We start from the raw sequence: 72089 nt of genomic DNA, 5'->3' as shown, positions 1-72089 counted from the left end.
GCTGGCATTGTGGGGGTAACCATCGGGCCCATCTGTGTCGATTCAGACACTATGTGTGCAAAGTCTGTGGCCAAAAGGGCCTGTCATGTATGTAACCTTTATGTAGCGACACTGCAATTCTGTATATACGTAAGAAATGCACACCTTGACCACAGGGGGTGAACTTGTGGGAAACACTCCTCACCTGGTCATCCAGGTATTTAAAGGGAGGTCCCACGCAGGGTCTTCACTTCTTGGTCCTGTGAATAAAGGTTCAGGTCATGGAGTGACCTTGTCTATAGAATGTGCCTTGTGTGGATTTGTGGTATTGTGTAAGGACATTACATTGGCGACGAGAAACGGGAATCAACGACCCACGAGAATGGCCACTGGCAGCACAGATGAATGGTATGTGTTGGTCAGGACTGGGACGATTTCATTGAGAGGCTCCAGCAGAGTTTTGTCATGAAGGACTGGCTGGGAGACGCAGTGGCCGACAAGCGAAGGGCTCATCTGCTGACCAGCTGTGGACCGAAGACTTACGCGCTCATGAAAGACCTGCTAGCACCCGAGATGCCGGCGGACAAAACCTTTGAAGAGCTTAGCAAACTAATTGGTGAGCACCTCAAACCGGCAAGCAGCGTACACATGACCCGACACAGATTCTACACCCACCGACGTCGGGAAGGACAGAGCATACCGAATTTTGTTGCAGACCTCCGGCGCTTGGCCAGCCTCTGTAAGTTCACAGACGCCTTCAGGCGGGAGATGCTAAGGGATTTCTTTATTGAGGGCATCGATCATGCTGGGATTTTCAGAAAGCTAATTGAGACCAAAGACTTGACCTTGGAGGCAGTGGCGTTCATGGCTCAGACTTTTATGGCAGGGGAGGAGAAACCAAGATAATATACGTGCGCAATTTTGCCTCCAACGTGGCAATGGATCAGGGAGTCAATATTATAAACGCGACACACAGCCCCGCAGGCAGGCAAAGGTAGTTCGACACACCCCAGGCAGCAATAGACCCAAGAGTAAGTCTCCAACAGAGACAATGGCAGGCTGAACGGACATTTACACCTCCCCAGTAGACAATGCGGCCCGGGATGGGGCCATTGACACCCACTAACAGGGTGCTCAAGAGCAGTCAAAGGGACAATCAGCGAGGAATGCCTTGTAACCGCTTTTTTGTCCACAACAATGGGAATCTCAGTTCATGCTGGAGGTGTGGGGGCAGACATGCTGCCAGGACTTGCAAGTTTCAACAGTTCGTCTGCAGAAGTTGTAACCTCAGTGGCCATTTAGCCAGTATGGGCAGAAACCCTGTAAGCAGGCTAATATACGAGGCGGATGAACCAGATGAGGGGTCTGCAAGGCAGGATGATGCTTGGGGCAAATCAATGGACGCTGAAGTTCAGCGGGTTCATGTGGCAAACATTCACAGCTCATATATCAAAATGCCGCCCATGATGATGAAAGTCCTATTAAACGGCATGCCTGTATGCATGGAACTGGACACGGGGGTCAGCCAATCACTCATGAGTGTTCAACAATTCGAAAAGCTGTGGCCACTCAAAGCCAGCAGACCCAAACTAGAATGCATTGAGACGCAATTATGGACGTACACCAAAGAAATCATTCTAGTGCTAGGCAGTGCAATGTTGGCAGTCACACACAATGGATCGGTGAACCGGCTACCAATCTGGATTGTCCTGGGCAATGGTCCCGCACTGTTGGGGAGGAGCTGGTTAGCTGAGATGAACTGGAAATGGGGGCATGTGCACGCCATGTCATCTGTGGAGCGCAGTTCATGCTCACAGGTCCTACAGCAATTTGAATCACTATTTCAACCTAGCATCGGGACGTTCAAAGGTACAAAAGTAGTGATATGCATCACCCCGGACGCCAGACCAGTGCACCACAAAGCCAGAGCTGTGCCGTATGTGATGCGGGAGAAAATTGAAAGCGAGTTGGACCGGTTGCTGAGAGAGGGCATCATCTCACCCGTTGAATTCAGCGACTGGGCGAGCCCCATCATTTCCATCCTAAAAGCGGATGGCTCGGTCAGGATCTGTGGCGACTACAAAGCCACTATAGAAACATAGAAACATAGAAAATAGGTGCAGGAGCAGGCCATTCAGCCCTTCTAGCCTGCACCGCCATTCAATGAGTTCATGGCTGAACATGCAACTTCAGTACCCCCTTCCTGCTTTCACGCCATTCCCCTTGATCCCCCGAGTAGTAAGGACTTCATCTAACTCCCTTTTGAATATATTTAGTGAACCGGGTGTCCCTACAAGACCAATACCCGCTCCCGACAGCGGAGGACCTTTTTGCCACGCTGGCAGGCGGCAAACTGTTCACCAAGTTGGACCTCACTTCAGCCTACATGACCCAAGAACTGGCCGACGAATCTAAACTACTGACCACCATCACCACGCACAAGGGACTATTTGTTTACAACAGGCGTCCGTTTGGCATTGATCAGCGGCTGCGAATTTTCAAAGAAACATGGAAAGCCTGCTCAAATCCATTCCCAGAACAATCGTATTTCAGGACGACATCCTCATCATCGGTCGTGACACCGAGGAACACCTCCACAACCTGGAGGGTGCTACGCCGACTGGACCGGGTAGGCCTGCGACTCAAGAAGTCTAAGTGTGTGTTTTTGGCTCCTGAGGTTGACTTCCTGGGCAGGAGGGTTGCTGCAGATGGGATTCGGCCCACCGAATTCAAAACGGAGGCGATTTGACGAGCGCCCTGCAACAAATCGGAGTTGCGTTCATTTCTGGAACTCTTGAACTATTTTGGGAACTTTCTGCCGAACTTAAGCACATTATTGGAGCCGCTACACGTGCTCCTGCATAAGGGTTGTGATTGGTTTTGGGGGGACTGTCAGGAACGGGCTTTCAATCGGGCGCGGAACCTATTTTGTTCAACTAAGTTGTTGACTCTGTACGACCCCTGTAAGAAATTGGTTCTGACGTGTGATGCATCGTCCTATGGGGTTGGGTGCATGTTGCAGCAGGGTAACGCTGAGGGCCAACTACAACCTGTGGCTTATGCCTCCAGATCGCTCTCTCAAGCTGAACGGGGATATGGGATGGTTGAGAAGGAAGCACTCGCATGTGTCTATGGGGTGAAAAAGATGCATCAGTACCTTTTTGGCAGGAGGTTCGAATTAGAAATGGACCACAAGCCGTTAACATCACTGCTGTCAGACAGCAAGGCTGTCAGTGCCAATGCGTCAGCTCGCATACAGCGATGGGCTCTCACGCTCGCTGCGTATGACTACTCCATCCGGCACCGGCCCGGCACCGAAAACTGCGCTGACGCGCTCAGCAGGCTTCCACTGGCCACCACTGAGGGGGCAGCGGAGCAAAGCACTGAGATGGTCATGACTGTCGATGCCTTTGACAGCGCAGGCTCCCCCATCACAGCCCGCCAGATCAAAATCTGGACCAACAGAGATCCCCTCCTATCCTTGATTAAGAAATGTGTCCTGACTGGGGATTGGGCGCCTGCACACGGAGCATGCCCTGAGGAAGTCAGACCGTTCCACAGACGGATGGATGAGCTCTCCATCCAAGCCAACTGCCTACTATGGGGCAGCCGGGTAGTCATGCCCCAGGGGGGCAGGGAAGCATTCATCAGGGAACTCCACAGCGAGCACCCAGGCATCGTGCTGATGAAGGCCATTGCCCGGTCACATGTGTGGTGGCTGGGAATTGATTCAGACCTGGAACACTGTGTTCGCAGGTGCACGACGTGTGCCCAGCTAGGTAATGCCCCCAGGGAGGCCCTGCTCAGCCTGTGGCCCTGGCCCACCAGACCATGGTCACGTATTCACGTAGACTATGCGGGCCTGTTCATGGGAAAAATGTTTCTCATTGTGGTTGATGCGTACTCGAAATGGATCGAGTGCATCATTTTGAATTTGTGCATGACATCCACCACTGTGGAGAGTCTGCGTGCGATCTTTGCGACCCATGGCTTGCCGGACATCCTTGTTAGCGATAATGGCCCATGTTTCACAAGCTACAAATTCCGGGAGTTCATGTCGGGTAATGGCATTAACCATGTCAGGACAGCACCGTTCAAGCCGGCCTCCAATGGCCAGGCGGAACATGCGGTCCAAATCAGAAAACAAGACATGCTCCGGATTCAAGGACCCTCCCTTCAATGCCGCCTATTGCACCTCCTTCTGGCCGATAGGTCCCGACCGCACTCGCTCACAGGGGTCCCACCCATGGAGCTACTCATGAAACGAACACTCAAAACTCGGCTGTCCCTCATTCATCCAGTCCTGTCCGACATTGTTGAGGGCAAGCGCCAGTCCCAAAACAAGTACCATGACCGAAATTCAAGGGGGAGATGTATAGAAATTGATGACCCCGTATTTGTTCTCAATCACGCTTTGGGGCCCAAATGGCTTGAGAGTACTGCAATAGACAAAGAGGGGAATAGGATCATAGTGGTTAAACTTAACAATGGACAGATATGCCGCAAGCATCTGGACCAAGTAAAAAAAAGGTTCAGCGTGGACACTGAGGAAGATCATGAGATGGTGCCCACACCACCGCCAGTGAACGAGCAACAAGAACATTCAGCAGCATGCACAGTCCCTGCGGTCAGCCTGGACAGGCCGGAATCAACACAGGTGACAGACACGCATACCAAGGCTCAACAACCAGAGCCCCAACTGCGGCGCTCCACGAGAGAGCGTAGACCACCCGAGAGACTTAACCTATGATCCCAATAAGATGTTGAGGGGTAGGTGATGTCATGTATGTAACCTTTATGTAACAATATTGCAATACTGTATATACGTAAGAAATGCACACCTTGACCACAGGGGGTGAACTTGTGGGAGACATTCTCACCTGGTCATCCAAGTGTATAAAGGGAGGTCCCACGCAGGGTCTTCACTTCTTGGTCCTTTGAATAAAGGTTCAGGTCATGGAGTGATCTTGTCCATAGAATGTGCCTTGTGTGGATTTGTGGTATTGTGTAAGGACATTACAGGGCCACCCACAGCGAATGTGCGGAAGAACTGTGACTCAAAACATGGCAGAGGAGTCGGTAGGAGGTTTCCGATCCAGCAAGGATCATAAAGTACAAGCTAGAGAGGCAACTCAGCCCGAGGAATCAGTGCACGGGGTGCACACCTTCACTACCAAAAGTCCCCCCATGATGATGAAAGTCAAGATAAATGGCATTCCTGTTTCCATGGAGTTGGACATGGGGGCGAGTCAGTCACTTATGAACCAGAGAGGCTGTGGAACAACAAAGAACAAAGACCCAAGCTGAGTTCGATTCACACAAAGCTGCGCACTTACACCAAGGAACTGATCCCAGTTATCGGCAGTGCAAACGTAAAAGTATCCTATGATGGAGAGATACACGAATTGCCACTGTGGGTTGTACCAGGCGACGGGCCAACGCTGCTTGGCAGAAGCTGGATGGGGAAGATTCGGTGGAACTGGGAAGATGTCAAAACACTATCATCAGTGGACGATGCTTCCTGTGCTTAAGTGTTAAGCAAGTTCCCTATTTGAACCAGGCATCTGCAATTTCACAGGCGCCAAAGTGCAGATCCACTTGGTCCCCGAGGCACGGCCTGTTCATCACAAGGCTCGAGCGGTCCCTTACATGATGAGGGAGAAAGTGGAGATCGAATTGGACAGACTTCACGTGAAGGAATCATATCACCAGTCGAATTCAACGAGTGGGCCAGCCCGATTGTTCCGGTACTAAAGAGCGATGGCACGATCAGAATCTGCGGCGACTACAAGGTAACGATCAACTGAGTTTCATTACAGGACCAGTACCCGCTACCCAAAGCTGATGATCTCTTTGCGACATTAGCAGGGGGAAAGGCATTCACCAAGCTGGATCTAACCTCCGCTTGCATGACCCAGGAGTTGGCTGAGTCGTCGAAAAAATTAACATGCATTAACACACGCAAGGGACTGTTTTTGTATCACAGGTGCCCGTTCGGGATCTGCTCGGTTGCAGCCATCTTCCAAAGGAACATGGAGAGTCTGCTAAATTGGTTCCACACACCGTTGTATATCAGGATGATATCCTAATCACTGGTCGCGATACCACCGACACCTGCACAACCTGCAAGAGGTCTTAAGTCGACTAAACAGAGTCGGACTCTGGCTGAAACGATCCAAGTGTGTCTCCCTGGTGCCAGAGATAGAATTCCTGGGGAGGAGGATTGCGGTAGATGGCATCAGGCCCACGGACTCAAAGACAGAGGCCATCAAGAATGCACCCAGACCACGAAATGTAACGGAGCTGCGCTCATTCCTGGGATTCCTCAATTATTTCGGTAACTTTTTTCCAGGGTTGAGCACCTTGCTTGAACTGTTGCACAAGTTGCTACGCAAGGAGGCGGCTGGGTTTGGAATCAAAATCAAGAGGCTGCCTTCAAAAAGGCCAGAAACTTGCTGTGTTCGAACAAGTTGCTTGTATTGTATGACCCAGGCAAATATCTAGTTTTAGCATGTGACGCATCTTCGTACGGTGTCGGGTGTGTTTTACAGCAAGCAAATGTAGTGGGCAAACTCCAACCGGTTGCATATGTATCTAGACGTCTATCCAAGGCCGAAAGAACCTACAGTATGGTCAAGAAGGAGGCTTTGGCCTGTGTCTATGGGGTAAAAAAAATGCACCAGTGTTTGTTCGGACTCAGTTTCGAGTTAGAAACCGACCACAAGCCCCTAATCTCACTGTTTTTGGAAAGCAAAGGCATAAACACTAATGCTTCGTCGTGAATCCAAAGATGGGCACTAACACTGTCGGCCTACGATTATATGATCCGCCACAGGCCAGGCACTGAAAACTGCGGCAATGCCCTCAGCCGGCTACCGTTGCCCACCACAGGGGTGGGCAACGGTAGCCGGCAGACCTGTGCCAGGTCATGGACGTCTTCGAAAGCGAAGGGTCACCCACCAGATCAGGACCTGGACCAACCAGGACCCCATGTTATCTCTTGTAAAAAGTTGCGTCCTCAATGGGGGCTGGTCAGCGGTCCCAAGAGAAATGCAAGACGAGATAACGTCGTTCCACCGTCGTAAAGACGAAATGTCCATCCAATCGGATTGCCTCTTATGGGGCAACTGCGTCATCCTGCCAAAAAAAGGCAGGGCAACCTTCATACGCGACCTACACAGTGCCCACCCAAGCATAGTCATGATGAAGGCTATCACCAGGTCCCACGCCTGGTGGCCTGGCATTGACTCGGACTTGGAGTCGTGCGTGCGCCAGTGTAACATTTGCTCACAATTGAGCAATGCCGCCAGGGAGGCTCCACTTAGTCTGTGGCCCTGGCCCTCAAAAAACTATGATCCAGGATCCACGTAAATTATGTGGGCCCCTTTCTAGGAAAATTGTTCTTCGTTATAGTGGACGCCTACTCTAAGTGGATCGAATGTGTAATAATGGCATCCAGCACGTCCACCGCCACCATTGAAAGCCTCAGGGCCATGTTCGCCACCTATGGCTTGCCCGACATCCTGGTCAGTGACAATGGTCCGTGTTTCACCAGCTCAGAATTCAATGAATTCATGACCCGCAATGGCATCAAGCATGTCAGGTCTGCCCCGTTCAAGCCTGCATCCATTGGCCAAGCGGAGCGGGCAGTCCAAATCATAAAGCAGAGCTTGAAATGCATCACGGAAGGCTCCTTACAAACCCAACTATCCCGGGTACTGATCAATTGCAGGACACGACCACATTCACTTACCGGGGGCCCGCCTGCGGAGTTACTAATGAAACATGCACTCAAAATCAGGCTCTCCTTAGTCCACCCTGACCTCAATGATCAGGTGGAAACCAGGCGTTATCGGCAAAACATGTACCATGATCACGTGGCTGTATCACACGACGTCACTGTAAACGATTCGGTGTTTGTGCTGAATCACAGTCATGGCCCCAAATGGGTCGCTGGCACTGTTTTAGCCAAGAAGAGGAATAGAGTGTTTGTTGTCAAACTGCTTAACGGACAAACATGCAGAAAGCATTTGGTTCCTGGTTACCGGGAGAGGACCTTATCTTCAGCGATCCACCTACACACACTCAATCAGCAACAGACCTAGCTGCCAACCACGAAGATGATCCTACCATCTCCAACAGTCCAGTCAGACCAACAGCGCTGCAAGACAGCAATGGCCCGACCAACTCACCCATGCCAGAAGTGACACTCAGACGATCAACCAGGGAGCACAAAGTTCTGGATCGCCTCAACCTGTAACTAACTCGCATCAAAGACTTTGGGGGGGAATGTTGTCATATATGTATATTCTGTACATACTATGCTGGTACCACTTGAGGGTGCAATTGTGGGAGGCCCAAGCAGGAACTGTATAAAAGGCTGGTCACCACATTGCTGGATCACTCTGAGTTACAATAAAGAGACTAAGGTCACAGCAGTTGAAGCACAGCACTAGGCCTCGTGGAGTTATTCTAGAGGTAAGTGGAGACATATTAGGTATAATTGTTTTGATGGCTATCTGTGTGTGCCACAAGAGCAGAAGGGCCCTCTGATAACCATTCCAATTGTCATCTTTGCAGGGAAAGTTATCACGTAACTGCCGGGAGCAGCAGTATATAGGCGGTGGTCCACCCCAGACACGACCGTTAACGAACCTGGAGGAATGCATGGCAGCTCTGATCGGTGCCTCAGGGAGGTCAACTACCCTGTTCGAAACTGAGGGTAAGTCCTGCAAAATCCCCGGGCAGGGTTGGGGTAATGTGATGTAATGTCTGTGGACTAGGGTTGGGGCAATGTCATGCAGTGTCTGTGGGCTACATATAATGCAGTCATGCCGGTCCTTCAAATAAGCCTGTGTTATGTGACCTTCCTCATAAGAACAAAAGAACATAAGAAATAGGAGCAAGAGTAGGCCATATGACCCCTTGAGCCTGCTCCACCATTTAACACGATCATGACTGATCTGATCATGGACTCAGATCCACTTCCTTGCCTGCTCCCCATAACCCCTTATTCACTTATCATTTAAGAAACTGTCTATTTCAATATCCTAGCTTCCACAGCTCTCTGAGGCAACAAATTCCACAGATTCACAACCCTCTGAGAGAAGAAATTTCTCCTCATCTCAGTTTTAAATGGAAGGCCCCTTATTCTAAGATCATGCCCTCTAGTTCTAGTCTCCCCTATCAGTGAAAACATCCTCTCTGCATCCACCTTGTCAAGCCCCCTCATAATTTTATACATTTCGATAAGATCACCTCTCATTCTTCTGAATTCCAATGAGTAGAGGCCCAACCTACTCAACCTTTCCTCATAAGTCAACACCCTCATCCCCAGGATCAACCTAGTGAACCTTCTCTGAACGGCCTCCAAAGCAAGTATATCCTTTTGTAAATATGGAAACCAAAACTGCACGCAGTATTCCAGATGTGGCCTCACTAATACCCTGTATAACTGTAGCAAGACTTCTCTGCTTTTATACTCCATCATGTCACCCTGTCCCCTCTTCTGCTGCTAACCACTCGTCTGTTGTTTTTTACCAAATGAGGAGGTGCCTGATCCGCCAATGGAAGCCTTAACCTCAGCCCATCCTGTGGAGGTGCAGGAGGGGGACCACGAAGACAGCGAAGATGAGGAACTTCCACGGGAGGAGGAAACTGATGAAGCTATTCCAGGGTGGTGGGCGGGGGCCGATGCAATCGACACCTCTACTGCGGCCAGTAGCTCTGACCAGGAAGACACATTCTCAGGTTTTGGCCACTCCGAAGCCCTGAATCCAAGTAGCGTGCAGCCACGCACTCCCAGGGTTGAATCCCATATGCCATCTCTCCAGAGGGTGAGTTGGCAAAGCTGGTCTGCTGACAGACAGCGAAAGACGCACACCTGGACATGGTGGGACTGTCCAGGGAGAGCATCCAACTCAGCCGACAGCTCCTGGAGGTCTTGGATGCTTTTCCCGCAAGCATTGTGGCACTATCAGCGGACATAAGGGAGGGCATGTCTCAGATTGTCGTGGCTGTCAATGACCACGCTCAATTGATGGTCTCGACATTTGGCACTGCAGTCCCCATTGTCACAGCACCCAGACCCACATCACCTGTGCGTAGCGAGAGCCTTGCCACTCAGAAGCCAGGCCTTCCATACCCCAAGTTTCTCCAGGGGATCCACGCATGCCATTGTCTCTCCCTCTTTTAGAGCAGGACTCTGGCCGCGGTGATGCACGACGTCTTGGTACCACCTTGGGTACGGTCATGGCGCGAGGGAGGGGTTTAGGATGGGGGGGGAGGGGGGGAGGGGGGGAGGAGGGGCCGCAGGTAATAGACGTTCGGGTAGGGGTTGTTCTTTCACTGTTTTGTTGTTGCTATTTTATAAAAGTTTTCAAAGTTTCCCAATTCTGTTAAGTTATTAAAAGTTCACAATAATGTTTAATAAATGTTATTCCAGTTTCCACATTACGTTTACAATATTTAATAAATCTTATTCAAGTTACTGTATGTTAAATAAATTATTTTCTTCACCTGAACCATTCCTATGTAGTGTCTCATTTGCAGAATAAGAGGGTGAATAGTCAACATGGTGGGATAGTCAACATGGCAGGCAACGGTGAAAAGTGCCGTTCACTGTTCAAGCAAAACGACGAAGTATGAGCTGCTGACGTAAGGCTTTTGCAGTGGCGAAAACTCCATGAGGCCTCCCCTGAGGTGGTGGTGGGGTGGTGGGATGAGTTAACCACCAGACTCCTCATCCTCCTTCTCTTCGTGGTCCTCCTCGTCCTCCCCCCCACACACACCCCCCCCCCTTCTGAGGTAGTCCTGCAATCCCCAGTGTCAAATCCTGTCCCCTCATGCTGGCTAAGTTGTGTAGCAAAGAACTTAGATATGCTGAGGTGAGTATTACAGGGAGCCTCCAGAGTGGTCCAGGCATAGGAAGCACTGCTTGAGCACTCCAATTGGCATTTCAACGATGTTGCGTGTGGCTACATGGCTGTCATTATAGCGTTGCTCAACTTCTGTCTGAGTGTTCCGGAGGGGGGTCATGAGTCAGGTGGCGAGGCCGTAAACTTTGTCCCCGGCATCCAGCTCTGGCCTTGTAGCTGACGCTCGAACAGGGATGACACATTGCTCTCACGCAAGATGAAAGCATCATGGATGCTCCCTGGAAATTGGGCATTTATTGCCATGATGCGCTGACTATGGTCACAGACGATCTGTACGTTCAGGGAGTGGAATCCTTTTCGGTTTCGGCAAACCACTGGATCCTCCAATGGTGCTTGCAGGATGATGTGCGTACAATCACTGGCAGCCTGAACCTTGGGGAGGCCAGCAATTTGTGCAAAACCTACAGCCCTCTCATTCTATATCTTCTTGGTCATTGGGAACTTTATAAAGTCCACCCTGCATGCGTACAGTGCAGTAGCCACCTGACGAATGCAGTGATGTGTAGCAAACTGCAAGATGGAGCAGATGTCCCCTGCTGATGCCTGAAAGGAGCCGGAGGCATAGAAGGAAAGTGCCGCAGTCACCTTCACCTTGACGGGCGGTGCAGTGCTGTTCCCGCTGGTACGCTGTAGGTCTGCCTTTATGAGTTGGCATAGTCCTGTGACCACCTCTTTACAGAAGCGCAGCCTTCGAACGCACTGTGCCTCAGGCAGCTGCAGATATGAGCGCTGTTCCCTGTAAACTCATGGGAAGTAAGGCCTTCTCCCCATACATCTGCGAGCTCTTCAATTATGTTCAAAATGCTCTTGAATAAGCCTTCTTCCAGCTTGATGCTGCATAAAAAAAGCAACTAGGAATAATGGCAGAGATTTTATAGCCCCCATGCTTTTAAATGTCCTTGAATATAAAGCTCACTGTCTAAAACATAGCCTTCCCTCCAATGAACTTCTGCTCTGTTTTTCAAGATGGTGCCGTTAGCGCTGAGTGCCCCCTGGATCTGACCTGGTAAAACTTGTTTTTTCGGGTGTGTTTTTGGGACGGCGATAAAAATGGCGATATCGGCGAATTTTCCACCCTCGGCAATAGCACAGCATTGCATGCCGATTGACATCATAAAAATAGCAAAAAAAGCAGGCTGGCGTTAATTTTTAGTGCCGGCGCAAAACCGTTGCCGAATTTTCCGCCCGGGCGCTAAATTTTGTGCGACTCATTTAGCATCAGCTTCGCCATGGTGCTAAATGGGCGCAAACCTGCCGAATTTCTAGCAATAATTTAACAGATGGAGCATAACATGGGAAAATGTGAGGTTATCCACTTTGGTAGGAAGAATAGAAAAGCAAAATATTATTTAAATGGAGAGAGACTACAGAATGATGTAGTACAGAGGGATCTGGGGGTCATTGTACATGAAACACAAAAGGTAAGCATGCAGGTACAGCAAGTAATTAGGAAGGCAAGTGGAATGTTGGCCTTTATTGCAAGGGGGATGTAATATAAAAGTAGGGAAGTCAGGCAACAACTGTGCATTTCGTTAGTGAGACCATACCTGGAGTACTGTGTACAGTTTTGTCTCCTTATTTAAGGAGGGTTATACTTGCAATGGAGGCAGTTCACTAGGTTGATTCCTGGGATGAAGGGGTTGTATTATGAGGAAAGGTTGAGCAGGTTGGGCCTATACTGGAGTTTAGAAGAATGCGGTGATCTTATTGAAAGATTAAGATTCTGAGGGGGCTTGTCAGGGTAGATGCTAAGAGAATGTTTCCCTTCATGGGGGAATCTAGAACTAGGGGGCATAGTTTCAGAATAAGGGGTCGCCCATTTAAGACGGAAATGAGGAGGAATTTCTTCTCTCAGAGGGTGGTGAATTTTTGTAATTCTCTAACCCAGAGATCTGTGGAAGCTGAGTCATTGAAAATATTCAAGGCTAATAGACAGATTCTTGAACTATAGGGGAGTCAAGGGTTATGGGGAACAAGCAGGAAAGTGGAGTTGAGGTCAAGATAAGATCAGCCATGATCTTATTGAATGGCGGAGCAGGCTCGAGCGACCGTATGGCCTACTCCTGCTCCTATTTCTTATATACCTATGTTCTTAGGGCCCGAACTTGATCAAAGCCAAAGCCCACCCAAAGGACCACCGAGAGACCTGGCAGTACTTTGCCAGGAGGATTCCTCTAAAAGATATGCCAATACTGCCTGATGGCAAAAAACAGACTTACGCCATGAATCTAGGCAGCAGCGGGCGGGAGCTCCCAATCTCGGCCGATGAGGATTGAGGATTGAGTCGGGCCCAGGGAGGGGGGAGCACATAATAATAAAACATTTTCACAAAAAAAAATATTCAGACAAAACAGTAGTCCAGATAGAGTAAAGGAGGGGTAAAACGTTGCAGGCTATGGTGAGGTGGGGTGCATGGCCTTCCTTATGTGTTTCTATCTGGTGTTCACTCAGCTGTTGCAAATGTTAATAGCCTGAATTTTGCATTGAATATTACATAGGATTACTAGAATATACAGCACAGAAATAGGCCATTCAACCCAACCAGTTCATGCTCCCCTAGAGCCATGAATATTGAATGGGCAACCCCTTATTCTGAAACTATGCCCCCTAGTTCTATATTCCCCCATGGAGTGTTAGCTAGTGCTGTTGGGGAGGAGTTAAACTAATATGGCAAGGGGATGGGAACCAATGCAGGGAGGCAGAGGGAAACAAAATGGAGACAGAAGCAAAAGACAGAAAGGAGATGAGTAAAAGTGGAGGGCAGAGAAACCCAAGGCAAAAAACAAAAAGGGCCAATGTACAGCAAAATTCTAAAGGGTTAAAGTGTAATAAAAAGGCAAGCCTGAAAGCTCGGTGCCTCAATGCAAGGAGTATTCGGAACCCAGGAGAGGGCTCTGAGCTAATTAGAGTGGGTGAGAGCGCAGATGAACAGGACCCCAAGAAAGAATGCAAAAGGCAGGATGCAATAGAGCAGAGTAGCACTGGGGTAAGTGTAAACCACAAGATGATAGGAAGGGACAATATATATGAATATAAAGGGGCTGCAGGAGGGGTCATTACAAATGGGTATGATTTGGTGGCCATTACAGAAACGTGGTTGCAGGGTGGCCAAGACTGGGAATTAAATATATAAGGGGTATCTGACAATTCGAAAGGATAGACAAGAAGGGAGAGGAGGTGGGGTAGCTCTGTTAATAAAGGATGATAGGGCAGTTGTGAGAGATGATATTGGCTCTAATGAACAAAATGTTGAATCATTGTGGGTGGAGATTAGAGATAGTAAGGGGAAAAAGTCACTGGTGGGCGTAGTTTATTGGCCCCCAAATAATAACTTCACGGTGGGGCGGACAATAATCAAGGGAATAATAGAGGCATGTGAAAAAGGAATGGCAGTAATCATGGGGGATTTTAACCTACATATCGATTGATCAAATCAAATCGCATGGGGTAGCCTGGAGGAGGAATTCATAGAATGCATACGGGATTGTTTCTTAGAACAGTATGTTACAGAACCTATAAGGGAGCAAGCTATCTTAGATCTGGTCCTGTGTAATGAGACAGGAATAATAAACGATCTCCTCGTAAAAGATCCTCTCGGAATGAGTGATCACAGTATGGTTGAATTTATAATACAGATTGAGGGTGAGGAAGTAGTGTCTCAAATGAGCGTACCATGCTTAAACAAAGGGGACTGCAGTGGGATGAGGGCAGAGTTGGTTAAAGTAGACTGGGAACACATACTAAACGGTGGCACAATTGAGGAACAGTAGAGGACTTTTAAGGAGCTCTTTCATAGTGCTCAACAAAAATATATTCCAGTGAAAAAGAAGGGCGGTAAGAGAAGGGATAACCAGCCGTGGATAACCAAGGAAATAAAGGAGAGTATCAAATTAAAAACCAATGCGTATAAGGAGGTCGAGGTTAGTGGGAAACTAGAAGAATGGGAAAATTTTAAACGACAGCAAAGAATGACTAAGAAAGCAATAAAGAAAGGAAAGATAGATTACGAAAGTAAACTTGCGCAAAACATAAAAACAGATAGTAAAAGCTTTTACAGATATATAAAATGGAAGAGAGTGACTAAAGTAAATGTTGGTCCCTTAGAAGATGAGAAGGGGGATTTAATAATGGGAAATGTGGAAATGGCTGAGACCTTAAACAATTATTTTGCTTCGGTCTTCACAGTGGAAGACACAAAAATCATGCCAAAAATTGCTGGTCACAGGAATGTGGGAAGGGAGGACCTTGAGACAATCACTGTCACTAGGGAGGTAGTGCTGGACAGGCTAATGGGACTCAAGGTAGACAAGTCCCCTGGCCCTGATGAAATGCATCCCAGGGTATTAAAAGAGATGGCGGAAGTTATAGCAGATGCATTCGTTATAATCTGCCAAAATTCTCTGGACTCTGGGGAGGTACCAGCGGATTGGAAAGCAACTAATGTAACGCCTCTGTTTAAAAAAGGGGGCAGACAAAAGGCAGGTAACTATAGGCCGGTTAGTTTAACATCTGTAGTGGGGGAAATGCTTGAAGCTATCATTAAAGACAAAATAGCGGGACATCTAGATAGGAATAGTGCAATCAAGCAGACGCAACTTGGATTCATGAAGGGGAAATCATGTTTAACTAATTTACTGGAATTCTTTTGAGGATATAACGAGCATGGTGGATAGAGGTGTACCGATGGATGTGGTGTATTTAGATTTCCAAAAGGCATTCGATAAGGTGCCACACAAAAGGTTACTGCAGAAGAAAAAGGTACGCGGGGTCAGAGGAAATGTATTAGCATGGAACGAGAATTGGCTGGCTAACAGAAAGCAGAGAGTCGGGATAAATGGGTCCTTTTCGGGTTGGAAATCAGTGGTTAGTGGTGTGCCACAGGGATCGGTGCTGGGACCACAACTGTTTACAATATACATAGATGACCTGGAAGAGGGGACAGAGTGTAGTGTAACAAAGTTTGCAGATGACACAAAGATTAGTGGGAAAGCGTGTAGAGGACCCAGAGAAGCTGCAAAGAGATTTAGATAGGTTAAGCGAATGGGCTAAGGTTTGGCAGATGGAATACAATGTCGGAAAATGTGAGGTCATCCACCTTGGGGGAAAAAAACAGTAAAAGGGAATATTATTTGAATGGGGAGAAATTACAACATGCTGCGGTGCAGAGGGACCTGGGGGTCCTTGTGCATGAATTCCAAAAAGTTAGTTTGCAGGTGCAGCAGGTAATCAGGAAGGCGAATGGAATGTTGGCCTTCATTGCGAGAGGGATGGAGTACAAAAGCAAGGAGGTCCTGCTGCAACTGTACAGGGTATTGGTGAGGCCGCACCTGGAGTACTGCGTGCAGTTTTGGTCACCTTACTTAAGGAAGGATATATTAGCTTTGGAGGGGGTACATAGACGATTCACTCGGCTGATTCCGGAGATGAGGGGGTTACCTTATGATGATAGATTGAGTAGACTGGGTCTTTACTCGTTGGAGTTCAGAAGGATGAGGGGTGATCTTATAGAAACATTTAAAATAATGAAAGGGATAGACAAGATAGAGGCAGGTAGACACTGGTCAGGGAGACTAGAACTAGGGGGCACAGCCTCAAAATACGGGGGAGCCAATTTAAAACCGAGTTGAGAAGGAATTTCTTCTCCCAGAGGGTTGTGAATCTGTGGAATTCTCTGCCCAAGGAAGCAGTTGAGGCTAGCTCATTGAATGTATTCAAATCACAGATAGATAGATTTTTAACCAATAAGGGAATTAAGGGTTATGGGGAGCGGGCGGGTAAGTGGAGCTGAGTCCACGGCCAGATCAGCCATGATCTTTTTGAATGGCGGAGCAGGCTCGAGGGGCTAGATGGCCTACTCCTGTTCCTAATTCTTATGTTCTTATGTTCTATGCTTCAGGACTACCTAAATTTCAGTGTCTGGTTATCAGAGAAAAAAATGTGGAAACATAAAAAAGAACCCTTTGTAAATAGAAAAGATGATTTAGTGCATGTTTTTAGTTGAAAGTTATCAAGCAATTTTAAGTTAATTTTCGTAATTTACCCCAAAAGAAAAGCGTCTATATTACCGACTTGCTAAGGTGCAAATTATAATTGTGATAATTTTCACAGAGTACAAATAATTCCTTAAAACTTTATAGATTTCCCGTGGAAAATGAATGCCAAAAACAGCTATAATTGTATTTCAGTTGCTGTTCACAATTGAAAGCAGGTCTTGTAATTTATGGATAATAACTGGGCGTGGGAGGGAATTTCCAGGAAGGGCAATTGCTGGTGCTTTTCTTATCAAGCTAACGTCTCACAAGAATCCCAAAGCTGGCAGCGCTTGGTGCTGTTTCATACTTCTAACCGCCCTCCCTGTGTGTGTGTGTGTTTTTTTTTTGGCAGGCGTTCACGATGATAGCCGAGAAACGCTTTCAGGGTCAGAAGCTGGGCAACGAGGGGGTGAAAAGGAAGAGGGGACGGAATTCGAAGTGAATGCCGTGCAACAAAAAAAAACCACGGAAACGCCCTTTCTTGCTCGGCGGCAGGTGCGCCTCCGCCCCCCCCCCCCGGCGGGGTACAGGTGGGCGGGACTGTGAAGCTGCGAACAATGCAGGTAAGAACACGCGCTGAGCCCCACCCCGCCCCCGCCGCCCGCGCCTAATGCTGAGAGAGTGAGGCGGACTGAGAGTTGTCGCTCTCGTGCCCGCGCGCGCGAGGCTTGACGCTCCACCACCACCACCACCCTTCCTCCCCCCTCCCCTTGCCCCTCACACACACGTCCCGTGCACAGTGTGAGCGCTAGCTGCACGTGCAGTACTAGGCGGGTGGGGCGGGCGTTCGTGGGGAGAATCCCGCCACAGTTTGAATCGGGAGCATTCCAGATGTGGAGATTCTCTCAGTCTGTGCAGAAGGAAGAAGTAGTTAAAACAACAACAAAAATAATAACACATTCTTGTTTTGGAGAGAGGAAAGTGGGGGCGGGGGGAGAGGACAGCTAACTTTATTTAAAAATAAAATTTTATTTGAGGGAGAATCACACCACCACCACCTTCGTCATCCTCCTGCCCTTGTGCTGAGACAGAGAGCGAGATCGGGGTCTGCCGGCAGGCGTTGACGGATCATCGGGCTGGGCAGGGTTGGGCTCCCCCATGGACGGCTCTTTCGGGTAAGTGTGAAATCAGGCGGCGCTCGGCCCTCTCCGGGCGGCGGGCCAATGAAAATCAGATACCGCCCTCCCTCAGGGGAGTTGACCAGCTACAGTGTTACTGAGTGATCAGGTTTCCCCCTCTTGTGGTATTGGCTGATTTTTAATGATCAAGGTGGGGGAAACATAGAAACATAGAAAATAGGTGCAGGAGCAGGCCATTCAGCCCTTCTAGCCTGCACCGCCATTCAATGAGTTCATGGCTGAACATGAAACTTCAGTACCCCCTTCCTGCTTTCTCGCCATAACCCTTGATCCCCCGAGTAGTAAGGACTTCATCTAACTCCCTTTTGAATATATTTAGTGAATTGGCCTCAACTACTTTCTGTGGTAGAGAATTCCACAGGTTCACCACTCTCTGGGTGAAGAAGTTTCTCCTCATCTCGGTCCTAAATGGCTTACCCCTTATCCTCAGACTGTGACCCCTGGTTCTGGACTTCCCCAACATTGGGAACATTCTTTCTGCATCTAACCTGTCTAAACCCGTCAGAATTTTAAACGTTTCTATGAGGTCCCCTCTCATTCTTCTGAACTCCAGTGAATACAAGCCCAGTTGATCCAATCTTTCTTGATAGGTCAGTCCCGCCATCCCGGGAATCAGTCTGGTGAACCTTCGCTGCACTCCCTCAATAGCAAGAATGTCCTTCCTCAAGTTAGGAGACCAAAACTGTACACAATACTCCAGGTGTGGCCTCACCAAGGCCCTGTACAACTGTAGCAACACCTCCCTGCCCCTGTATTCAAATCCCCTCGCTATGAAGGCCAACATGCCATTTGCTTTCTTAACCGCCTGCTGTACCTGCATGCCAACCTTCAATGACTGATGTACCATGACACCCAGGTCTCGTTGCACCTTCCCTTTTCCTAATCTGTCACCATTCAGATAATAGTCTGTCTCTCTGTTTTTACCACCAAAGTGGATAACCTCACATTTATCCACATTATACTTCATCTGCCATGCATTTGCCCACTCACCTAACCTATCCAAGTCACTCTGCAGCCTAATAGCATCCTCCTCGCAGCTCACACTGCCACCCAACTTAGTATCATCCGCAAATTTGGAGATACTGCATTTAATCCCCTCGTCTAAATCATTAATGTACAATGTAAACAGCTGGGGCCCCAGCACAGAACCTTGCGGCACTCCACTAGTCACTGCCTGCCATTCTGAAAAGTACCCGTTTACTCCTACTCTTTGCTTCCTGTCTGAAAACCAGTTCTCAATCCACGTCAGCACACTACCCCCAATCCCATGTGCTTTAACTTTGCACATTAATCTCTTGTGTGGGACCTTGTCGAAAGCCTTCTGAAAGTCCAAATATACCACATCAACTGGTTCTCCTTTGTCCACTTTACTGGAAACATCCTCAAAAAATTCCAGAAGATTTGTCAAGCATGATTTCCCTTTCACAAATCCATGCTGACTTGGACCTATCATGTCACCATTTTCCAGATGCACTGCTATGACATCCTTAATAATTGATTCCATCATTTTACCCACTACTGAGGTCAGGCTGACCGGTCTATAATTCCCTGCTTTCTCTCTCCCTCCTTTTTTAAAAAATGGGGTTACATTGGCTACCCTCCACTCCATAGGAACTGATCCAGAGTCAATGGAATGTTGGAAAATGACTGTCAATGCATCCGCTATTTCCAAGGCCACCTCCTTAAGTACTCTGGGATGCAGTCCATCAGGCCCTGGGGATTTATCGGCCTTCAATCCCATCAATTTCCCCAACACAATTTCCCGACTAATAAAGATTTCCCTCAGTTCCCCTTCCTTACTAGACCCTCTGACCCCTTTTATATCCGGAAGGTTGTTTGTATCCTCCTTAGTGAATACCGAACCAAAGTACTTGTTCAATTGGTCCGCCATTTCTTTGTTCCCCGTTATGACTTCCCCTGATTCTGACTGCAGGGGACCTACGTTTGTCTTCACCAACCTTTTTCTCTTTACATACCTATAGAAACTTTTGCAATCCGTCTTAATGTTCCCTGCAAGCTTCTTCTCGTACTCCATTTTCCCTGTCCTAATCAAACCCTTTGTCCTCCTCTGCTGAGTTCTAAATTTCTCCCAGTCCCCAGGTTCGCTGCTATTTCTGGCCAATTTGTATGCCACTTCCTTGGCTTTAATACTATCCCTGATTTCCCTAGATAGCCACGGTTGAGCCACCTTCCCCTTTTTATTTTTACGCCAGACAGGAATGTACAATTGTTGTACTTCATCCATGCGGTCTCTAAATGTCTGCCATTGCCCATCCACAGTCAACCCCCTAAGTATCATTCGCCAATCTATCCTAGCCAATTCACGCCTCATACCTTCAAAGTTACCCTTCTTTAAGTTCTGGACCATGGTCTCTGAAATTACTGTTTCATTCTCCATCCTAATGCAGAATTCCACCATATTATGGTCACTCTTCCCCAAGGGGCCTCGCACAATGAGATTGCTAATTAATCCTCTCTCATTACACAACACCCAGTCTAAGATGGCCTCCCCCCTAGTTGGTTCCTCAACATATTGGTCTAGAAAACCATCCCTTATGCACTCCAGGAAATCCTCCTCCACCGTATTGCTTCCAGTTTGGCTAGCCCAATCTATGTGCATATTAAAGTCACCCATTATAACTGCTACACCTTTATTGCATGCACCCCTAATTTCCTGTTTGATGCCCTCCCCAACATCCCTATTACTGTTTGGAGGTCTGTACACAACTCCTACTAACGTTTTTTGCCCTTTGGTGTTCTGCAGCTCTACCCATATAGATTCCACATCATCCAAGCTAATGTCTTTCCTAACTATTGCATTAATCTCCTCTTTAACCAGCAATGCTACCCCACCTCCTTTTCCTTTTATTCTATCCTTCCTGAATGTTGAATACCCCTGAATGTTGAGTTCCCAGCCCTGATCATCCTGGAGCCACGTCTCCGTAATCCCAATCACATCATATTTGTTAACATCTATTTGCACAATTAATTCATCCACCTTATTGCGGATACTCCTTGCATTAAGACACAAAGCCTTCAGGCTTGTTTTATTAACACCCTTTGTCCTTTTAGAATTTTGCTGTACAGTGGCCCTTTTTGTTCTTTGCCTTGGGTTTCTCTGCCCTCCACTTTTCCTCATCTCCTTTCTGTCTTTTGCTTTTGTCTCCTTTTTGTTTCCCTCTGTCTCCCTGCATTGGTTCCCATCCCCCTGCCATATTAGTTTAAATCCTCCTCAACAGCACTAGCAAACACTCCCCCTAGGACATTGGTTCCAGTCCTGCCCAGGTGCAGACCGTCCGGTTTGTACTGGTCCCACCTCCCCCAGAACCGGTCCCAGTGCCCCAGGAATTTGAATCCCTCCCTGCTGCACCACTGCTCAAGCCACGTATTCATCTGCGCTATCCTGCGATTCCTACTCTGACTATCACGTGGCACTGGTAGCAATCCCGAGATTACTACTTTTGAGGTCCTACTTTTTAATTTAGCTCCTAGCTCCTTAAATTCGTTTCGTAGGACCTCATCCCTTTTTTTGCCTATGTCGTTGGTACCAATGTGCACCACGACAACTGGCTGTTCTCCCTCCCATTTCAGAATGTCCTGCACCCGCTCCGAGACATCCTTGACCCTTGCACCAGGGAGGCAACATACCATCCTGGAGTCTCGGTTGCGGCCGCAGAAACGCCTATCTATTCCCCTCACAATTGAATCCCCTATCACTATCGCTCTCCCACTCTTTTTCTTGCCCTCCTGTGCAGCAGAGCCAGCCACGGTGCCATGAACTTGGCTGCTGCTGCCCTCCCCTGATGAGTCATTCCCCTCAACAGTACCCAAAGCGGTGTATCTGTTTTGCAGGGGGATGACCGCAGGGGACCCCTGCACTACCTTCCTTGCTCTACTCTTCCTGCTGGTCTTCCATTCCCTATCTGGCTGTGGACCCTTTCCCTGCGGTAAGACCAACTCACTACACGTGATACTCACGTCATTCTCAGCATCGTGGATGCTCCAGAGTAAATCCACCCTCAGCTCCAATTCCGTAACGCGGACCGTCAGGAGCTGGAGGCGGATACACTTCCCGCACATGTAGTCGTCAGGGACACCGGAAGCGTCCCTGAGTTCCCACATGGTACAGGAGGAGCATAACACCCGACCGAGCTCTCCTGCCATGTCTTAACCCTTAGATACACTTAAACTGGTAATAACAATGTTAAAAGTTACTGACCAATATAAGAAGAAAAAGAAAAACTACTCACCAATCACCAGCCAATCACTTACCCCCTAGGCTGTGACGTCACCTTTGTTTTTTTGCCTTCTCCCTGTAGCTGCATCGGCACGCCTCTCGCCGACCCCGGACTCGCGCTGCTCCGAGCTCCCGCCTCCTCGACTGATTGCTCGAACTGCTCGACTCCCGCTGGCCTTTATAGGCCTCTTGCCGACCCCGGACTCGCGCTGCTCCGAGCTCCCGCCTCCTCGACTGACTGCTCGAACTGCCCGACTCCCGCTGGCCTTTATAGGCCTCTCGCCGACCCCGGACTCGCGCTGCTCCGAGCTCCCGCCTCCTCGACTGACTGCTCGAACTGCCCGACTCCCGCTGGCCTTTATAGGCCTCTCGCCGACCCCGGACTCGCGCTGCTCCGAGCTCCCGCCTCCTCGACTGACTGAAAGGGAGTGTGGGAAATGTTGGCAGTTTAGGGGGTTTTGTTGTATGTGTAATGTAAACAGTGGGTTAAAGAGATGTTTTATTTTGGGTGGTGTGGGATAGGGTGAAGACAACGTGTGTTGTGCTGGATAATATGCACCTGCATTTGGCACATGGGTGACCTGCGCGCACAATTTCTGTGGCACATGCTTTCTCACACACACTTTCTCTCACACACACACTTTCTCACACATTCACTCACACACACACATTTTCTCGCACACGCACACACTTTCTCACATACAAACTTTCTCACACACAAATTTTCTCACATACACTTTCTCACACACACACACTTTCTCACATGCACACTTTCTTGCACACACACACACTTTCTCGCACGCTCACTTTCTCACGCACTTTCACACACATTTCCTCTCACACACCCACACACTTTCTCACACACATGCCCACACATTCTGACACACACACTTTCTCACACAACAGCAACTTTTATTTATATAGCGCCTTTAATATAGTAAAACGCCCCAAGGCGCTTCACAGCAGTGTTACAAGACAAATCAGATACATTTGACACACACATACTTTCTCTCTCTCACACGCACGCACACGCACATTCTCTCTCAAACTCACAAACACACTTTCTCACACACACTGTCTCTCCCAAACACACACTTTCTCACACACTTTCTCTTACATTCATTTACACACACACACACATACACTTTCTTACACATAAATACTTTCTCATACAGCATACACTTTTATACACACACTTTCTCACATGCACACTTTCTCACACACACTTCCTCACCCACATAATTTCTCGCACACACACTTTCTCACACACACACTTCCTCACACACACACTTTCAATAAACACACTCACACACACATTCTCTCACGCACACTTTCTCTCACACACATTTTCTCTCAGACACTTTCACACACACTCTCACACAAACACTTTCTCTCACACACACTTTCTCACACACACTCACACTTTGACACACACACACTTTCTAACACACACACAATTTCTCATTCACACAAACTTTCTCACATGCATACACTTTCACACACACACACTTTCTCGAACAAACACTTTCTCACACACACTCTTTCTCACACACACACACACATTCTCTCACACACACATTCTCTCAAACTCACACACACACTTTCTCTCATACACACTTTCTCTCACGCACACTTTCTCACACACATTTTCTTACACACATAGAAACATAGAAAATAGGTGCAGGAGTAGGCCATTCGGCCCTTCGAGCACGCACCGCCATTCAATAAGATCATGGCTGATCATTCCCTCAGTACCTCTTTCCTGCTTTCTCTCCATACCGCTTGATCCCCTTAGCCGTAAGGGCCATATCTAACTCCCTCTTGAATATATCCAATGAACTGGCATCAACAACTCTCTGCGGCAGGGAATTCCATAGGTTAACAACTCTCTGAGTGAAGAAGTTTCTCCTCATCTCAGTCCTAAATGGCCTACCCCTTATCCTAAGACTATGTCCCCTGGTTCTGGACTTCCCCAACATCAGGAACATTCTTCCCACATCTAATCTGTCCAGTCCCGTCAGAATCTTATACGTTTCTATGAGATCCCCTCTCATCCTTCTAAACTCCAGTGAATAAAGGCCCAGTTGATCCAGTCTCTCCTTATATGACAGTCCAGCCATCCCTAGAATCAGTCTGGTGAACCTTCGCTGCACTCCCTCAATAGCAAGAACAACCTTCCTCAGATTAGGAGACCAAAACTGAACACAATATTCCAGGTGAGGCCTCACTAAGGCCCTGTACAACTGCAGTAAGACCTCCCTGCTCCTATACTCAAATCCTCTCGCTATGAAGGCCAACATACCATTTGCCTTCTTCACTGCCTGCTGTACCTGAATGCCCACTTTCAGTGACTGATGAACCATGACACCCAGGTCTCGTTGCACCTTCCCTTTTCCTAATCTGCCGCCATTCAGATAATATTCTGCCTTCGTGTTTTTGCCCCCAAAATGGATAACCTCACATTTATCCACATTATACTGCATCTGCCATGCATTTGCCCACTCACCTAACCTGTCCAAGTCACCCTGCAGCCTCTTAGCGTCCTCTTCACAGCTCACACCGCCACCCAGTTTAGTGTCATTCACAAACTTGGAGATATTACACTCAATTCCTTCATCTAAATCATTAATGTATATTGTAAAGAGCTGGGGTCCCAGCACTGAGCCCTGCGGCACTCCACTAGTCACTGTCTGCCATTCTGAAAAGGACCCATTTATCCCGACTCTCTGCTTCCTGTCTGCCAACCAGTTTTCTATCCACATCAGTACATTACCCCCAATACCACTCACACACACTTTCTCACACACACACACTTTCCCACACACACACATTCTCTCACACACATTTTCTCACACACACACTTGCTGTCACACACACTTTCTCTCACACACATTCTTTTTCACACGCACACCTTCTCACCCAGTTTCGCTCATACACACATTCTCTCACACACACACACTTTCTTCCACACCCACTTCTCATACACACACTTTGACACACACATACACACTTTCTGACACACACACTTTCTCATGCATTTTCTCACATAACAACAACTTTTATTTATATAGCGCCTTTAACGTAGTAAAACCTCACAAGGCACTTCACAGCAGTGTTACAAGACAAAACAGATAAATTTGACAAACACACACTTTCTGACACACATACTTTCTCATGCATTTTCTCACACAATGTTTATTTATATAGCGCCTTTAACGTAGTCAAATCTCACAAGGCGCTTCACAGCAATGTTCCAAGACAAAACAGATAAGTTTGACATACACACACTTTCGCACACACTTTCTCATGCACACTTTCTCAAACTCACACTTTCACACACTCACACAAACACTTTGTCACACACACACTTTCTATCACACACACTTTCTCACACACACATTCTAATACACACACACAATTTCTAACATACACTTTCGTTCCCACACAAATTTTCTCACACATGCACACACTTTCACACACACAATTTCTCACACACACACACACACACTTTCTCACACATTTTCACGCGCACACACTTTCTCACAGACACTTTATCTCTCACATACACACACTTTCTCACAATACTTTCTCTCCCACTCACACACTTTCTCTCACACACAATTTCTCACACACTTTCACACTCACTTACTCACACAGACACACTTTCACACTTTTTCACACACACACACACACACATTTTCTCACACACACTTTCTCACACACACATTCTCTCTCACACAAACACACTTTCTCACACACTTTCACACACAAACACACACTTTCTCTTACACACACATACACACTTTCTTACACACAAACACTTTCTCACACACACACACACTTTCTTGCACACACACTTTCTTACACACGCACACACTTTCTCTCACACACACACACTTTCTCACACACACACACAAACATTTCCTCACACACACACACACACACTCCCACACACACTTCCTCTCACACACACTTTCTCCCTCACACACACACTTTCTCTCACACGCATACACTTTCACACACACACACACACACTTTCACACACACATTCTCTCTCACACACACACACTTTCTTTCACACACGCACATTCTTTCACACACGCACACACACTTTCTCACACGCACACACACTGTCTCACACGCACACACACTTTCTCACACATACTTTCCCACACACACACACACACTTTCTCACACACACAATTTCTCACACACTTTCTCTCACATTCACACACACACACACTTTCTCTTACACGTACACACTTTCTCTCGCACACAAACACTTTCTCGCACACAAACACTTTCTCGCACACACACTTTATCTCACACTTTCTCACATGCACACTTTCTCACAGATGCCCTCACACACATGCACTTTCTTACACTCTCACACATGCACACTCTCACACACATGCACTTTCTCACACTCTTCCTCACACGCACATTTTCACACACACATTCTCTCACACTCACATACACAACTTCTCCCACACCCACTTTCTCTCTCACACACACACTTTCTCTCACACTCACTTACTCTCGCACACACGTACACACTTACACACAGCCACTTTATCCCACACACACTTTCTCACACATGCATACACTTTCTCACACATGCACACACTTTCTCACACATGCACACACTTTCTCACACACACTTTCTCACACGCACACTTTCTCTCTCACACACACACTTTCTCTCACACACACACTTTCTCTCACACACACACTTTCACACACACACTTTCACACACACACTTTCTCTCACACACACACTTTCTCACATGCACACTTTCCCACATGCACACTTTATCACACACATACACGTTATCACACACATACATGTTATCACACAAACTTTCTCACACGCATACACTTTCTCACACATACTTTCTCACATACACACTTCCTCACACACACACTTTCACTCACACGCACACTTTCACTCACACATTCTCTCACACTCACTTACACAATTTCTCCCACACATACTTTCTCCCACAGACACACGCACACACATTCTCTCACACGCACACACTTTCTCACACGCACACACTTTCTCACACACGCACACACTTTTTCACACACGCACACACTCACACACACTCTCACGCACACACTTTCTCACACACTTACACTTTCTCACACACACACACACTTTCTCACGCACTCTCACATGCACACTTTCTCTTTTTCACATGCACACTTTCTCACACACACTTTCTCACACACACACACTTCCTCACACACACACTTTCACTCACATGCACACTTTCACTCACACATTCTCTCACACTCACGTACACAATTTCTCCCACGCACACTTTCTCACACTCACATGCACACTTTCACACACACATTCTCTCACACTCACATACACAATTTCTCCCACACACACTTTCTCACTCACATGCACACTTTCACACACACATTCTCTCACACTCATATACACAATTTCTCCCACACACACTTTCTCACACAGACACACACACAGACATATGCACACACTTCCTCACACACACTTTGTCACACACACATTTTCTCTCACACACACTTTCTCTCACACACTTTCTCACACAGACACTTTCTCACACACACACAAACATTTCCTCTCACACACACTTTCTCACACATGCACACTTTCTTTCACACACACTTTCTCACACACACACTCTTCCTCACACACACTCTTCCTCACACACACACTTTCACTCACACACACATTTTCACACACACATTCTCTCACTCATACAAAATTTCTCCCACACACTCTCTCAAACACACACACACACACACACACACACTCTCACATGCATACACTTTCTCACACACGCACACACACTTTCTCACTCACACATACTTTCTCTCCCACATACACACGCACACTTTCTCACACACACAATTTCTCTCTCGCACACACACACACTTTCTTTCACACTTTCTCACACACACAAACGTTCTCACACATACACACTCTTCCTCACCCACATACTTTCTCACACACGCACACTTTCTCACACAAACACACACACACTTTCTCTACACACTTTCTCACACACACTTTCTCTACACACTTTCTCACACACACAGACACACTTTGACATACACATACACTTTCTAACACACACACTTTCTCACACACACTTTATCTCACGCTTTCTCACACACAAATGTTCACACACATAAGAATTAGGAACAGGAGTAGGCCATCTAGCCCCTCGAGCCTGCTCCGCCATTCAACAAGATCATGGCTGATCTGGCCGTGGATTCAGCTCCACTTTCTCGACACACGCACCCACTTTCTCACACACACACACACTTTCTCACACACACACACACACACACACACACACACACTTTCTCTTACACCTTCTCAAACACAGATACAAACATTTCCTCACACACACACACTTTCACACACACACACATACTTTCTCACACACAGACTTTCTCACACACACAAACTCTCACATACACACACTTTCTCTCACACACTTTCTCATACACACATACACTTTCTCACATTTTCTCACACACACACACACTTTCTCGCAAACAGACTTTCTCACACACACTCACAACACACACTTTCTCACAACACACACTTTCTCGCACACACATTTTCTCAAACACACACTTTCACACACAAACCTTCTCTCACACACACACACTTTCTCACACATACTCAAGCCGGGTTTTTGCCGGTGGTTAGTAGCAGGTCCACTCTCTCAATGTAAAAGATTGACAGCGGGTCGAGATCTCGCTATGAACCAACCTCCGTGTCAGTTTCACAAGTATCAGGTCAGCCTGCGCTTTGCAGACCTGGCACCAAGCGGCGGGCGAGCCACTTGACATAGTTAAGAACTTGTTAAAAGATACTTAAACAACCTTTTACTATATACTTACCATTTTTCCAGCTTTTTGACGAGTTTCATGGCAAGTAGGTCGGATTTTCAATGACTCTATTGCTGTGAATAGGTGACAGCTGCAAAAGTGGGAATGTAAGTTGTGAGGAGGATGCAAAGAGACCTCAAGGGGATATAGACGGGCTAAGTGAGTGGGCAAGAACATGGCAAATGGAATATAATGTGGAGAAATGTGAAGTTATCCTACTTTGGTAGGAAAAATAGAAAAGCAGAGTATTTTTTAAATGGTGAGAGATTGGGAAATGTTGGTGTTCAGAGGGACCTAGGTGTCCTTGTACACAATTCACTGAAAGTTAACATGCAAGTACAGCAAGCAATTAAGAAAGCAAATGGTACGTTGGCCTTTATTACAAGAGAATTTGAGTATGAGTAAAGGTGTCTTACTGCAATTATATAGGGCCCTGATGAGACCTCACCTGGAGTATTGTGTATAGTTGTGGTCTCCTTACCTAAGGAAGGATATACTTGCCATAGAGGGAGTGCAACAAAGGTTCACCAGACTGATTCCTGGGATGGGGGGATTGTCCTATGAGGAGAGATTGAGTAGACTAGGCCTATATTATCTAGAGTTTAGAAGAATGAGCGGTGATCTCATTGAATCATACAACATTCTTACAGGGCTTGACAGGGTAGATGCAGGGAGGATGTTTCCTCTGGTTGAGGAGTCTAGAACCAGGGGTCACATCTCAGAATAAGGGGTCGACCATTTAGGACTGAGATGAGGAGAAATTTCTTCAATCAGTGGGTGGTGAATCTTTGGAATTCTCTACTCCAAAGGGCTGTGGAGGCTCAGTCTTTGAGTATATTAAAGACCGAGATTGATAGATTTTTGGATATTAAGGGAAACAAGTGATATGGGGATAATGCAGGAAAGTGGAGTTGAGGTCAACATAAGATCAGCCATGATCTCCTGGAATGGCGGAGTAGGCTCGAGGGGCCGAATGGCCTACTCTTTCTCCTAATTCTTATGTTGTTATGTAAAAGCTACCATTTCACAGTTGTTCACTTTCCAATTTTAGTAGCTGGCGCATTCAGGATTTGGAAAACACTTTTCAGCTTTAGGAAGGTTGGAAGTATTTGGAGTAAACTCTATCCAGTGTCACCTCCTTGGAGCAACCTTTCTCACCATTGACAGATCACTTCAATCATCTCAATTTCAGCTGCCATCTACTCCATCAGCATCGGTACCTTTATAAAAATCTTACTTTGGTCCTCAGAATCCCACCACGATCAGCCACAACACCATCACCAGGCACAAAAGCATCACCAAGCATACCAGCAGCACCAACAACAACATCAACCTTCTCCGCAATCACAAGACGCTGCATAGGACACATGGCATCAGCACCTGACCACATTGCTGCCCAGGAGGCCAGGAATGGCCTCACCATGGCCAGATTTACATCACTTGATGCCGTTCACCCTGGCTGCCATATGATGCGCCAGGTTGCTTTCTCACACACACACACACGCACTTTCTCACACACACACCATCTCACACACACACCATCTCACACACACACATTCTCACACACACATGCACTTTCTCACACACACGCACTTTCTCACAAACACACACACACTTTCTCACACACACTCCCACCAGCACCATAAAGAATCCTGACAATGCCCAAGCCAGTCCTTTCACATTCATCACCGTTGCAGCGGCGGGGGGGGGGGGGGGGCATAATGTCTCACCATTCACTGCAACTCACTAATCCACTTCCAAAGGTGCACACAAATCTGTCTAAGAAGACAATATGTTCAAAATAAAAATATCAATGTTTAACAACACATTCACAGAAACTCGACATGAACATTAAAAGACCCAAGTGCCTATCCTTGTGTGTGTGTTGTTAGTTGGTATGATTGAAACATAGAAAATAGGTGCAGGAGTAGGCCATTCGGCCCTTCAAGCCTGCACCATCATTCGATAAGATCATGGCTCATCCTTCACCTCAGTATCCCTTTCCTGCTTTCCCTCCATACCCCTTGATCCCTTTAGCCGTAACTCCCTCTTGAATATATCCAATGAACTGGCATCAACAACTCTCTGCGGTAGGGAATTCCACAGGTTAACAACTCTCTGAGTGAAGAAGTTTCTCCTCCGCCATGTCGTTATTTTTAGAGGGAGCAGCGTGCGGCGGCCCGACCCGGAAATCGGCACCGCAGGCCGGGGCCATTAGAAGGAGCAGCAGGCAGTGGCATGCCACTGCAGGGAGCAGTGCGTGCTGCTGCAGGAGGTGGCGGCTGATTGCAGTGCGGGCAGGTATAGCAGGAACAGCGAGGAGCGGCGAGAGTTCATAGAGGAATGTGATCGGGTCCCAGGAGAGGCGAGAGTTCGGGGCCCAGAAGAGGCGAGGGCCCAGGGGCAGCACGGGCCAGCCCACACTGCGATATGTGTGCGCAATAGGTCAGTGCAGCAGAGTTGGTCTCCAGTCGTCTTGGTTAATCCTTGCCACTGGACCAAGACCTAGCTTTGTCAAGCCCGTGTGGTGGCTGGGGTGCAACGGCCACCATATGTTACAAAGATCCACGCACTGGCATCTTTCACCCTTCAAGATGTAGTTCCGGATCCAGAATATTAGGTCCTTCATTGAAACACCTGTGAACTCATCCCTTTTCAGTGTGGAAGCAAGTCATCCTCGTTTCGAGGGGCTGCCTATGATGAAGATGATTTTGGCCCAATTCTGGCCCAATAATTCACAGCAGGAAAATCAGTGCTGGAGCACTCAAAGATCCTGCTAAGAAAGCCCTATTCAGCCAGCGCCTCGCTACCAACCTGACGACTCCCAGTGACCCAGAGATGCAGAGTATCCACAATGCCTGGTCTGCCCTCAAAGCTTCCATAATCAGCACCTGCGAAGAGAAGGTCGGTCACTCGACCAGGAAACACCAAGACTGATTCGACAAGAACGACCAGGAGATCCAGGAGCTAATATGCCGCAAGCGCAAGGCATTCTTGGGCTGGAAGCAGCAACACAACTCGAGGGTAAGAAAGCATCTCTACAGACGTCTGAAGGCCAAGGTCCAACAGAAAACCCGTGACCTAAAGAACAGATAGTGGGTGGAGAAAGCTCAAGAAATCCAGCAACTAGCCCACAACCATGACGTGTGAGGATTCTTCAGCGCAGTCAAGATGACCTACGGCCCAAGCACCCAAGGCCCTACCCCACTACTGGCCAAGAACAGAGAGGTGCTCATCAAGGACAGAGAGGCAGTCAGTGCCCGCTGGAAGGAGCACTTTGAGGATCTCCTCAACCGAGACTCTGTCTTTGACGTGAGTGTCCTCGACTCCATCACACAGCATGCCACCCACCACCATCTCAGCACAACCCCAGCCCGGCACGAGGTTGAAAAGGCCATCCGACAACTGAAGGAACAACAAGCCATCAGGAGCAGATGGTGTCCCCGCCGAAGCACTAAAACATGTCGGAGAAGCACTACTGGCACGGATTCATGACCTCATGTCTCTTATCTGGAAGGAGATCATGTCAGGAGATCTCAGAGACGCTGTAATCATGACCATCATCAAAAAAGGTGACAGGTCTGACTGTGGTAACTACAGAGGAATCTCCCTGCTGTTGACCACCGGGATAGTCATTGCAAGAATCCTCTTGAATCGTCTTCTCCCTGTGGCTGAAGAGCTCCTCCCAGAGTCACAATCCGGATTCTGCCCACTAAGGGGCACAATGGACATAATCTTCACCCCGAAGCAGATACAAGAGAAATGCAGAGAACAGCATTAATCCTTGTACATGCCCTTTTACCTCACAAAAGCCTTCGATACTGTCAACCATGAGGGATTATGGAGCATCCTCCTCAGATTCGGCTGCGCTCAAAAGTTTGTCACCATCCTCTGCCTGCTGCACGATAACATGCAAGCCGTGATCCTGACCAACGGATCCACCACAGACCCATTCCACATTTGGAACGGGGTCAAGCAAGGTTGTGTCATCGCACCAACGCTCTCTCAATCTTCCTTGCTGCAGTGCTCCATCTCACCCTCAGCAAGCTCCCCGCTGGAGTGGAGCTAAATTACAGGACAAACGGGAATCTGTTCAACCTCCGCCACCTCCAGGCCAGATCTAAGGTCGTCCTATCCTCCATCATCGAATTACAGTACACAGACGACGCTTGCATCTGCACACACTCGGAGGCCGACCTCCCAAGCCATCGTCAACACCATCACCGATGTGTACAAGAGCATGGGCCTTACACTAAACATCTGTAAGCTAAAGGTCCTCTACCAACCTGCCCCCACTGCACAGCACTACCCCCCGGTTATCAAAATCCACAACAAGGCTTTGGACAATGTGGACTATTTTCCATACCTCGGGAGCCTTCTGTCAACAAGGGCAGACATCGACGACGAGGTCCTTCAGTGTGCCAGTGCAGCCTTCGGTCGCCTGAGGAAGAGAGTGTCTACAGAGCAGTGGTGATACCCGCCCCCCTATATGGCTCAGAGACATGGACAATGTACAGCAGGCACTTCAAAACACTGGAGAAGTACCACCAACTGGCAGGATAGGCGCACCAACGTCAGTGCCCTTGCTCAGGCCAACATCCCCAGCATTGAAGCACTGGCCGCGCTCGATCAGCTCCGCTGGACAGGCCACATCATTCACATGCCTGACACGAAACTCCCAAAACAAGCGCTCTACTCGGAGCTCCAAGACGGCATGCGAGCCCCAGGTGGGCAGAGGAAACGTTTTAAGGACACCTTCAAAGCCTCCTTGAAAAAATGTAACATCTCCACCAACACCTGGGAATCTCTGGCCCAAGACCGCCGAAAGTAGAGGAAAAGCATCCAGGAAGGTGCTGACCACCTCGAATCTCTTCGCCGAGAGCAAGCTGAAGCCAAGTGTCAACAGCAGAAGGAACGCGCGGCAATCGAGGCAACCCACCCAACCGTTCCTTCAACCGCCATCTGCCCCACCTGTGACAGAGACTAATTCCCGCATCGGACTCCTTAGTCACCTGAGAACTAATTTTTCATGTGGAAGCAAGTCATCCTCCACTCCGAGGGACTGCCTATGATGATGATTTTTGACAGCAAATTCTGGCCCAATAGTTCACTTTTTTTTCTGTGTCTCTACCAATGCTGCCTGACCTGCTGATGGTTCTCCAGCATTTTGTGATCCACAGACTCAATGCTAGAGAAGCGAAGGCAGGCAGTGAGTCTGATTAATGTGTCTATGGATTCGATTTATTTTAAAAGTAAATGTTGGAAATATATATTTTTAAGTATTTAAAATATGTATTTAAAAAGCCCCTTTCCTGCAGGACAGAGCTTGGGAAACCAAGAGACGGGGTGGGTTAGCTGGAAAGGAGCATTAACTGGATGGAAATAGAAAATAACTGGGTTGTGCAGGTAACGGGAATGTGCCGACACCTGGAGAAAGAAATCGAGGGAGAAATAACATCACTAAACAGGAGGGGCGGAAAGAAAAGGGTGAAGAGAAACATAAGGGGAAAGCGACGATAGCGGAAATGAGGAAACTAATGTACAAAAAAGAGGAAGAAGGATGATAAACTGAAGGCAAGAAATATAATAATACAAGTTAAAAAAAGAATTGACACGAACAAACAACAAAGAAAAAGAGGTGGTGGCCGGGTCAATGCGCCCGTCAAATATACAGCTGGTTGAAAGTTCAGGGTCTGTCCTGAAATGTTGTTCTGGCACAACTGCTGCAAGGAGAAGAAAAGGACGGTTCTAGCCAAAAAAAGCAAGTGCACCACGTTGCCATAAAATTGGAAATAGAAACCGATCACGGAAGATCTTCCAAGTGATCTAGCCATTAGCTTCACATAATACAAATATGCAGGTAACCTTGATGGGGATGCACACTAAATATCTACATTTGAAATAAATGTACTTACGCGATTATTTACAATTACAGCAAATCTAGAAAAAAAAAGCTTGTAATAGGGAGTTTCTGAGGTGGATTTCTGGAGAAATAAATTGCTTGAATGGACTCGAAATGACAAGTTAACTAGTATTATAGACTCCTGTCCTGACAATTAAAATTAAATACAGATGTATCCGAATTAAGTTATAAACACACAGCAAATTACACACCCTGCAATAATTTGTCCATTTAAACGTTAAATAATAGTGCAACATGAATCCGACGGAGATAAGTCTAGGAGCAAAGCACTTGTGGAATTGTGTTTATTTAGGGGCTTTGTCTTGTTTTGATCTGAAGTTCGTGCACACGCACTGTAGTTGATCCATGGGAAACATGAACCCATAACCTTGTGCTCAAGCGTCTCCAACTGCTTTATAGGTTTATTGTCCCGTTGTCTTGCACACGTGCCAGGAGTGTGCAGGAAAGAGGAAGTGTATTACAGCAATCCAAGATCCCGAATTACTGCTTTCACGAAACTTGTAAATCTATCGTCGCGCATAATGCATCTGGGAAGCTTATATTGCTTTATCCGATCTATAACATATATGACGATACTTGGTTAAATAGTAATTATAGCGAAACATTACCGAGAATGTTGAGTTTGGATAATACATTTTAATATGTATTTTTCAGTATACTTGTACTTATCGCAATAAAATATTATTTTTTATCATTTAAGCTTGGATTTGAGAAGATACCAAGAGGAAAAATGAACATTTGCATTACTGTTTTATTTTTTTATTACTAATACGTTTACGAACAAAGAACCCTCGTTACTCCATATTTAGGTTTCGTTGCAAAACTGCAAGTTGCGCCATCTATGGAATAAGCACTCGACTTTTTCTTCAACATTAAAATTTTTAAAAATCTAATCACTTAAATGTGCGGCTTGTCTTTCTTGGTGGTATAATTGTTCATCAAATTGCATTTTCCAATAACCAATTTTCTATTGACTGCCAAGAAACGCTAACTAGAATTAGGGGACATAACCGCCTCCCCCTTTCCAAATTGTAACTCAAGCAGCATTTCACTGAAAATACCAAACAAATCTACTTGGTTCTACAGTCTCCGTGTGCGTCTGACTTTCTGCGGGAGAAAGTAATTTGTTTAGAAGGAGCATGGTAATTGTGTAGATTAGCAACAGGGAACCCCGCGACTGGATTGTGAGAGAGCTGACAGATGAAGAACAAAAGCACATTATCTATACTTGTTTACTTTCTAAAACTCGGGGGCTGGCAGAGCGGGGATTGCAGGAAAAAGGCGGGTTCACGGAGGACCGCCGAGGTCACCAGTGCGCCTGCGTATTACATTGACTCTGGTTTGGGCGCGAGATTTGGCGGGAGGGGAGGGTCCAGGGCTTTGTTTGTAGGAATCTGTGTTTACAGACCGTACACTTTAATCTCAACTTGCTTCCTCCTCGTGTGAGTTTGGTTGATCACTTGCAGCGACACTTCTTCCGCACTCTAAGAGACGCATGGCTCGGCGGCCACGGAATAGGTAACTGAATTATGTGTTTTGGCTGCTGCCTAATGAGCAAATACATGATTACTGCAGAAAGAGGAAGAACTTTCACTTTAATTTTGAGTGGTTTACACTGGTTAGAGAAGAGGACTTGTTAAACAGTGAGCGAGAAACTCGATCTTGTTCTAGTACTTTATGCAGCTAAATTATGAATGGATTCGGATCCGTCTCCGCATGGTACGCTGATAGTTTATGAAATAAACTTTCTAATTGTAATTGAAAAGGTGGTTAAAATGGAGACTTTACATCGATGGTTCAATTTAATGTTCTAAGTTATGTGGGCATGCTGCAGAAAGCAGATTTAAAAGGTGCAGAACTTTCATTCATGTGCGCAAGTTCTGAGTGACATGACAACAGCACTCAGTCTTAGATTGAAAAAAATACAGATGTCGCATCTTGTAAGACTGAAGGGACAATCTTTACATTATTCGTCTCCAATATGTGCCGCTGTTTCACGTAAGTGGAGCAGGTTAATCGTCTTCCAACACGTTGTTCATATAGGAAATAGTTGACGAATCCGTGTTTATGTGTTAGGAAAGGTAGTTGCTTAGTTGCTATGTTCATCATCCACTGAACTCTGCACGGGTCTGAGACAAGTTCTAGTTCAGTATGTTATTGACATAGCCGAATGCTTTCATGCATGAAAAGAAAATAAGTATCCAGTATTGATCAATGAACTAGATCACTATTATTTTCTAAGTGCATAGGCTGGTGGAGTGACACGTGGATTTTAATTTGTTGCGAGCTGTATGAAACTGCTGAACACAAGATCCGAATTTTCAACACAATATTAAGGTGGTTTCTGGTTGTGTCATTAAAAACTGAACTTGGTGGAGGCTGTGACCCAAGTTGTCATAAAGTTATAATACCTAACAGTGGCAGAAATTGCTAAGAACTTTTTCTCGTATTTGGCCATTCGATCGTGAGTAATGTTTGTGGTCTAAGAACACTGAATATATCAGATACATTATCGTCATTAAAATCTGAATGAACCGAAATAGGGAACAATGACACCTGCCCTGAGTGCAATGCACTGCCAGAAGCCATGCAGGTTCTTTGTACGCGGAACGGGTGGAAATTCCATCCGGGCCGATATACCCTTATTAAAAGAAACTCGTTTCCGATAGGATTCTTCCAAAAATTCAGGACTACCAAAACACCCTCAGTGATAGTATTACAGCAACTTTGTTTCTTTTTAATTTAGTGCAGCAAGCTCCGTGTTATTTTAGTCCACGCATTAAAATACAGATTGTGAACTTGTCAAGTAAGGGCCACAGTTATCACGGTTTAACTCATGAACTGCCGAGTTGGTGATTTATTTTGCTCACATTTACGGGTCACTAACAAAACTCTAAAATCTCGCAGTTCAATGTAGGGACGTTGTGATCGCGATACTATGAACTCAGCAATATACATAGTTTTGTAAAAAGTTTAACCTTTATTCTGTTTTCACCAACAGGTTAGTTTGGTATTTTTACAAGCAACAAAACCTAGCAGAAAAGAGTTAAACAAAAAATATAATTTTCAGTTTATATTTAACCTGCTTATCAATGTGTTTGAATTTTAAATCCATAAGTTTCATTTGTCTATGAAAATAAGCCTTGAAAATAATATACTAACAGTAAAAATGGTGACAGCTTATTGACAATTTTATACATTGTTTTACTGTGTGCTTGCACATCAAGATGTATGTTGTCACCTGTCAAGCACAAATTACTTGCTGTACCTGCATGGTAACTTTTTGTGTTTCATGTACGAGGACACCCAGATATATCCTTCTGTACCGCAGCATTTTGTAGTCTCTCTCCACTTGGTGAGAGATGTACTGATTTGGACTTCAGAAGTGCACCCCAGCTCTAACTATGTGAATTTCACTGCTTCCCATCATATGCCTCTCTGAATGGAAAATGACAAATTGTGCTGAATTATAGACAGTTTTGTGCTGCAAATGCATGTCTGCTAAGAACTGGGCTGAGACTGCCCAAACACAGCCAGCAGGGAGAGAAATTCCTACCATTCATTTGGAATGAATTTGAACCCAGTTTCCATTGGTGAGAGAGCAGTGTGGAAACTCATTGCATATTTCAGTCCCTGCCAAATTTGCTAGGTTTTTTTTGCTGTAGAGCAAAGAAAGTACTTTTGCAAGCAATAAGGTACATTCCCAACTTAAAAATTGCAGATGAACATCTGTTCTGAAAGGGGTTAAGAAAAATCGACAGCTGGGGGCTGTAATTCCTGGTATTACAAGTTAAGTATTTGTTTCACAACCAAAAAAATCATGGATTGGCATTCCAGAACTGGCATTGTTTCAGTCGCGGAAATTTTGTCAGTTCTTGCCCATACCACTAGATGGAGTGATGTGCAGGGAGAGAGAAAATGAACTTGTTTGAATCATGCTCTTGCTGGAACAATGCCTTCTGCAGGCTGAACCTGGAGTAGCGTTACTGACATCCCTATGAAGTCTAGTCCAACTGATAGTTGAAGCACATATTAAAGCAATGGAAAGTAGGGCTTAAATTTTTTTTTAAAGTGATATAACCGTATCCCCCATTTTGGTAGCTATACTCGAGTTTAATTATATTTTTGAAGTGATTGGGATGACAATGACTAAAATATTTATTTTGTGTAATGAACAGAACCTGACTGCCTTCTAATCATGCTTAGTCAGCTAAAGTTATTGATGGTGGACTGATATTTCACATATCAGTTATACTGTGCTCTATAGAAAAGTTAATTTCTGACAAAGCATTGAAACAGCATAATATATTTAAAGTATTTATTTAATTTTTATGCAGAAAGAACATTTTTGAGAGCTAACTTTCCCTTTTCTTTGGTTTTACTGTGACATACATAATACCTATTCACAAACCTGCTCCTAACCATTGCTGGTCTGAAATTGGGTGCTGGGAATGCACAAATGAAACATCAAGTGATTCCTCTATTTTATCTCTTTTTATGGGGAGACCCTTGGCCTTCCAATAATGGCAGTACTGAATCCAGTAACTTGAAATGTGATGTAACATTGGATGCAGATTTGCAGCCACCACTCAGGATGTTGCTACTTATCCAACTTGTATAAAATATGAATACAAGAATAATTCTGAGGCTAGGCTTCTCTACTCTCTTCCCCTAATGGTGAGGTAAAGATCTATTGGCAAAAGATGCCCTTATTACCTTGCCCAACTGGCTATTATTCATATGAGATAAAAACAGAAAATGCTGGAAATACTCAGCAGGTCAGGCAGCATCTGTGGAGAGAGAAACAGAGTTAACTGTTTCAGGTTGACAACCTTTCGCCTGAGTTCTGACGTAAGGTCATCAACCTGAAATGTTAACTCTGTTTCTCTCTCCACAGATGGTGCCTGACCTGCTGAGTATTTCCAGCATTTTCTATTTTTATTTCAGATTTATAGCACCCGCAGTATATTGCTTACGTATTATTCATATGAGTCTTTACAGTGAACTTTACAGATTATTTGGCAATAGAGAACATGACACCTGAGCCCGATTGTGTCCTCACCTCACATCCACACATGCACACCTACTACAGAAGTTATGCAAAATCAAGAGTGGGAACTTTTAGATATTCTCCTCCCTCCATAGCTTTGATTTCTGAGGCAAATTATAATGTATCTATCGCTACCTCAACCAAGGTCAGCTAACTCACACTGGGTATCAGAATGGTGACATTCGTGGTCTGTATGGCTCAGCTGTGCATTAGATAGAACCATCAGGGAGTACAGGCTAAGTTATTTTGTGTATGTATATACCTGTATAGGATATTAGTATAATGAATTAATTATCTATGTCTTACAAATGCCTAATGCAGGAATAACAATTGTAACTTAAATCTTTTATTTCTTTAAGGGCTGAAATTTTAAAGTGGACAAAAAAAACTTAACAGAAGTCACTTATCTGTAATAAAATCATTGGTATTCTGGGATTATACAAACAAAATGTACTTAGCTTATGGACAACTTATTTGATGCATTTGTAAAATGCTCTTAATGGAAGCTTCTAGTGGACAGAAATGGAATTCAGTGAGCATGTAGTGGTGTAGTGGTATCAGAAAATGTTACTGATCCATTAGGAGTCTTTTACAAGTGTTCATTTTAAACAATGCTTCCATTATTAATATAATTATTTTGCTATTTGTCTATGTTTCAATTGATCTGGCTATTAAAATAGAATTAAATACACTAGACAAATAATAAAGTAAATTTAATTTTGTGTGGAAATTGGATTCTACTATTAGGATTTTAATAGCTTTAAATAATTAACACTTTTTCAGACATTGCTCAAAATAGTTGTTTGGAATATGCCTATGAATGCTGTAGTGGACCTAATGTCTGATGTTTCTAGATTACAGTACTTGAAAATGCTGTAACAGTTTTCATTCTTTGCTGGATCCCTGCAATTATCTTTGATGAGAATGTATTCAAGACTTGTAGGTATAAATTGCTGCCTAATTAATAAAATGATTTTGTTTGTAGTTTATACAGTAGTGATGAGGAGGAAGAAGAGATTGAAATGTTTGATCATGATTATGATGGTCCACAACCGAAGTCTTGTAAACGCCAGTTAAGTAAAACCCGATGGACACGAGAAGAGGCAAGTCAAGATTAGCTGAATGAGATGCAGCTCTTTTTTTTAAACACATTAACTAAACTAAAAACTGTTTGACACATTTAAGTTCTACAAAATTCCTTTGATTTAGCATAAAATCTGGAAGTAGCTGAAAATAGTATTTTGCTGATGAAAAAATATTCACATTTAATTCTGATACTTATTAATGCAGTCTAAACTATTGCTATCTTGATGTATTCAAAAGCATTACAGCTTGAACTTGGGATTTTAATTACTGTATAATACAAAACATTCATTTTATTTTTTTTAAAGGATGAAAAGCTGAAGAAATTAGTTGAACAACATGGAATAGAAGACTGGAAAGTAATTGCTAATTTCCTTCCAGTAAGTACTATTTCTGTGGTATTTATGTATAATTCAAGATGCTAGTTTCACTTAAAGTAAATATATATTATATGTACTGATTTTATGAAAATTCATTATGTCCTTGTTATTGAAAATTAATATAACTACACATATACATCTTAAGTATGTAAGAATAAGTGCATGAGCAAAGTATAGTGGTCTTTTAAAAATAATAAATCCAATTCCTTAACATGCTCCCATCACATATCAAAGACCACGTTTGAAATGATGCATGGCATAAGTGTTTACTTTATAATACCTGATCGACTAACTTTTCTTGTTGGAAAGATGTTACAGTTGACGCCCAGAATGTTGTATGTTGAGTTTAAAAAATATATTTTCAACTATTATGCCGAGATACAAAACCTTTAGATCGCTCAGAACTATAAGATAAGCCATAGGTATTTGATGGCCCTTAAATGGGTTGTTTAATTTCTGGATCATTTAATTTCACTTTCAGCAATCCAAATTGAATGGCTTACCACCAAGCATCTGGTAAACTATCTGACACCTGACTTGCTGCAGCTGTTCCATTAAGATTACATGTAGTTTGATGGTCAAGAACTGAAAAATTTACTATGAGCAAACAGTATATTATGCAATACCAAAAGTTGCTGAAATACTAGTCTAAATTTGTTTAATAGAATAATCCTCGGTTATAGAAAAATGATAGTCAAAAGCTTTTGAAGTATGTAATAGTTGTATTTGATAAGTTCTTTCTCATTATCTTACACAGTTACATGCTTGAAAAATGAAATGCAGAAATGAAACTTGTCTGCTGAGTATTGCATTGAATTAAAGCCACAAAGTGTCGTACATTCTCTTGAAAACTCTTTAAAACATTAGAATTAGTTCCTGTATTCCTTTACAAATCTAGAATCGGACTGATGTGCAGTGCCAACACCGATGGCAAAAAGTTCTAAATCCTGAACTTATTAAAGGCCCTTGGACAAAAGAAGAGGATCAAAGGGTAGGGTCATTTATTGAAAGGTTGAGTACTTACAAGTGTGTTTTTTTTTACTTGACACTTGACCCAAAGAACCCAACTGAGATCAGAAACTCACCGCTCACCTGAGAGAAATGCCAAGTAATGCCAGGACGTGTTTATAGAGTAAGGAAGGCAAATTGGAGCGGGAGTCATTGTGTTCTCCATTGTATACTTCTCCAAAGTATATGCAGAGGCCTTAATAGTAGGTAACCTGCTTGCTTGTTCATTCTGGATGTTGTGCAAATAGAACCTAAAAAAGGAGAAGTGTAACTTGGTAAATGGTGTGAGAGCAAAAAAACAACCAGAAAGGTACCTTCCTTACCTATGTTGCTTAGATATTATAATGCAAATAATATGAAATATTAACACTGTTTTAATAGGCTCAGAATGTGATAATCTCTAGTGAATTTAAAAAAAAACTGTAGTTAGTTGTCCTTTACAGCCAATATTGACCATTGACGGGGTACAACGCCGATTCACTAGAATGATGCCAGGGCTTAAAGGGTTAAATTATTAGGACAGGTTGCATAAGCGTGTCTTGTATTCCTTGAGTTTAGAAGGTTGAGGGGTAATCCAAATGAGTTGTTTAAAATGATAAAGGGATTCAGTAGAGCAGATACAAAAAGCTATTTCCTCTGGCGGGGAATCTAGAACAAAAGGGCATAATCTGTTCTGGATTGAAATCAGGAAGCACTTTTTCACATAAAGGATAGTGCAAATCTGGACCTCATCCCACAAGACTAAGATCAATAGATTTTTGTTAGGCAAGGAATATGGAGCAAAGGCTGCAAAATGGAGTTGAGGTACAGGTCAGCAGTGATTTAATTGAATGCTGGAACAGGCTTGAGGGGCTGAATGGCCTCTTCCAGTTCTTATGTTCCTAATATCATTAGGTGCAATCCAGAACTGTTTTAAGAAAGACCCCCAATTGACAGAACATTAGAGCATTGAGAGTTATTTCATACTTGGGAATAAATTTCTTTAATGTATTGTGGGTACCATATGCAATATTTCTCATTTCTCTGAGGAAATGAGAGGTTCATTCATATGTAAAATGTACTACGTATATATTTTAAGTTTTAGACATGTAGGCCTGGATATTAACAGGGTTTTAGATGGGAAACCCAGAAGTCCAGGTTTTCCCACGTGCTGTGGAGTTTTAACCCTGATAGGTTCCCTGCCGGGCAGTCTGATTGAAAGGCTTGGATTCTAGTCGGGTGGGGAGCAGGCTTCAGGATCAGGTAGGTCCAATCCCCGAATGAGGGTGAAGGGGGTTGTCTGATCTCCAACGCTGAGGGCGGGAAGCGGGGGACTCTGATGACGGGAACTTGTGGGGCCGTGGGGAAGCAATCCTACCTCTCCTGGCCCACAAGCAGTGCTGTGAAGGAACTTATCTTCTCCCTGAAGCTGTGTTCGTCTCACTTCATCTGCTGGGTTTCCTGAGGCCTGGGAAACCAGGCTGCCTACTATAAAATTAGAGGCTGCCAGCCTCATTCAAATATTTAAATTACCAACCCGCTACCTGCTCCTTATAACCCAGAAGTTGGATGCGGTGTTCAGATGTTTTAAATTTTAACATCTGACCCAAACCCAACCTAGCCATTTTTGTGTGCTAAAATTCAGTCTAAGATCTATTTTCTTTTGGTGAAGACTAAAAAATTATTTTAAGGCAAAAAATATTAAAGAATGCACAATGTTTTTGTTTACTTAAAAATTCTGAATTTACTACTTAACTATTTTAAAATAAAGTCTGTAATTCAGAACAATGTTAACATTTGCATAACTTGGATATTGTATTATTAAAACTCAACTTTTTATTGTAGGTAATAGAACTTGTTCAGAAATATGGCCCAAAACGCTGGTCTGTTATCGCAAAGCACTTAAAGGGCAGAATAGGAAAACAATGCAGGGAACGATGGCACAATCATCTGAATCCTGAAGTGAAAAAAACTTCCTGGACTGAGGAAGAAGACCGAATTATATATCAGGCACATAAAAGACTTGGAAATAGATGGGCAGAAATAGCAAAACTACTTCCTGGAAGGTAAGCTGTGTTGAAGAAATAAATGTTGAAGCCTGACCTGTAGAAAATATTAGCTTAAAATCTGCTGGATCCATAAAAAAATAGACCTGTAATAAATTATAGGATTGTAATATCTAAACCGTAATAATATAGGCCCCAAGTTTCCACATGATTTGCTCCTGATTTTTAGGAGCAACTGGTGTAGAACGGAGTATCTTAGAAATCGGAATTCTTGTCATTTAGTTTGCTCCAGTTCTAGTCAGTTAGAACAGTTTCACTTTGGAACAGAATTTTTTTTCAAAAGGGGGCGTGTCCGGACACTTACGCCTGTTTTCAAAGTTTCGTCAGTGAAAACTTACTCCAAACTAACTTAGAATGGAGTAAGTGAAGATTTTTGTACGCTCGAAAAAACCTTGTCTACACTTTCGAAAATCAGGCGTAGGTTACAAATCAGGCGTAGGGAGTGGGGGGGGTTTAAAGGGAAGTTTACAAACATTAAACACTTCAGTTTTACAAATAAAGAGCCATCATCAATAATAAATGATAAATACATCAATAAATCAACCAATAAATCAATCAAAAAAAATTAATAAGAAATAATTTTTTTTTTAAATCAATAAATAAAACATTTTCTACTTAACGACTGCAGCACCGGGAGCCCTTCAACAGCGTGCTGGGATGCCCCCCCCCCCAGTGTGTCTCTGTCTGTGTGTGTCTCTCATTCTCTGTCTGTCAGTGTCTGTGTTTCTGACAGCGAGGGGAGGGGGAGGATGGGGGTAGAGGGAGAGAGAGGGGGAGCAGAGGGAGGGAAGGGGGAGGGGGGAGGAGAAGGGGGAGAAAGGAGACGGGGGGGGGGAAGGAGATGGGGGGGGAAAGGAGAAGGGGGAGGGAGGCTGAACGGGCCGGTCCCCAAGACTTCGGGCAGGGCCCGTCCCCAGCACCAGATTTACAGGTAGATGGCGTTGGGTCGGGTCGGGGGGGTGGTGGGAGGGAGGTCGGTTCGGGTCGGGGGGAGGGAGAGAGAGGGAGGTCAGGTCAGATCCAGTCCGGGGGGAGGGGGAGCGGGAGTCGGGTCGGTGTCGGGTCCGGTCCGGAGGCGGGAAGCGGGAGTCGGGTCGGGAGGAAGCAGGAGCTGGCCGTGGGAGGGAGCCTTATTCACGCAGCCCCAGTGAGGCCATTCGGCCAGGGCTAGGGACTGCGTGCTTCGGGCCCCTCCCACACAGTTTCGGGCGCCTGGAGCTACAGCACTTGTGAGCCCACTGTAGCGCGCATGTGCAGAGGTCCCGGCACTGTTTTCAGCGCAGGGACCTAGCTCCGCCCCCTACAGCTCGTGCTGCGCTGCGCCGAGGGCCAGAAGACCTGCAGGGAGGTGGAGAATCTGGAGTTTTTTTTAGGCGCACTTTGTGGCGTGAAAAACGGGCGTCCAGGTTGGGACTGCGCCGTTCTAGGCGCGACTCGAAACTTGGGCCCATAATGTGGGGAAATATGAGGTTATTCACTTTGATAGGAAGAATAGAAAAACAGAATATTTTTTAAATCATGAGAAACTATTAATTGTTGGTGTTTGGAGAGATTTGGGTGTCCTAGTATAAGAAACACGGGGCCCAAGTTTCGGGCCGCGCCGGACCTGGATGCCCGTTTTTCATGCCACAAAGTGCGACTAAAAAAAGCTTATCGATTCTATTCTCCGGCTCCCTGCAGGTCCTTTGGAGCTGGGCGGGGCGCAGCATGAGCTGTGGGGGGCGGAGCCAGGTCTCTGCGCTGAAAACATTGCCGGGACCTCTGCAAATGCACGCTACAGTGGGCGCGCATGTGCAGTAGCTCCAGGCGCCCAAAACTGTGTGGGAGGGGCCCGAAGCACGCAGCCCCTAACCCTGGCCGAATGGCCTCACTAGCGCTGCGTGGATAAGGCTCACCTCCCATGCCCTGCTCCTGCTTCCTCCTGACCGGACCGACCCGACTTGACTCCCCCCCCCCCCCCCCCCCCCCACCCCTCTCCAACCCGACCCGACCCGACCACTGCACTCCCCACCCCCCCGTATCCCCAAAGCGACATGATCTCCGCTCCCACCCACCCTGGCCTCCTCCTCTCTCCCCCCCCCCGGCGACCCGACCCGCGCCCCCTGGACCTGGGACCCGACGCCACCTACCTGCAAATCTGGTGCTGAAGTCTTATAAATCCAGTCCGAAGTCTTGGGCCCGGCCCGTTCCCCTTTCTCCATCCTCTCTCTCCCTTCCCTTCCCTCCCCTCTCCTTCTCCCCCCCCGCCCCTCTCTCCTTCTCCTCTCCACCCCACCCTCTCCTTCTCCTCTCCACCCCCCCCTCTCCTTTTCCTCTCCACCACCCCCCTCTCCTTCTCCTCTCCACCCCCCCCTCTCCTTCTCCTCCACCCCTCCCTCTCTTTCTCCCCCCCACCTCTCCTTCTCCCCCCCACCTCTCCTTCTCCTCTCCACCCCCCTCTCCTTCTCCTCTCCACCCCCCTCTCCTTCTCCTCTCCACCCCCCTCTCCTTCTCCTCTCCACCCCCCTCTTCTTCTCCTCTCCACCCCCTCTCTCTCCTTCTTCCCCCCCCTCTCCTTCTCCTCTCCACCCCCCCCTCCTTCTCCCCCCCTCCTCTCCTCCTCTCTCCTTCTCCCCCCCCCTCCTTCTCCCCCCCCATTCTTCTCCCGCCCCCCTCTCCTCCCCCTCTTCTCCTCCCCATCTCCCCCCCCTCTTCTCCCCTGCCCCTCATTCCCCTCCCCCTCTCCTCCTCTCTCCCCTCCACCCCTCTCCCCCCCACCCCTCTCCTCCTTCTCCCCCCCCCCCCCCCCATCCCCTTCTCTCACTGTCAGAAACACAGACACTGATAGACAGAGAGTGAGAGACACACACACAGATAGAGACACTGACAGACACACTGGGGGGGGGGCCGTCCCAGCACACTGTTAGAGGACTCCCGGTGCTGCATTCGGTAAGTAGAAAATGTTTTATTTATTGATTTAAAAAAAAAAAAAAATTTTTTATTACATTTTTTTGATTGATTTATTGGTTGATTTATTGATGTATTTATCATTTATTATTGATGATGGCTCTTTATTTGTAAAACTGAAGTGTTTAATGTTTGTAAACTTCCCTTTTAAACCCCCCCCCCCCCCATTTCCTACGCCTAATTTGTAACCTACGCCTGATTTTCTAAGTGTAGACAAGGTTTTTCTGAGCGTACAAAAATCTACACTTACTCCATTCTAAGTTAGTTTGGCGTATGTTTTCACTGCCTAAACTTTCAAAACGGGCGTAAGTGGCCGGACACGCCCCCTTTTGAAAAAAAAAATCTGTTCCAAACTGAAACTGTTGTAACTGACTAGAATTGGAGCAAACTAAATGCCGAGAATTGCAATTTCTAAGATACTCCATTCTAAACCAGTTGCTCCAAAAAAACAGGAGCAACTCAGGCCGAAACTTGGCCCCACAAAGTTAGCAGGCGGGTACAGCAAGCAATTCGGAAGGCAAATGGCATGTTGGCCTTTATTGCTAGAGGGTTGGAGTACAAGAGTAAGGAAGTCTTGCTACAACTGTACAGGGCTTTGGTGAGACCACACCTGGAGAACTGCACAATTTTGGTCTACTTATTTGAGGAAGGATATACTTGCCTTAGAGGCGGTACAACGAAGCTTCACTAGATTGATCTCTGGAATATGAGAGATGTCCTATGACGAGAGACTGAGTAGATTGGGCCTATACTCTGGAGTTTAGAAGAATGAGTGGTGATACATACAAGATTCTGAGGAGGATTGACAGGGTAGATGCTTGGAGATTGTTTCCCCGGGCTGAAGAGTCTAGAACTAGGAGGTGTAGTCTCAGGATAAGGGGCCAGCTTTTTAAGACTGAGATGAGGAGAAATTTCTTCACCAGTGGTTTGTGAATATTTGGAATTCTCTACCCGAAAGATGCTCAGTCGTTGAGAGATTCAAGGCTGAGATAGATAGATCTTTGGACTTCAGGGGAATTAAGGGATATGGGGATAGGGCAGGAGTTGAGGTCAAAGATTAGCCATGATCTTATTGAATGGCGGAGCAGGCTCGAGGGGCTGTATGACCCTAATTCTTATGTTCTTATAATGGGCGTCATTAGAAAACATTGCAACTTTTTTGTCATTAATTCATGGGATAAGGGCTTTGTTGACAAGGCCAGCATTTATTGCCCATCCCTAATTGACCTTGAGAAGCTGGTGTTGAGCTGCCTTCTTGAACCGCTGCAGTCAGAGTGGTGAAGGTACTCCCACAATGCTGTTAGGGAGGGAGTTCCAGGATTTTGACCCAGCGACGATGAAGGAACGGCAATATATTTCCAGGGGAACCAGGAAGTGGTGGTGCTCCCATGTGCCTTCTGCTGCTGTCCTAGATGATAGAAGTCACGGGTTTGGGAGATGCTGTCGAAGAAACCTTGGTGAGTTACTGCAGTGCAACTTGTAGATGGTATACAGTGCGCCGGTGGTGGGAGGAAGTGAATGTTGATGGGAGTGGATGGAGTGCCAATCAAGTGGGCTGCTTTGTCCTGAATGGTGTCGTGCTGCTTGAGTGTTGTTGGAGCTGCACTCATCCAGCCAAGTAGGGAATATTCAATCACACTCCTGGACTTGTGCTTTTCAGATGGTGGAAAAGCTTTGGGGAATCATTAGGTGAGTCACTCGCTGCAGAATACCCAGCTTCTGACCTGCTCTTGTAGCCGCCGTATTTATGTGGCTGGTCCAGTTAAGTTTCTGGTTAATGGTAATCCCCCAGGATGTTGATGGTGGGGAATTCACCAATGGTGATGCCGTTGAATGTCATGGGGAGGTGGTTAGACTTTCTTCTGTTGGAGATAGTCAATGCCTGGCACTTGTGTGGTGCAAGCAACAACAACAACTTGTATTTATATAGCGCCTTTAACATAGTAAAACGACCCAAAACTCTAGTGATAGAAATTGAGTAGCATAACAACAACGTGTAATTGTTGGCGGAATTGTGTCAGAGTGGGTGGGGGAGGGAGTATTGAATGGCGTGCCCAAGGGATCGGTATTGGGATTACTTATCTTTGATTTGAATTAATGATGTGGATTCAGAAACAATGCAAATTAGTCAAATTTGCAGATGATTTTAAACTAAGAGGGGCAGAGGAATAAGGGGGAAACTCAGAAATTACAATGAGTTGGACAAAGTATTTAATTAGGCATAACAATGGCAGATAAAATTTAATGTGGCTAAGTGTAAAGTATTGCACATAGAAAGAAAATTGAGAATGTACCTACAATGGTATTGAAATAGCTGAGGAAAAAATTAAGACAGACCTGGGAACCTTAGTAAACTCAGTGCTCGGCGTGTCTAATCAATGCAAAGCAGCACTCAGCAAAGCCAATAAAATGTTAAAGTGTATAGCCAGAACAGAAGAATACAAGTAAGAGGATGCCATGATCAAATTGTATAGTGGTCAGACCACACCTTGAATATTCGTGTCCATTCTGGTCACTAGGACACAAAAGGAATAGACAAGCACTAGAGGCAGCACAGAGAAGATCTAGGAAGTTAATCCCTAATGTAATGATCTGAGCTATGAGAAAAGAATGGAGGCAAATAAATCATTTCAGAACCAATTAGATGCTGAAATAGAGGGACTTTATGGTATTTTTGGTGGACTGAATGACTTGTCACACAATTTTAACCCGCAAAAAAGGGTGGGTTTGTGTCGGGTGAGATGTTAAAAATCTCAAACTCAAACCTGCCCACTTCTGGTTTTTAACAGAGGTGGGACTGGGGGCAGGCAACCAACCCGCTCCTAGGAGTTGGGTCGCTCATTTAAATATTTTAATGAGACTGCGGGCCTCACATTTTTCCTCCATTATATGTTTACCTGGCCGGCCGTGTTTCCCAGGCCTCGGGAAACCCGGCAGCTAAAGGGAGACGAGAACTGCTGGAAATGCAGGTAAGTGCATTTCCAGCTCTGTATGTGGGCCAGGAGGAGCAGGAGTGCTTTACCACGGATCCCCAGGCTTGCCTATAAACCACTCGATGGGCCGGCCAACACCCCCCCCCCCCCCGCTCCGAGCCATGATCTCCCACAGACCCGGCCATTCCGATCCCTCCCTCCTTTGTGCTCGCTGGCTGTGGCCTCCGATCTCTTCTTTTCCCCCCCCCACCTGGGCCTTCCTAATCTTCCCTTGCCTTTCTAATCTCCCTCAACCTATCCGATCCACCCCCAGACCCTTTGGATCTCCACTGCTGGCTTTTCCAACCTCCGCCTGGCTTGTCCGATCTCTCCCAATCCCATATGATCTGCCTTCCGATCTCCACCCCTGGCCTTGCCGATCTCCCCCGACCTTTCAGATCTTCCCCACGACTCTTCCGATCATCCCCTGGCCTTTCCGATCTCTGACTTGTCCCAGCTTCCAATTCCCTTTCCAACCAACGCCCCCCCCGTTGTCCTTTCTGATCCCTCCCACTCTCCTCTCTGTTTCCCAGCTAACGCCTGGTACCAAAGGCCCATCCATCCGACAGTCAACCAGCCTCTCAATCTGGCTCGCTGCGGCTAGGAAATGGGGACAAAAAATGTTAATCGGGTTTTGCCATTAAATTTGGCAAAACAGCCCACCTCCATGCAAATATCAGGGCCATTATCTTGTAAAATTCATAGTTATTGTTATATATTGTTTTCACATTGAACAATATACATGGTGTATATAATGAGCTTTTCAAAATAGGGCAACGGACCTTGGTGAAAAGTTCTAGTAAATGATAATAGCATTAGGGAGTACTTTTGCAATTTCCCACTTCATAAATGTCTGGGTTTTAGTTGCCACTATTTTGACTTTTCATATTTGATGGGGTAATGTGCACCATCGTCATGGTCTTTGCATTTTAGAGAATGTTGGCCTTTGGTGTAGTCTAGAAATGGGAATAAGATTTCAAATAATTTATCTTGATTCAATGAAAATGAGTACATTACAGCAGTGACTACACTGTAAAGTGCTTTGGGACATCCTGAGGTCAGGAAAGGCACTATATAAATGCAAGTCTTTTTATGATTTTTGAATCTGGTATAATTTCCATTGTCTGATGTACAGGTTCTGCTTGCCACCATTTCAGTAGGTTGTTGTTGGAAGGAACAATGCAGATATGATTAGAATTTTGATTTAACATAGAATCACATAGAAATTACAACATGGAAACTAGCTGTTCGGCCCTCCAGTCCATATTGGTGTTTACCTCCACATGAACATATTTGCAGTCGTAAATCAATATGTCTAGGCAAAAAAGATTTCAGTCTCTGAGTGAGTACTGTGGCTAGATAAGCAACGAAGAACTGCTATACTCTGTCTCAGTGAAACACTGCTATCTGGCTACCACTGCTAGTTAACGGGGATGGCCTATTTTTCCATAAGTTGTTTATCTACAATCTATATAACAGCCAAAGTATTCTGATTATAAGCAACTTTTTTTTCTCTTGTTTAATTGTTTTTCCATAAATTGTTGATTTATACGCATTTTTAAACTCACTCTGTGTGTAGGACTGATAACGCTATCAAGAACCATTGGAATTCCACAATGCGTCGTAAAGTAGAGCAAGAGGGCTATCTGCAGGAGTCTTCTAAAACTAACCAGCCAACAGTGACCACAAATTTTCAAAAAAATAACCATATTATGAGTTTTGCCCATACTCCTCCATCTGCCCAGTTGTCAACTACCCAAGTCCAAGTAAATGGTGACTATGCATACTTTCACATTCCTGACCCACAAGAGGTAAGATGCTAAGATTTATTTTTGTTGTGCTTTTTTTCCTTCTAGTAACTTTATGGCGTTTGCATGCCAATTCTAGCTGTGCTGTAGTATGTATATCTGTCTATTAATTTTGAAAGGATGATGGAATAAAAGCTGTTCAGTATCTTTTTCAGCAATGTGGCTTTGTATCAAATAGTATTTCTACTTTTATTATACTTGCTTTTTCTGCATAAATTAAAAGATGCTACATATCCTTAATTGCATACAAGATGAGATTTTATAGGTGTTTATGTGAAAAGAGTTTATAAATAGCTGACTCTATCATTATAAACTGCAGTTATTTTTCTTGTTATTGAGGATTGTAGCTGCTTCAGAGTTATAAGTATTTAATACTATTTGTACTATAATTCATGTAAACATAGTACAGATAAATACCAACAGCTCTTGTGGTATTGATTTAATCATTCTTTTGACATTTTCTCCAATTTCTAATCAGATGCCCTACCCAGTAGCTCTACATGTGAACATGGCCAACATTCCCCAACCAGGCACTGCAGCTATTCAGGTAAATTGAATTTGTTTTCTTCTTGGTCACTTGTATGTGAGCTACAGAGACTACTGTTCTTCAAGGTTAGTTTTAAATTCAATATATGCATCCTTAAGGAAGTACAATATATGATCAAAATATTGATTTTGGAAGAAATGTTTCCTCTCTATTAGCAGCTAGTTATTACCATTTATCCTCAAGCAAGTTCGTTAATAGTTGGTTTTGACCTTCATGGTTACCTTGGCCTCAGCTGTCGTAGCTGAAGTCTGGAAGTCTTAATCAGTGTAACAGTATATTTAAAATCATACCCTTTGATCTCTTCTTTCTTTTCCTCAACTCTTAATTTCAGAGGCACTATAATGATGAAGATCCTGAAAAAGAGAAAAGAATAAAGGAATTAGAGTTGCTACTAATGTCGACTGAAAATGAACTGAGAGGGCAGCAGGCATTACCAGTAAGAATGTCACTGTGTGGCTTGGATAAAGGGCTAGCAGCTTCACCCCAGTGCTCTTTTCTTTTCATCTCTACCTTTTAAAGGCTCTATATTAATTTTAAATCAGTCATGTCCAAAAGTACATCTTAAAACTGAAATCTCTGCAAGACAATTGTAGAGTAATAGTGGATGCATTTTCTGTATAAATGTATCTATTTAATTTCCCCAAAATCTTAAATAATAAATATATGTAATAGCGATTTGCTGAAGTGATATATATGTGCTTTTCTTCACAGTATCATACCCAATACATTTTAACTTGCTGAAAACATAATCTAGAGTCTACTTCCAAATCTGTCTTTTGCTTTCTACGGTTTTGCTCTTTTTTGCATTGCATTTCATCACTTGCATACATTCATTTTTAAAGTGCATGTTTTGACTGTTTACTTCAATGTTCTTTTTAAACTGCATTATTTTCATGGCTGGTTATATTAACCCATTTTGTTTAAATTATTAGCAGATAGTGATGCATGACAAAAACTCTTGCTGGCTTTTTGCTCAATTCCGTAACGTATGAGCAATATTTCAGTTGTAAAAGCAACAGTACTGGTTTTGGTTTTACTGTATATGGTAAAAACCAGATAAACCCAAGTGAAAATAAATGGCCAGCATACTTGGGGTTTTTGAGGGGGAATTGTTGATACAGTGGGTTTGCATGAAAAATAACCTGCATGATAATTTATGTAACTGTACTAATGGTTTACATTTAGAAACTATATAAACCTGATTTTATTTTAAAAGTTTTATCATTTCTTCCATCACCTGACTACATATTAAGCTTATCTCTAATTTCTCCTCTATTTTCTGATAATTTTGATTTGCGCACCTCTGTGTTGCGTTGGTGTGAGCTGTAGCATCAAAAAGGGTTAGCTGCAGTAATTTACTGCTACAAAAGCAACTCTAACTCAACATTCTAAAATGGCCTGCACTAGAATCTTAACTAGCACAGAAAAAAAGCCACATAGAACACACAACTCCACAAACTTAGCTATGTTGACCCAAAATTTTCCTTGATTAGACAGAAGCCATGGCCCATTCAATAGTTTTATTAATTAATAAAGAGATTTAAACCTTTGTTACAATATTTTAACATCTGCAATTTTTTTGTTGAGGAAAGAAAAAAGATGAGTATGTCCAACGAATGTGTATTCTAATTTAGACAGCAGGGCAATATTTTGTGTAGTGCAGGAAAAGCTCTTTACACAGGGTTTCAGAAGTAATTTACAAGAATGATGCAACTGCTAAAATGCTTAAGCGAATATCTGATTCAACCTTGTGCAATCTAATTGCTAACTTCCTTTACTTTCTTCCTTTTCTGCAGCCTCAAGCAGCAGACTACTCTGGTTGGAACGGTACTGTTGTCATTGATAATGCAGGAGTTCACAACAGCTGTGTGGCCATTACTTGCCTGGGAGAACATAGACAGCCCGCCCATCCACCTCACATGGATCACGGTTGCTTGCCAGAAGAAAGTGCATCACCAGCAAGATGCATGATTCATCCTAATGGAATACTCTCACCCTTGAGAAATGTTCCAAATTCTGAATATACAGAAACACTTCAACTCATAGATTCAGTGAGTGACTTTATCAGTTTTTGGGTCTCTTTGGTCAAAGTCCAATCCATATTACTCCTGTTTTTTATTTGGATTTGCATCTGATTGTTTAAATTTAGTTGGCTATTGAAAGGTGGGATCTAGAATTATAGGTAATATGTAGTAAGTATCAAAAGGTTTAAAAAATACATAGTATTATCAAAATATTTCATCACTACAGTTAATTACTTTTTATTTGTTAATCTTTCAATGCTAATATGGTGCATGATGTGAAATTCAAGATAATTATGACAAAAAAGCAAAGGTTCTGTGTAGGTAAAAACTATCTTTGCCACTTTCAACTTCGGTGGGGTAAAACAGGCAATATCAGATCGGCTGCCCATTATATACCTCAATAGAAAGGAAAATTGGGTTGGGTTTAGAACGGGCAGCCGATCTGATATCGCTTATTGTACAAACCTGCTGAAGTTGAAAGTTCCGTCCAATGCATTGACATTTCAGTATCCTGAATCAAGTTAGACAGTTAAATCATAGAATAAGTTTGCTTTTTTTAAAAATTGAATACTAGCTTTGATTTCTGCTCAATTTTAATGCATTCAGAATCAACAGGTAAGATTGGCAGAAACCATAGTGATACGGGAGAAACAAATTTATATATAACACAGTGCTTTTAGTTAGCTTGTATAGATCTTACTGTTTGAAAATCTTGGAGGAAGTGAGAATTTTAAACGTGTTTTAAAAACGGATTTAAAGTACAAGTAGTTGAAAAAGGGGTATTCCCAGCAAACGTTACTATGGCTTTGAAAGCTATAGCATTTAGTTATACAGATGGCACTGTTTGCCGTTTATGGATGCGTGCCTCCCAAATTGTTTCAGGATCCATCTACATGGGGTGATCTCAGCAGTTTCGACTTCCTCGAAGGGGAAGACAGCACACCTAGCAAAAATGTTACAGCCAAAATCACGCAGCTTCAGCACAAAGAAAGCAGCGTTTGCCAGTGTGAAGGACATACTAACACAAGCCTAAGCAAAAGTATGGTGTGTCAGGGCTCCCCTGCTTCGCTCAGCTCACCCTCTCCTTCAAAGTTCAGCACTCCACCAACTATCCTTCGCCGCAAAAAGAGAGGGCATCCCAACCACTCAACCAGTGGTGATAGTAATTGCTCCACATTAGCTGACTTCAGCTGCTCTACTCCCAAGCGTGCCCATGTCAAAGGTCTGCCCTTCTCTCCCTCACAGGTAGATGAACAGTAATCAACAGATATTACTAATACTGCAACAGACATGTATTGGTTAACAATTTAGAAACTAATTCTGTGAAACAAATGACTAATCACTTTTGTACTCACTGATTTGACTATATTTTTAACCCACTCACTACTGTCCCTTTGACCACTCTTCTCAGATCAGCACAATGCTAATTAGTTATGCTTTCATTTTTGTGCACTTAAATACCAACGTTTTTCATTGAGTTTTCTAGAATATATTTGGCTTTTCATTTACATTTTGTATTCAGTTTAGTCAAAAAAGTTGTGTTTCCTGTAACCAAGACATGGACTGATCTCCTAGATGCAAAGGTTTCCTATATTGCAATTTCAACACAATCCTTTTGCTTCTTGATAAATTTAACTTGTATCCTTTTGGCTGAAGTATTCAAAGACTGTAATTTTAAATATTATTGAGTTGATTAAAAAGAATGTCCCCGAAAATGGATGGCAGAAGCATGCTAGATTGCTCAGCTTATCATCAAAGTTTCTGGGTTGGGCTGTTGGGAGCAGACCCCCTGCCTGTCCCAAACATGACCAATAACATAAGCGGATGTGAGAACTTTGAACATATTGGATTCCTGTTCCCTGGACCTTCAGTGTATGCTTGGTGCAGGCACGCCTTGTGAGAGCAGGCGTACTGACCGACCCATAGGCTGATGTAGGGAATATCTAGGGGTTGAGGCTGATATCATGGCTGGATCTATGAAGATTTGGAAACAATTGTTTATAATTTTTAACTAGGCCCCCTTTGCAAATTAAGCATCTTCCAAATACACACCCCAGAAAATTTGTCACGATTAGCAGTGGAGGTTCCAGTGGCACAATGCCGGCATAAATGTAGTAGTTTTCACAGGAGGCTGATTTTCAGGGCCCATGTATTTTCCTCTTTTATCAAAAGGATATTCGGAAGTGAAATGCTTCCAAACAATATTTTATTGATTGGTTACATTCTAAAGTTTTGCAACATTTTATTAGTTTCTTCCTGTTTCAAACGTTTATCCAAACCACTGAATGTCACCTTATGATGTTACTGGAAACAGAACTTTTTTTTTCTTGGGTGTTGCCTGATTGCATCTACCAATAATTTGAATTGTTTCAAATGCACAAATGAGAATCATTTGTGTTAGAGGTTCACTTTTACCCTGGTCTGTGTAGATGATGCTTTACACTTTAGTTTTTGGTTGCCTTCAGTTCAAAGTAATGGCTCTTTTTCCTTTCAGTTTTTAAATACATCTGCAAATGACCACCTAGAAATGGAATCTCCTGCATTAACTTCAACTCCAGTGTGCAATCAAAAGGTCATTGTAACAACTCCACTACATCGTGACCAAACACCTAAGCCTCAAAAAGAAAATGACATGTCAGTATGCATCTGCTTCTTGTTAATTTTTGTGTGCTTTTTCCATACAATGAATTAATAAAGAAAACAACATGTAGAAAGATTTGCCTATTTTGTGATAGTTTTGTAGTGGCTTTTGGTAGAATATGACACAGTCTTGTTGAGGAAATGTCTTTTTGTCATAACTTAACTTTAAACTATTTTGTCCAAATATTTTATGCATTTGTTTTAAAGTATTTTAAGAAAAAATATCCAATTGAATAAGAATTTGAAGAAAGCTGTCATTTTGTAGTTTGTGGGTCAAAATGTTTAGCTGCACGCTCAAATGTTTTGAAAGAATATACACAAATATCACTATAGTTACATTGCAAGACACTATTTTAATTTATTCTTGTCCTCCCTAATATGATAATTGAGGCAGACAGTTTGGGCAGTGGGTTTCCTTTATTATGCAGCTGTGGCTTCCCACCAGGCAACTTTACAATCTTGATTATTACATCAGTAGGAGCTGTAGAATGAGAGGTAGGGATGTATTCAGAGTTTTTATGTGAAGTACGTGTCACTACATGCTGCTTTTGTGCATCTTACAAGAGTCAAAAATCAGCATTTGCAAAGACATATGACCAGGAAGTCTGTATATTCACTTTGACAGAATGGCATCGATGCAGGGGAGTTTAAAAGGGATGAGTTAACACATTGAATTAAAAAAAATAGTAATTTAGCTTTTCTTTAATCAGTTTCAGAACTCCAAATATCAGACGATCAATATTAGAAGGCTCACCTAGAACACCCACACCCTTTAAAAATGCACTTGCAGCCCAAGAAATCAAATATGGACCCTTGAAGATGCTGGTAAGGATGTCTAGCTGATGGTTCATTACTGTATAAAGATTCATTTGAAACTATTGTATAGAAAGATTTTGATAATGTCTCATTTCCTTACATCGTAAGGCATCATCTCATCTTGCAGAAGATTTTCAGGACGTAATTAAACAAGAAGCTGATGAAACTGCAATTATAAGTTGTCTTCATGAAAATGGGCAACCACTTTTAAAGAAAATTAAGCAAGAAGTAAGTTCTTTCCTTTCTCTAACAGGTCTCATGCAGCAAGTCTTGGTACAGTCAGCAGAAAGCCAACAGCCAAGATTTAGGAGATTACATTTTATTGAGATAAAACATATGCTAGAGATTAAAAGAACTATCTCATACTTGCACTATCTCTCTCTCTCTTTCCTCAACCTTCCTCCTATCCTAAGCTCCGTGGAGGTAGGTAATCCTGGAAATTACTAGAAGCAATACTACACACACTTAACATGCTCATATCAAGTTTCTGACTGCTATCTTAATGGAAGGCTTAACCAGTTTATTTTAAATGGGTTAACAACTCCTTTAAAATAGTGCAGAGAGGAATTTATATAAGCATGATAACATCGCTCACAGTAATTTCCTGGTTATGTTTTTATTCTTCAATTAAAACATACATGTTTTATACCTATGTTGTTAATAATACAATATTGATGAATTACTACACCAATATTATATTCTTTAAAAAGTAGCTTTGAGATTTCTAATCTTGGCAATTCTTGAATTCTTTCAACAATTTATCAATCAAGGAGAATAGTAAAGAAAGTTTGATGATAACCCAGTCATTTTTAGCTTTTTTTTCCCCCTTGGGTGTCCAGACAAAATTCAGGAATGGTGCTAGAAATGTTTTTGAATATTGATTTAATGCTAACTTTTTCTTTGTGCCAACAAAAGTAGATATTCCCTGTGTACCATGTCAGGTTGAGAATACAAGTGAGAACCAGGCTGAATACAGAAAGTTCAGAGGGGAAGTAAAAAAGGAAATAAGAGGGTCAAAGAGAGAGTGTGAGAATAGATTGGTAGCTAACATAAAAGGCAATCCAAAAGTCTTCTATAGGCATATAAATAGTAACAGGTAGTAAGAGAAGAAGTGAGGCCGGTTAGAGACTAAAATGGAGTCCTGCGCATGGAGGCAGAGGGCATGGCTGAGGCACTAAATGAGTACTTTGCACCTGTCTTTACAAAGGAAGAAGATGCTGCCAAAGTCACAGTGAAAGAGGAGGTTGTTGAGATACTGGATGCGATAAAAGTTGATAAAGACGAGGTACTAGAAAGGCTGGCTGAACTTAAATTAGATAAGTCATCAAGACCGGATGGGATGTAACCTAGGATACTAAGGGAAGTAAAGGTGGAAATTGCAGAGGTACTGGCCATAATCTTCTAATCCTCTTAGATATAGGGGTGGTGCCAGAGGACTGGAGAATTGCAAATGTTCAAAAAAGGGTGTAAGGATAAACCCAGCAACAACAGGCCAATCAGTTTAACCTTGGGAGTGGGGAAGCTTTTCAAAATGATAATCTGGGACAAAACTGACAGTAATTTGGACAAGTTTGGATTAAGGAAAGCCAGCACTGATTTGTTAAAGGCAAATCATGTTTAACTAACTTGATTGAGTTTTTTGATGAGGTACCAGAGAGGGTTGATGTGGTGTATATGGACTTCCAAAAGGTGTTTGATAAAGTGCCACATAATAGGATTGCCAGCAACATTGAAGCCCATAGAATAAAAGGGACAGTGGCAGCATGGATACAAAATTGGCTAAGTGACAGGAAACAGAGAGTAGTGATGAAAGGTTGTTTATCAGACTGGAGGACGGTATACAGTGGTGTTCCACAGGGGTCGGTACTAGAACCACTGCTTTACTTGATATATATTAATGACTTAGACTTGGATGTACAGGGTGCAATTTCAAAATTTGCAGATGACAAAACTTGCAAGTATAGTGACCAGTGAGGAGGATAGACGTCAAGAGGACATTGATAGGCTGGTGCAATGGACGGGCACGTGGCAGATGAACTTTAACGCAGAAAAGTGCAAAGTGATACATTTTTGTAGGAAGAACGAGGAGAGGCAATATAAAGTAAAAGGTACAGTTCTAAACATGGTGCATGAACAGAGAGACCTGGGGGGTATATGTGCACAAATTGTCGATGGTGGCAGGGCAGGTTGAGAAAGCAGTTTAAAAAAAGCATACATGACCCTGGGCTTCATAAATAGAGGCATAGAGTACAAAAGCAAGGAAATTATGATGAACCTTTTATAAATCACTAGTTTGACCTCAGCTGAAATTTTGTGTCCAATTCTGGGCACCGCAGAAGGATGTGAAGGCCTTAAGGAGGGTGTAGAAAAGAGAATGGTTCCGAGGATGAGAGACTTCAGTTACGTGGATAGACTGGAGAAGCTAGGGTTGATCTCCTTTGAGCAGAGAAGGTTGAGAGGAGATTTGATAGGGGTGTTCAAAATCATGAGGGGTCTAGACAGAGTAGATAGTGAGAAACTGTTCCCATTGGAAGAAGAGTCGAGAACCAGAAGACAGAGATTTAAGGTGATTGGCAGAAGAACCAAAGGCATCATGAGGAAAAACTTTTTTATGCAGCGAGTGGTTAAGATCTGGAATGCACTACCTGAAAGGGTGGTGGAGCAAATTCAATTGTGGCTTTCAAAAGAGAATTGGATAAATATCTGAAGAAAAAAAAATTGGGCTACAGCGAAAGGGCAGGGGAGTGGGACTAGCTGAAGTGCTTTTGCATAGAGTTGCCACAGGCTCAACGGGCCATATGGCTTCCTTCTGTGCTGTAGCCATTCTATAATACTCTTCACCAGTGTTCTCACTAAACTGCACAGCCACAGTCATCCGCAAGGTCCTGCGCAGGCCACTCACTGGCTTTTGTAGATACCGCACATACGCAAAAATCTGAATGGGGGGAGGCAGCCCACGCAGGAGGCATATGGGGGACATTGCTTTTGACTGCCTTTAGCACTAACTTTAGTACTGACTCAGTGGAGAAAATAGCATTTTGCCTGTGTGTTTGGAGAAGACCATTCAGAGAATGAGGATCATTATATCATGATAATTGTGTACTATTTTTTTTGTAGTTCAAGATTTTTTTTTCTGACATTGCTCGCAGTGTAGTTCAATAATTTACACATTTATTTCAGGTGGAGTCTCCTGATAAGAAAATTAGAAAATTCTTTACATTGGCACCATGGGAAAGGGAACACTTGAATTCTCAGCTTTTCTCACAGGGTCCTTTGGAAGAAGTACCTGTACGTATGCGTGTGTTATTCTTATTTTCAACCACTTCAACTAATAAGATAACAATTCATGTTCAAATACTGTGTATTGTCACTTGTCAGCTGCTTTGAAAGTAAAGTGGGAAAGATGGACAGTATCAGTTTTACCCTCTCGTTGTTGCTGAAAATAATTCCAAAACTCCATGTATAAAATGTGAAGACATCATATTTGATTCCTCAAGAGGAAGGATGGGAATAATTCAGGCTAGTTTTTAATGGAACAACACCAACAGCCCTAATTGACTCCCCTGTAGCAGGTATTTTAACAGTGGGATAACATAAGCTAACTACTTTAGTCCACTTCCCTTATTTGCCGATTTGAATTTTATGGGCCTGCAGATTTGGAAAGGGCTGTTTTTAGTGCTGTTGCCTCCTTGGTGAACAAGTCCTTTGGGCTCCACAAAATGAATGTAGGCTGCTGCCTCACAAGGATATCCCCCACCACCGTGAACAGAGCCCCACCAGACCTAACTTGATGCTAGCCAGGTCGGCCTCCTGGCTGCCTGATCTTACACTAGCTTGTTGTAGGGGGGAGCCCATTTAGCACCTGTAGCCCACTGGCCATATGGTAATGGGCCCAGCCCCAAAATTAACTAAGAACATAAGAAATAGAAGCAGGAGTAGGCCATTTGGCCCCTCAATCCTGCTCTACCATTCCAGGAGATCATGGCTGATCTACTTCAACTCCTGCACTATCCCCATATCCCTTGATTCTCTTAATATCCAAAAATCTGTCGATCTCTGTCTTGAATATACTCAAAGTCTGAGCCTCCACAGCCCTCTGGAGTAAAGAATTCCAAATATTTATCACCCACTGAGTGAAGAAATTTCTCTTCATCTCAGTCCTAAATGGCCGACCCATATTCTGAGACTGTAATCCCTGGTTCTAAACTCCCCAGCCAGGGGAAACATCCTCCCTGCATCTACTCTGTCAAGCCCTGTCAGAATGTTATATACTTCAATGAGATCACCTTCTAAACTCTATAGAGAATATAGAAACATAGAAAATAGTGCAGGAGTAGGCCATTCGGCCCTTCGAGCCTGCATCACCATTCAATATAATCATGGCTGATCATACAACTTCAGTACCCCATTCCTGCTTTCTCTCCATACCCCTTGATCCCTTTAGCTGTAAGGGCCACATCTAACTCCCTTTTGAATATATCTAACGAACTGGCCTCAACAACTTCTGTAGTAGAGAATTCCACAGGTTCACAATTCTGAGTGAAGAAGTTTCTCCTCATCTCGGTCCCTTATCCTTAGACTGTGACCCCTGGTTTTGGACTTCCCCAACATCGGGAACATACTTCCTGCATCTAACCTGTCCAGTCCCGTCAGAATTTTATATGCTTCTATGAGATCCCCTCTCATTCTTCTAAATTCCAATGAATATAAGCCTAGTCGATCCAGTCTTTCTTCATATGTCAGTCCTGCCATCCCGGGAATAGGTCTGGTGATCCTTCGCTACACTCCCGCAACAGCAAGAATGTCCTTCCTCAGATTAGGAGACCAAAACTGCACACAATACTCAAGGTGTGGTCTCACCAAGGCCCTGTACAACTGCAGTAAGACCTCCCTATTCGTTTACTCAAATCCCCTCGCTCTGAAGGCCAGCATGTCATTTGCTTTCTTTACTGCCTGCTGTACCTGCATGCCTACCTTCAATGACTGATGTACCATGACACCCAGGTCTCGTTGCACATCCCCTTTTACTAATCTGTCACCATTCAGGTAATAATCTGCCTTCCTGTTTTTGCCACCAAAGTGGATAACCTCACACTTATCCACATTATACTGCATTTGCTCATTCACCTAACCTGTCCAATTCCCCCTGCAGCCTCCTAGCATCCTCCTCGCAGCTCGCACTGCCACCCAGCTTAGTGTCATCTGCAAACTTGGAGATATTACATTCAATTTTTTTGTCTAAATCATTGATGTATATTGTAAATAGCTGGGGTCCCAGCACTGAACCCTGCGGCACCCCACTAGTCACTGCCTGCCATTCTGAAAAGGACCCGTTTATTCCCATTCTTTGCTTCCTGTCTACCAACCAGTTCTCTATCCACGTCAATACATTACCCCCAATACCATGTGCCTTAATTTTGCACACTAATCTCCTGTGTGGGACCTTGTCAAAAGCCTTTTGAAAAGCCAAATACACCACATCCACTGATTCTCCCTTATCCACTCTACTAGTTACATCCTCAAAAAACTCTAGATTTGTCAAGCATGATTTCCCTTTCATAAATCCATGCTGACTTGGACCGATCCTGTCACTGCTTTCCAAATGCGCTGCTATTACATCTTTAATAATTGATTCCAGCATTTTCTCCACCACCGATGTCAGGCTAACCGGTCTATAATTCCTTGTTTTCTCTCCCTCTTTTTTTAAAAATTGGGTTACATTAGCTACCCTCCAATCCATAGGAATTGAATTGGAGTCCATGGAATGTTGGAAAATGACCATCAATGCATCTACTATTTCTAGGGCCACTTCCTTAAGTACTCTGGGATGCCAACTATCAGGCCCTGGGGATTTATCGGCTTCAGTTTCCCTAACATCATTTCCTGACTAACAAGAATTTCCCTCAGTTCCCCCTTCACGCTAGACCCTCGGTCCCCTAGTAATTTCGGGAGGTTATTTGTGTCTTCCTTAGTGAAGACAAAACCAAAGTATTTGTTCAATTGGTATGCCATTTCCTTGTTCCCCATTATGAATTCACCTGATTCTGACAGCAAGGGACCTACATTAGTCTTCACTAATCTTTTTCTCTTCACCTATCTATAGAAGCTTTTGCAGTCAGTTTTTATGTTCCCTGCAAGCTTACACTCATACTCTATTTTCCCCCTCCTAATTAAACCCTTAGTCCTCCTCTGCTGAATTCTAAATTTCTCCCAGTCCTCAGGTTTGCTGCTTTTTCTAGCCAATTTATATGCCTCCTCCTCGGACTTAACACTTTCCTAATTTCCCTTGTTAGATATAGGCCTAGTCTACTCAATCTCTCCTCATAGGACAATCCCACCATCCCAGGAATCAGTCTGGTGAACCTTCGTTGCACTCCCTCTATGGCAAGTATATCCTTCCTTGGGTAAGGAGACCAAAACGGTACACAATACTCCAGGTGTGGTCTCACCAGGGGCCCTATATAATTGCAGTATATCATCTTTACTCATGTACTCAAATCCTCTTGGAATAAAGGCCAACATACCATTTGCTCTGTTAATTGTTTGCTGTACCTACATGTTAACTTTCAGTGATTTGTGTACAAGGACACAAAGGTCCCTCTGAACACCAACATTTCCCAATCTCTCACCATTTAAAAAAAATACTCAGCTTTTCTATTTTTCCTACCAAAGTGGATAACTTCACTACTAGGCTACCTGTCAACACTATCGGTCGGCCAGCCATCATTAAAATCTACTCAAAGGGTTCTTTCTGCTTCATGACTAGATTACCCCGAATAAAAGATATAAGGAGCAATTTTCTTTTTTAAACCCTACGTGAATGACAGAATCTGAACGCACGCGGAGTTAAAAATCGGAGATTTGCCTTCCTACCACCTCCCCCTTTTCCGCAGTCATCCATTTGAAAGCCACACAGTTCTGCACAGGCACAAAGACACTCACTGTAAGCCAGCAGAGACCTTCTTTAAACATGCAGATCAGGCTCTGGTGACTTCATCGGGACACTACTGATATTTTAACTAATGGCCTGAGTGAGGAAACTGTGGCTTTCCTTCCAGCTGAACCCAGTGGGAGGAAGAGTCAAGGCCAGAAGAAGCTCAGACAGGTTAAACTCATTAACTTAAAAAAAATCCTTATGGTGCCAGGAGGAGCAGGAGTGCTCCCCTGAGGCCCAAAAGGAAATTTTGTCTCCCCTGCCAGAGGCGATCCCAGAATCCCTATTCGTGAAGTACCCGAGTGCCACCCGACATTCCCCTTCCCGTCAGCTGCTGCTTCCCGTTGGTTTTAGGCAGACAACTGACTGGGGAAATTGCAGATGAGTCCGGGAGTTAAAATCACCTGGGCCATCTGCTGTCATGGTCATGATAGTTTATTGCCTACTTCAGGCCCTGCTTGCCAGATTCTCAAGTTAAAATCGGGGCTATAGTGAAAGATGAATATAATCTGGACAAAATCTTGCTACAAAATCTGACTAGGCCAAAGAAATGTAAAATTTTTTTTAAACTAAAAGTATGGAGCAGATTATTCACTAACAGACTGACAGAAGTTGATACTCAGAATTGCTCTCAAATTAGATGGAATTAGAAGGAATGTATTTACAAGAAGTGCCATTTACAGTAAAAGTACCAGTTTTGTGGGGTATCTCATCATCCTCCAAAACCACATGTAAACACCCTAGAACAAAGTTTTTGAACAACTATTTTGACATTAATAGGATCAGAATAATTTAATCAGTTCTTCAATCCATGCAAACCAGAGGAAAAGGTGGAATGTCCTAGGTTCGAAATTACTGTTGTCAATAATAGCAGGCAAACTCTTAAACTTTTATATGACATTCCTTTGTTACTTTTGATGGATGAGTTGACCTCTTAAACCCATTATTTTAAACTCGTTAACCTCTCTTAAAATGATGAACAGTGGAATGTCGTACAAACGCAACACGTTTGTCTGTTGTTAAGCCTCTTAATATCAAAATGTCAAATGTGTCAATGTTTAACCATATCATAAATTGCCTGGAAAACCATATGATCTTTGAAAGTAAATTTTTGTACCCCCCATCCCCAAATAAAAATTGTTTAAAAGATAATTTTATATAATTCTTGAGGACTCTTAATTGTTGGCTGGGCAAGGCAGTTAGAATATTGAAACTGAAGAAAAAAGGGTGGGTAAGAAAGTGCAAATGTTTTTAAGTGCATATTTAAAGGTAAGGAATAAAAGTGTACACATTTTAATTGCTTAGTTGAATACAAGAGCAAACACATGTTGCTCCTTCAAAGCCCCTAATTTCTCTCTCCAAAAGAATTTTCTGTATTTTGGATAGTTTTTGCTTTGTTCAACTGTTCACTGTTAATTAAGCAGGTGTTCTTTATGATTGGTCTTGCTATAGGATGAGCACATTGTGCATTGCTGTAGAGTGTTGGATACAGGCTCCCATTTCTCCCACTCTGGTGAGCTCCCAATTTCTTAAGTAGAAAGATATTTATCATCTCTTCATGGAATGAGTGAATATTAACATCAGTGTACTGTTGTTCCCCTCCTGGCAACAGCCAAGAGTAGCTTAAAGTCCAACTTGCCATCTTGGTCACAGAAAGTGTTGAGATGGAGAAGACCTTCAAGGACAATAGAAAAGGTTGTTTGTCCTTATAACAGAATAAATGACCCTTAAAAGGATTGGTTTTGAGGTGTGGTATTTACAAACACACAGCAACTACAGAGGAGAGTGTGTTGGTAGTACATTGATCCCTATTTGCATGATGATTTATTGATACTGGTGTGCTTTTCTTTTTAAGTTGCCAATTGAATATTGGACATTTTGCCAGACAGAGGAAAAGAAGATCAGAGTTACCCTCGGTTGCTTTCATGGACCTCCTATTGTAACCATAGGCTAGAAGAGGCTTGGGAGCAGGGTAGCTGGCAACTATCGCAGCAGTTGATAGCACATGCCTAAGGAAGATGAAAGAGAGGGGAAAGGGAAGAGAAATTACCTTTTTTAAAAAATATACTGCATTGTAATTGGAAACTGATTTTGATCATATTCTTCATTCTAGATGCAAAATCTCCTGACCAGTTCCGTACTAATGATGCCTGTATCAGAGAAGACAGATGATATTCTTAACAAAGCATTTACGGTACAAATGAGCAGGCAAATGGGCAGCCCTTTGCAGGTATGTATAAAATGTTATACAACAAAGGTTAAACTACATAACTGAACTTTGTAAAATCTATGGAATGTAATTAGTTAGTATCCTGGTTTAGTGAGTAATGTAAATTATAAATTAGTGTGAAATTCAACTTTGATGCAGGCACAAAACTGGTGTTAGTATATCATCGATCCATTATACACCTTTCCAGTGGAAAGGAAAATTGGCATGATGCCAAGATCCACTATCATCTGTTTTCCCTACCAAAATTGAATCTCACCCCATCATCTTTTAATTGTGCAGTTTGATTGTATTTACTCACTTCTTAGAGGATGTGAGGGGAAATAAACAATTATAATTTCTGCATGAACGTCTTATAGCTAAGACCATCATTGTGCTTACATCACAGTATAAAATGACATGGTATAATTTTTATATTGGGGATTAATGCATAAATTTGTAAATGTTAAATTCACCTTAAAACATCGTTATGAATCAAAAGTGCATATTCAATAAGTACTGTAAAGCTTGCATTTAAAATCAATGTTCGGAGCCTAATGTGTTTGCATTCGCCTATCTGGGTGTGTTCACTCTTTGCTCACAGTGTTAGGTCTAGCTTTTTATTCTTGCAGTAACCAAAATGTTTGTTTTCAATTTTTGCAGTTTAATGACTTAAGATTTTGTAAATAACTGGTGTTAAACCGGAGTTGGGGGCGGGTTGGCCACTCTTTGAATCTGTTGTACTGGAGCATTATTTTCCTTTCCATTTTTCTAATTCATGTTTTTGGAAAATAGTAAAAACAAAATTCAGAGTTACAACTGAAGAATCCAATGCTCATTTAGCTTTTTTTTTTCGCTGCTTGTGTGATTATTAAAGTAAATAATTGAACTGCTGAGGAACACCAGATTTTCGCTGCATGTACTAATTAACAGCATCAAGCTCTTGCAGTTAAGGAATGATATGGTACAACATCAGGCTCCTTTATGCTGCCTCAATGTATCTAAATGCTTAAAATATTCCATCATTTTCCATTGTGAAAATGCTAAAATATGAGAACCGAGTGCTGTGAATTTTCATTCATTGGAGACTGAAATGAGATTGATTGAACTTTATTTAACAGAACATGAATCTCATTTTGCCTGGGCTCGATTCAAGCCCAAGACGCAGAGGGTTTTTTAAAAATCATAGAATGGTTACAACACAGAAGGAGGCCATTCGGCCTCTCGAGCCTGTGCTGGCTCTCTGCAAGAGCACGTCAGCTAGTCGTTGTGCCCCCCGCCCTTTCCTTGTATCCCTGCAAAATGTTGTCCTTCAGGTATTTATCCAATTCCCTTTTGAAAGCCACAATTGAATCTGCCTCCACCATCCTTTCAGGCAGTAAATTCCATATCCTAACCATTATAAACAGTTCCAACCCACTTCATCATCCATTCCATCAAAACCTGTTCTAGGTAGAGATGGAAGGGATGATTTTATGTATGTGTACTACCAGTGTGGAGTTTTGCACATCTCACCATCTTATGTCCATAATTTTAATGGATAGAAAATCATGGGGAAAGTGCCTGTGGTCTCCCAATATGCACGCCTCGGCAGGCTCTGCACTAGCAGCAAGCATTTAGAAAATTGGTTCAATATTTTTTAGGTTTTCATTAACTCCTAATGTTCCAAAACATATGCATGTAAGTGGTAAAAGGTTTGCATCCATAAAACAAAATATTAATTATACCATAGGGCTTTACCTGAAGAGGTGGGAATGGCCTCCAACTCCACACTTCTTGGGCCTGTAAGATTATTTATTTATTTATTTACTGACTGGAATTTTCTAAGTGTGTCATATACTATTAATTTCTTTAGTAAAATGTCTATATTAAAGATATCATTCTGAAAATAGTAGATTAGTCTCTGGGGGTGAAATTGGACTGCACCAGTAACACAAAATAGGCTGGTAGCTTCAATGGAAAAGAAAATTGGGCGTGGTGTAAAATGCCGATTTTGTTATCGACCTGTTTTGCATTACTGGTGTTAACTAATTTTGCCCCCACTGTGTAAACACTAAGTACTATCAGAATACTCAACTATAATAATACTTGGGTTTGAATGCAACGCAATCTTCTTCTGGTCCATACATAAATTTTAGTTTGCCTTAACTTGAGGGCAAGAGAAAAGCACTGTAGATGGTACCAAATTTGTAAATAAATATATAGATTTTTTAAAAACCGGCAAATGAAAACAAATAATTAATTTCACCAGTTCAAGACAATTATACCCAACACTACTCAAAATTTTGATTTATTCTGGGGTGGGGAAAGAATGATGATGGTGTAATTATTGTGTACATTCTGTACTTGAATGTGAAATACTGGCAGCTGGACTCGTGTAATATATTTTCAGGTATCCCAGCTGGATTTGAGAAGTCCCTGGACCTGGAACCCTGGTTAGCTGAAACTCTGTTCCAGCACTCCATAGAGCCAGTAAGAAAACCATAATAGGAACAATTAGATATTTAATTGTTCTTTTTATTTCAATAAATTTATATTTTTCTTTTTTTGTTAAATGTGAATTGTTTTTGTGAAAAAATAAAGTAAATACTTTGAAGTGGCATTATTTGCCAAAATATACCTTTTTACAGAATTAGAAAGGTTAGTCATTTAATGCAAAATCTAGGTAACTACAAAGGGGACACATCTAACTTTTTCCTGTACTGCTAGTAGCCCATAGTGGAGTCTTGAACAGCAGGTTTTAGGCAGAGGATTCAATTGTACAATTTTCAAACTGAACTGTAACTTCTGTGTCTTTTCTTGCAGTTTGCTAATACCTGGGAGGCTGTGGCTTGTGGGAAAACCGAAGATCAACTTATTGTAACTGAACAAGCGCGCAAATACATGAACACCTTTTCTACCAGAACGTTAGTCATGTAATCTTTTCCAACTAAGCATTAAGAAGTTTTGAAACACTTATTGTTGAGTCATGATCAACATTTCGTCTCATGAAGTTTCCATTGATGGATGTAGAGCAATGTTGTATTACAGTAATTCAGAATGGCACAAAGTGCATTCTTCACTAAGCACATTTCTGTTGAGTTTGTCAGACTAGAGTGGTTGTATTTTCCAGCCAAAAAGGCAAGTATCACATTTACCTACATTACATGATGCTTGAAGTTGCAAAAGTGATTTTGTATTTAAAAAAGGTTGAATAACTATTTTCAGTTGTGGAGAGCAGACTGGAACATATCAGTATTTCTTTTGTATTTGGTGGCGGACAAAGCAATTGGTCTTTCAAGTACTTCAAGACTGATTGTTGTAATTTAAACATATAAGTTAATAAATTAAATTAAATGCACTGTTGACAAAATAGAGGTATAGCATTACTACAAACCAAATTAGATGAAAAAAATCAAGCTTTCGAAGATATAAAATTGACTGGGTTTGAAGTATTGTTTTTGTTTGATTTTCTTTGGTCTGGTTTGAGCCATATATATATATATATATATATACATACATAATATATATATAAAATATATATATATTATATATGTGCATGTGTGTGTTTGTGTGTAGCTTGCATAATACTGATACTGTATGTAAAAAAAAAAGTTTTATGTATGAAAAATGTATATTTTATTCAGTAAGTTAATTTTGTAAATGCCAAATGGATAATGTGTTGTGCTGCTAAAGACTTTAGCATGTAGACATGCTGCATGAAATGGGCAGTAGAGTTATCAGAGAAAATGGTGTTAGCTGATCAACAATGCACTGGTAGCTAGTATTTTTTTAAACCTAGCATTTACAAATACAAACTTTTGGAACGTGAAATGTTTTGTCTTATTGTGACAAAATGATATGATGCACCTTTTGTATTTTGGGAGAACACTGATATATTCACTAAAATTGTTACTTTTGTCCCATTCATTTCATATTTAACTCAAGGCACTCTGGCCCAGATATATTTTCAATTCATTGAACAACTTGTGCAAGAAGTCTTGGCTTCATTCTACTGCCATAATGCCTCTGGTATACACGTAATGAACACTTCATTTTAAAACAAAAATAGGTGATTGTCAAAATGTGCTACATTAGTATCAGCTTGGTGCAAATCAACTGCTCCTACTTTTTGATTACTATTGTATATCAACTGCCATGTACATAAAATAAAGTGTGTTTTTCTAATTAAAAGATTTGTGTTGCACTTTATTTTGGAAATAATTCTTTACTTTTGCAAAACTGTAACTTCTAAATTGTATTGCTTTTATGTGTATATACTATAACTTGGATTAGGACTTTTATCATTCTGAAGTGTCTCTCTTAGTATTTTGTTTTGCATACCCTTGAGAACAAGCTAGCATCAGCATTAATTTGATTTTACAGTACTTATTTTCAGGGCAATTTTCCATAATTTTGGTATAATGTTGCAAATAACATTTGTAATGTAATTACAAAAGAATGATTGTGAAATGATTAGATACAGAGAATATTGCATATATTCCAC

At 43.6% G+C, this 72089-nt stretch overlaps 1 protein-coding gene across 11 annotated transcripts; it reads left to right on the top strand.

The window, feature by feature from the left end:
• Window positions 1-17735: 17735 nt before the first annotated feature.
• myb (v-myb avian myeloblastosis viral oncogene homolog) lies at window positions 17736-71751 on the top strand. 11 transcript variants are annotated; one of them, XM_070885496.1, is made up of 17 exons: window positions 36681-36863; window positions 41180-41297; window positions 41586-41657; window positions 42556-42648; window positions 44490-44710; window positions 52208-52439; window positions 52915-52983; window positions 53315-53419; window positions 54780-55034; window positions 55890-56252; window positions 57502-57641; window positions 58358-58472; window positions 58572-58691; window positions 61644-61751; window positions 67511-67627; window positions 69996-70075; window positions 70409-70493. In XM_070885496.1, exons 1-16 carry the CDS (start codon window positions 36835-36837, stop codon window positions 70041-70043), a joined length of 2205 nt encoding a protein of 734 aa, XP_070741597.1. In that variant the 5' UTR covers window positions 36681-36834; the 3' UTR covers window positions 70044-70075; window positions 70409-70493. The 11 variants fall into 11 exon arrangements, with proteins under 11 accessions (XP_070741594.1, XP_070741596.1, XP_070741593.1 ...); XM_070885498.1 differs by lacking the exon at window positions 69996-70075 and adding an exon at window positions 69336-69387 and having other exon boundaries at window positions 70409-70437; XM_070885497.1 differs by lacking the exon at window positions 70409-70493 and adding an exon at window positions 69336-69387 and having other exon boundaries at window positions 69996-70049.
• Window positions 71752-72089: the final 338 nt, after the last annotated feature.

Source organism: Pristiophorus japonicus, chromosome 7 (assembly GCF_044704955.1).
Source record: "Pristiophorus japonicus isolate sPriJap1 chromosome 7, sPriJap1.hap1, whole genome shotgun sequence".
NCBI lineage: Eukaryota > Metazoa > Chordata > Chondrichthyes > Pristiophoridae > Pristiophorus > Pristiophorus japonicus.
This window is presented reverse-complemented; position numbering and strand designations above follow the sequence as displayed.

Excerpts from the sequence above, each read along its gene's own strand:
- myb (XM_070885491.1), top strand. The coding sequence starts at position 36,835 with ATGAATGGATTCGGATCCGTCTCCGCATG. Across the intron at positions 41,298-41,585 it reads CCCGATGGACACGAGAAGAG|GATGAAAAGCTGAAGAAATT; the intron begins GCAAGTCAAGAT and ends TTTTTTTTAAAG. Across the intron at positions 41,658-42,555 it reads TAATTGCTAATTTCCTTCCA|AATCGGACTGATGTGCAGTG; the intron begins GTAAGTACTATT and ends TTACAAATCTAG.